General features: G+C 47.2%; 2 protein-coding genes across 4 annotated transcripts in view; one reads left to right on the top strand and one right to left on the bottom strand.

The window, feature by feature from the left end:
- Nucleotides 1–15,561, top strand: part of GTPBP8 (GTP binding protein 8 (putative)) — a 17,888-nt gene extending 2,327 nt beyond the window's left edge. Inside the window, exons 2-7 of one of the 3 annotated variants that reach the window (XM_040339056.1) lie at nt 1,030–1,360; nt 3,268–3,366; nt 7,426–7,525; nt 11,352–11,470; nt 14,428–14,669; nt 15,157–15,561. In XM_040339056.1, coding sequence (XP_040194990.1) covers nt 1,037–1,360; nt 3,268–3,366; nt 7,426–7,525; nt 11,352–11,470; nt 14,428–14,631 — 846 coding nt within the window. In that variant the 5' untranslated portion in view covers nt 1,030–1,036 and the 3' untranslated portion in view covers nt 14,632–14,669; nt 15,157–15,561. Of the gene's footprint in view, nt 1–1,029; nt 1,361–3,267; nt 3,367–6,520; nt 6,652–7,425; nt 7,526–11,351; nt 11,471–14,427; nt 14,670–15,156 lie in introns of those variants that run through there. The other 2 variants (XM_040339057.1, XM_040339055.1) reach the window with 2 other exon arrangements.
- Nucleotides 15,562–20,586: 5,025 nt separating this feature from the next.
- On the bottom strand, nt 20,587–56,601 carry LOC120928002 (aquaporin-3-like). Its single transcript, XM_040339053.1, has 6 exons — nt 56,387–56,601; nt 39,304–39,430; nt 35,176–35,313; nt 23,874–23,992; nt 23,055–23,272; nt 20,587–21,352 (listed from the first exon to the last, which is right to left on the bottom strand). Exons 1-6 carry the CDS (start codon nt 56,486–56,488, stop codon nt 21,169–21,171), a joined length of 888 nt encoding a protein of 295 aa, XP_040194987.1. The 5' UTR covers nt 56,489–56,601; the 3' UTR covers nt 20,587–21,168.
- Nucleotides 56,602–72,089: the final 15,488 nt, after the last annotated feature.

Below are 72,089 nucleotides of genomic sequence, written 5' to 3'. Positions count from 1 at the left end.
TCAAAATGTTTAAGAAATTAAAGTTTTACTTGACAAGGTTTCTTTAAACTGACTTCATTTACAGACTGAAGTTCATCCCTTTGATCTGTAAATGAACAGAGATAAAAGTTAAAAAAAAAAAAAAAAAAATTGGATTTTTTATTATAAATGACTATAATAAAGAAAAAAAATGCTGGATTTTAGCAGTATTTTTTTAGACTATAAAAAAAAGAAAGCATATAATTTGGCATGTAATTTTTTTGGGGGGGAGTGGGGGCTTTACGAGGAGTGGGACTTCCTGTCCCACTTCCTCCTTCCGCCGAGGGGCTGCTAAGGCGAATAGTCTAATCGCCTTTTGGCAGCCCCTCCCCTGTAGGCGATCGCCTGGGACACGTGACAATCGGATGGCGCAGCGCTGCTCGCGCATGCGCAGTGGGTGCCCGGCCATGAAGCCGAAAGCTGTCACGGCCGGGTGCCCACACTTGGAATGAAGACGCCGGCCGGAGAGCGGGGGAGAGGAGCGGACCCCCAGCAGGCGTGTCGCTGGAACGTGGAGCAGGTGAGTGTATGTTTATTAAAAGCCAGCAGCTACGCTTTTTGTAGCCGCTGACTTTGAATAAACATTAAAAATTAGTGGAACACCCCTTTAAAATCCTTTTTTTTTGTTTTGGTGTTTCTTGTTTTTACTTTAGCCCTAAACATATTTAAAAAAAAAAAAAAAAAAAATGCTGGATTTCAAAAATATTTTGTTTCCATATTACAGAAAAGAGAAAAAAATATTTCTACTATATATTATTAATAATAACATTTTTTTTTCTTTAGCCCTGACTATAATAAGCTGGATCTTATTATTCATTTTATTTTATTTTTTAGGCCTGACCATACTTTAGAAAAGGGGGGGGAGAATAAATGTATTTATAAAAAAAAGAAAAATTTGACTTTCGGCTATAAATGTGTGTGTGTGTGTGTGTGTGTGTGTGTGTGTAAAAAAAATAAATAAAATATATATATTTCCGTATTATACACTTCCAATCTTTTTTTCTCCGGTAGCTGAACTATGAGGACCATACTACAGAGAAGCCGGTTGTTCAGCAGACATTTTCCAGCATGCGGGTTGTGTAGGAATGCCGGGAGCCATGCTTCCTTCCAGGAGGTGTCCAGGCTGCAGGAGAAGAAGATGAAGAGTATATTGTATCCGGTGACAGATCTGGAGAAGGTAGTCAGTCCCGATGTGGACCGGAATAATTTTAGGTTGTTTGACCCTCCCATTGAGGAGATCGCTGCCACCGAGAGCGTGTTCAGACCGTCTGGAAAGCACGTGATTGATTATGTCACATCAGCTGTCAGAATGGATCACACACCTGACCTGCAGCAGCCTGAGGTTAGTGATGGCAAGTTAAAGGGAACTGCATTTTATTGGGGGGGGGGGGCTACAATTGCTATACACGTCATATTGTAATTGAATGTCATTAAAAATGACCTTTCCTTTTCAATCTGCAGCATTGTAACTGTAAAATATTGCAACCTGGAGGGGTTCTGTGCACAGATGGTATACAGAACGCCCCAAGAAACCTAATTCCCTGCCTGTGTGATTGGCTCACTGACTTCCCCAGAAGTCTGCACTAAGATACAAGTCAGATTTGAGGCATCATCTGCAAATTTATTTTTATTTTTGGTGAGATAGGAAATTAAATTGCATCTAAAAGAACATGGTCCCTGCCACTTCCCTCATTAGAGCACTGCAGGTGCAGCAGCTGATTGAGAGTGATACAACCACTCCCATACAGATTCACTCTAAACATGGACACAGACAAACAAACAGCTATTTTTATTTCGAATAACAAAATGGTTATGGCTCGACCTAGTTTGTGAGGGGAAATTCACCTGAAAAAACATTCTGGAACAAGTTAAGACGTTTTCTCTACTTGACTCGTACAAGGCGACAAGTCAGGGGAGGGCTGGCAGGGTGGAAATCTCCCCCCGGGCTGGTGACACTATGCACAGCCACCGGCCGCCACTACCAAATGCTGTTTTTGCAGAGCAGGAATATGCCTGCTGGAGCTCTGTTAACACAGGTCACGGCCACTGCTCACCTCCCACTGTGCTGATGTAAGGGGGGCCTCTGTGCGGACTCTGGTGTAAGGGGGGCCTCTGTGCGGACTCTGGTGTAAGGGGGGCCTCTGTGCGGACTCTGATGTAAGGGGGCCTCTGTGCGGACTCTTGTGATCATGAAAAATCTGACTGTTTTCCTCGATCCATCACTTTTCCACGCTCTATGGGCCACTTGACTGGACTTGCCCCCCCCAGGCCTAAGGCTGCCAGCCCTCCCCTGCGACAAGTTACAACAAAAGGACAGATTGGTTCTGACTGCCTGCCACCCGTGCAATAGGGCTGCATAGACAAACAGTCAGCCTGATAGACACCTATCTGAACAGATAATTTCCCATTGGTTCTGATCTCTATGCCCCGTGCAATAGGGCAGCATACATAGAGGTCATATGGGCTCTAATCTGACTTGTCTGTCTAACAATTATAAAACTTGCATTTATATACCTTTTTACAAGCCTTATTGAGGGGGATGGAGAGGGCAGGGAAGGGGTTGAGGGGGATGGAGGGAGAGGGCAGGGAAGGGGTTGAGGGGGATGGAGGGAGAGGGCAGGGAAGGGGTTGAGGGGGATGGAGGGAGAGGGCAGGGAAGGGGTTGAGGAGGATGGAGGGGTTGAGGGGGAGGGAGAGGGAAGGGGTTGAGAGGGAGGGAGAGGGAAGGGGTTGAGGGGGAGGGAGAGGGCAGGAAGGGGTTGAGGGGGAGGGAGAGGGCAGGAAGGGGTTGGGGGGATGGAGGGAGAGGGCAGGAAGGGGTTGAGGGGGAGGGAGAGGGAAGGGGTTGAGGGGAAGGGGTGGAGGGAGAGGGCAGGAAGGGGTTGGGGGGATGGAGGGAGAGGGCAGGAAGGGGTTGAGGGGGAGGGAGAGGGAAGGGGTTGAGGGAGAGGGCAGGAAGGGGTTGGGGGGATGGAGGGAGAGGGCAGGAAGGGGTTTATATTTGCCCGGTGGTGAGCTTTACATTTAATATATATATTTTTTTTTAGATGAGGACAAAGGTCCTTCTGTACTATGAATGCCTCAGTCTTCATCATACTTATTTGCCTATACAGTACTCTATTGATTAATATTGGCGTGTAGATGATGTGAAAGTGACAAATAAAAAAAAGAACTGACAGCAGTAAGTGTGACTTTGTACTCAGTAAATCATGCTTTGGTTTCTGATAAAATGTTTGTGTCTCTTCGTAGGTTTGTTTTATAGGAAGAAGCAATGTGGGAAAATCTTCGCTCATCAAGGCACTCTTTGCGCTGGTCCCTGGAATTGATGTGCGCATCTCCAAAACACCAGTATGTGATCACAGGGACACCAGTATGTTTTTAAAGAATACCAGAATGTCATTATAGGGACAACCAGTATGTCTTTGATCTCATCCGGCTGTCCATAATGGATGTGCAAAATCTGTAAGAGAATTAACCACTTAAGACCCGGACCAAAATGCAGGTAAAGGACCAGGCCCCTTTTTGCGATTTGGCACTGCGTCGCTTTAACTGACAATTGTGTGGTTGTGCGACGTGGCTCCCAAACAAAATTGGCGTCCTTTTTTTCCCCACAAATGGAGCTTTCTTTTGGTGGTATTTGATCACCTCTGCGGTTTTTTATTTTTTGCTCTATAAACAAAAATAGAGCAATTTTGAAAAAAAATGCAATACTTTTTGCTATAATAAATATCCGCCAAAAATATATATTAAAAAAAAAACGATTTTTTTTTTTCCTCAGTTTAGGCCGATACGTATTCTTCTACCTATTTTTGTTATTAAAAAAAACCCGCAATAATCGTTTATCGGTTGGTTTGCGCAAAATTTATAGCGTTTACGAAATGGGGGATAGTTTTATTGCATTTTTATAAATTCTTGATTCGCCGCAAGATCGCCGTTATCGGTGGCGGGAGATGGTGACCGCCACTCTCCCGCGCCCTACGCCGCTTACCGGAGCTGTCGGTAGCAGCGGAGGCGATCGGGTCCTTTCAGCTGCTCTGTGGGGATGCGAGTGAGGGCAAGATGGCCCCCACCCGTCACCATAGCATTGCTGGGCGGAAGTGACGTCAAAACGTCAGTCCCGCCCATGCGTCTAAAAGAGACATTTTTTTGGTTATTTTTTCAAATGACAAAATTTCCTTTTTTTTTTTATTTTTTTTGCATTTAAGTCTAAATATGAGATCTGAGGTCTTTTTGACCCCAGATCTCATATTTAAGAGGACCTGTCATGCTTTTTTCTATTACAAGGGATGTTTACATTCCTTGTAATAGGAATAAAAGTGATACATTTTTTTTTATCTCGGTGTAAAAAATCATAAAATAAATAAGAAAACAAAAAAAAAAAATTAAGTGCCCCATACCGACGAGCTCGCGCACAGAAGCGAACGCATACGCTAATAGCGCCCACATATGAAAACGGTGTTCAAACCACACATGTGAGGTATCGCCGCGATCGTTTGAGCGAGAGCAATAATTCTAGCCCTAGACCTACTCTGTAGCTCAAAAAATTAAGCCTATAGAATTTTTTTAAGGGTTAAAGTTTGACGCCACGAGCGGGTGCAATTTTTAAGCGTGACATATTGGGTATCATTTTACTCGGCGTAACATTATCTTTCACAATATATAAAAAAATTGGCCCAAATTTATTATTGTCTTATTCTTTAATTCAAAAAAATGAATTTCTTCCCAAAAATGCGCTTGTAAGACCGCTGTGCAAATATGATGTGACAAAAAGTATTGCAATGACCGCCATTTTATTCTCTAGGGTGTTAGAAAAAAATATATATAATGTTTGGGGGTTTTAAGTAATTTTCTAGCAAAAAAATGTTTTAGTCTTGTAAACACCAAATCTGAAAAACGCCTTCTGTCCTTAAGTGGTTAAATAACAAACATGTTATATTTCCCTCCTCTGTGCAGTTGGTTTTGCACAGAGCAGACCGGATCCTCCTCCTTCTTGGGTCCCTTTTTGCTGCTCTTGGCCCCTCCCACCTGTTGAGTGCCCCCACAGGCAAGCATTTGCTGTGGGGGCACCCAAGACGAGCCGCTGCTCTGTGTGTTCATTCAGACACGGAGCCGTGACCCGCCCCTGCTCCCTCTCTCTCATTTGCTCACTGACTTTTCTTTTATTGACCGCAGCAGGAGCCGATGGTGCCCTGCTGCTGTCTCAGCCAATGAGGAGAGAGAGAGAGAGTGAGTCCTGGCAGCCGAGTCTCTCGTGCAACCTCGCTGGATGGGGATGGGGCTCAGGTAAGTATTATAGGGGCTGCTACACACAGAATGCTTTTTATTTTGATGCATAGAATGCATTAACATAAAAAAAAAAAAATCCCAGTCTTAGTCCGTAGGGTTCAATATTAAGTTGGCCCACCCTTTGCAGCTATAACAGCTTCAACTCTTCTGGGAAGGAGTATATGAAGGGATGGAGGGATTATAGCGGTGCCTAAACGAGTCACATGAACATTGGAAACAAAATTAAATGAAGACAAAATGTTATTCAATTCAATTGAGTGAAAATAAAGACAATAAGTCATAGAAATATACACTGAATTGTATTGAGTATAACACAATGTCCCAACATGTTTCACCAAATCATTGGGTTCTTCAGGGGTGTGGAGTGCATTTAGTGTAGTGAGTATAGTCTAAGAAAAAGCAATATTGGTAAAACTGCATACTCTAATGTTTGACCATTCTTCCAGAAGCGCATTTGTGAGGTCAGGTGCTGATGTTGGAGGAGAAGTCCTGGCTTGCAGTCTCCGCTCTAATTCATCCCAAAGGTGTTCTATTGGGTTGAGTTCAGGACTCTGTGCAGGCCAGTCAAGTTCCTCCACCGAAAACTCGCTCACCTATGTCTTTATGGACCTTGCTTTGTGCAAATTCTGTTTCAACTCCAACTCGGGGGCAGACTGACAACTCATGGGGCCCCCTGGCAATAGAAGATTATGGGGCCCCCGGGCTTACAGATGGCTACCAAGCCAGGAGGCATTACAGAGGCGGGGCAGCTAAAATATCAGGATTTTCACATCAAAAGCATGTCGGTTTTGGACATATCAGGGACGGATGTAAAAAAAAAAACACAGATTTTTACATACTGTCCCTGGTTTTACTGAGCCTGGCAACCCTGATGGGACCCCCTAGTGGCATGGGGCCCTCGGGCAGTGCCTGAGTGTCTCAATGGTCAGTCCGCCCCTGCTCCAACTAATAATTATCTATGGTATTTTTTATATTGTATGTACTTTTTGGTGGAAATTTTTTAAATTAACATTACTTTCCCCAATGGGGGTCTGGGGGAGAATTATCTGTCTCCAATGTAGGGATGATGCCCTGGAGAGCTAATAGGTGTTTATAATTAGAGGGTCCCACTATCACTATTATCTTGAACTGCTTCAAATCGAATCTTTTTGGTGAATCGGCCCCTTGCTTGTATTTCTCCGGTGTTCATTATGCCTCTTCCTCTCTCCCCCCCGAGGGTCACACAAAGAAAATGAACTTTTTCAAAGTGGGAAAAGCCTTCACCTTGGTGGACATGCCGGGCTACGGGTACAGAGCGCCTGAGGACTTCGCTGAAATGGTGGAAACCTACATCCAGGAGAGACGCAAGTATGTTTCCCGGACCAACGGCATTGTATTCCATAAGGGCTGTGTACATACTAAAGGCAAACGTCACTTATGGGGTGAGCTGTACACTGCCTTGTTAGATCACTTTGGGTGCTCAGGCCTTAAATCTTCTTGAAGCAAGAAGTTGATTTGAACAGCCAAGAAATTAGCATTTTTATAAGATGAGCAATTGTAAACATTTCTATCACACTAAAATATATACACACACAAAATATCTCACAAAAGTGAGTACCGTATTTTCTGGCGTATAAGACGAACTTTTGGATGCAAAAAAATGCATCCAAAGTCGGGGGTCGTCTTATACGCCGGTACCTGTCTCCGTCAGGCTGCGGGCAGAGTGTTTACATTTTCTGGAAGCAGACATGATCGCATTTTATTGACAATATACCCTGAAGAACTGAACAGTCTTTCGCACGGAACAGATGTTACCGATACACAAAGCATTGTCTGCACAAAACTGCTTAGGACAGGAAAACGATGGTTATTTTTTTCCCCCTTCCCCTGATGGAGCCTGATGCATCCTCCTGCTCCACAGATGCAGAGGTACCTCAACCCAATGGGTGCAGTTTGCTCGCATCCAGCAGGATAAGTCTCGCTGTCCAGTGATGTCAAGAATTTTGATCGATCAAAAGAATTTTGATCGATCAAAAGAATTTTGATCGATTAAAAAAATGAAAGATTAATCAAGGAATTAATCTTTAATTTCCCCAGCCCTAATAAATATATATATATTTTTTTTATTTAATTTTTTTTCAGTTTGAAAAGGACATTTCTATTGGTGGACAGTTCCACCGGAATTCAGCAAGCGGATCTAATCGCAGTGGAAATGTGCGAGGAGTTAGGAATTCCTTACGTTGTAAGTCTATCCCACCACAAGCATCATCTGTGTTTTATTACCATGTTGTAGTCATAAAGTAATTGCCTCTGAACTCGGCACCTATGGTTTTAAAAAAATTTAAATAATTTATTATATAATTCCTTACAGTATCATATGAGACGTACGTGTGTGTGTGTGTGTATATCAAAAATGTTTTTTTATTTTTATATATAATTTTCTATCCAGCATTATTGCTATGAACAGACACAGATAGATGGGAGTAGTGTATATCAGTGGCCGGCCTCCCGATATACAGTCTTGTAAACAATTATTGACTTTTCTTTTCAACATTTTGAACTGGAAATCATTATTTCTTCATTCAAGCAGTACCAACAGAAAGGTGATTTACTGAAACAAATTACAATTTCGAAAAATGTTGTTATATTTATTTTCAGAGTCTATATCAGTGGTCTCCAAACTGCGGCCCGCGGGACAGAAGCGGCCCTTTGCATGCCTTTATCCAGTCCTTGGGGCACTGTTCCTACCACTGATTTAAGGCTCTGTTCTTCCCATTGATATGCGGCACTATTCCTTCTGCCGACACCAGTGATGGGGGCACTAGTCCTCGCTTCCACTGACACCAGTGATGGGGGCACTAGTCCTCGCTTCCACTGACACCAGTGATGGGGGCACTAGTCCTCGCTTCCACTGATACCAGTGATGGGGGCACTAGTCCTCGCTTCCACTGACACCAGTGATGGGGGCACTAGTCCTCGCTTCCACGGACACCAGTGATGGGGGCACTAGTCCTCGCTTTCACTGACACCAGTGATGGGGGCACTAGTCCTCGCTTTCACTGACACCAGTGATGGGGGCACTAGTCCTCGCTTTCACTGACACCAGTGATGGGGGCACTAGTCCTCGCTTCCACTGACACCAGTGATAGAGAACTATCCCTCCTCCTGCCGACCAAGTGTGAGACATAGGGGGTTATTTGCGAAAGGCAAATTCACTTTGCACTGCAAGTGCACTTGGAAGTGTAGTCACTGTAGATATGAGGGGAAGATCTGCTGATTTTATCATCCAATCATGTGCAAGCTAAAATGCTGTTGTTTTTTATTTTCCTTGGATGTCCCCCTCAGATCTACAGTGAGTGCCACTTAAGTCATCCGGGCATCCTCGTTGATCCAGCCAGTGCGCCGCCGCTTTTGGGTCTTCAAAAAACAGGGCTCTGTCATTCTCCTCCACTCTCAATCTGGCCGGGAACAACATGGCATATTTAAGGTGGACCACCCTGAGCCGCCGCTTCACATCCTGGAATTGTGCCCTCTTTCTTTGGACTTCATTAGAGAAGTCGGAACATCGTGACATGGCCGTTTCCCAGGGCAATGTTACCTCTCTCTCTAGACAACCGAAGGATTTTATCTCTGTCTCTGAAATTAAGAAACTTGGCGATAAAGGTCCTGGGGGGGCTCCCGCAGGTGGAGGTTTGGCTGGGATGCAGTGTGCCCTTTCCACTGCAAACATAGCAGAAAAGGCTTCTCTTCCAAAATGTTGGATCAGGAGGGATTCCAAGAATTCAGCGGGGTTGTTACCTTCAGCCTTTTCAGGTAGACCGATGAACCGGAGGTTGCAGCGTCTCAATCGGTTTTCCATGTCGTCCTGATGGGCGTGTAGCTGGTCTTCTGTAGTGTGGCTCAGGGGGTGCAGGATGTCCTCTGCCGCTCCGATACGTGCCTCGGTGACTTTAACCTTGACCTTGGGTCCTGGCGCAGGAGAGAGATGTCAATCTTGACCTCATCTATTTTGGCGGTAAGTGTCCCCTGCAGCGACGCAATGGCATCTAGGAACCTAGCTGTATCCGCGCCCTGCTGGACTGTTGCAGAGCATGTGGCCGTCGCCATCCTTGGCCTGCGGCTCCTGATGGCGGTATTTTGCCAGCTTGTCCACCACCTCAGAGGTCCTCTTCGGCGGAGACATGTCCCGCTCAAGAGTGTGACCCGGCTGTCACTGAGTGGCGTTAGATGGCCGCTGCTCTAGAATGAAGGTCAAAGCCACAGACCGTGTCCCAGGGCAACTGCAGGGTCTGTCTGCACTACCACCGCGGCCTCAGGCAGATTGGTGTCCGTACCAGGTGATGAAGTTCCCCATGGCAGTCGGGGAGACGTAAACGGCTGCCTCTCCTGACAGTAAGCCGGAGGGGGATGGATTGCTGAGGTGCAGGGAGAACAGCCAAAAGTTCTGGAGGCCGCCTCCGGGTGGACCAAGATGGCCGCCGACCCGAGAACCAAGCCGAATTCGCGGCCCCTCCCGCAGTAAAAACAGGGCGCAGTGTACCCCAGCGATGTCCCCAGGCCGTCCGGTCACTGTTGCAGGAGGCGATGAAGTGTTGAGTCCGGGGGAGCAGTATTGTGAGCAGGAGTCCGCCGCCGGGAGGACCAATATGGCCGCCGACACGAGGTGCAGGCCGAATAATACAGGGTGTGGTGCGCCTCGGCGGTGTCCCCAGGCCGCCCGGTCCCCGTTTCAGGAGGTGGAGGTGCTGAGGATCCAGGGGGAGCAGATGTGTCAGCTGGGAGCCGCCGCCGAGAGGACCAAGATGGCCGCCGCTCCGCAACTATGCCGAAGCTGGCTTTGGCCTTTCCCAGGGCAATTCCCCGATCCGGAGATTCTGTCCACAGCGGTCCCGGGCGGCGTTCTATTGATCCGGCAGGCTCAACGGGCAGCAGATGATGCAGCACAGGTCCCCGGATGCACGTGATGGCTTCAGATGCCCAGGATACAGGTAGGATTATCTTATCAGGATGATAGGTCAGCGGAGCTCTCTCTAGTAGCGTCCTACTCCATTTCTTTCCAGGCCACGCCCCCGTGAGTGGCACTTAAGAGTGCACTTGTAGTACAAAGTGGATTTGCCTTTCGTAAATAACCCCCATTGTTAAAAATAGGTTAAAAATGTCCATGCTTCCGAAACGCTTTGGAAGTGCTGCCCATTCATTCATTTCAATGGGCAGGGAGTTTTGCGAGCGCTGTATACAGCGTTCCCAACCCGCCCAAAGATGCTGCTTGTAGGACTTTTCCTAACGTCCCGCAAACGCGTCGCCCCAGTGTGAAAGTCACGTTGAAATATATGGGAGGCGGTTTTCAGGCGCTAATTAGAGGCTATGTCTAGCGCTAAAATGCCTGGAAAAACACCTCAGTGTGAAAGGGCTCTAAAGTCTGAGGGACAGTAATCTGGCCCCTATGTATGTAAAGTTTGGAGACCCCTGGTCTATATTAATAAAAAGCAAAATAATCTACAAGTGGCATAGATTTCAGTCAACGAATTTTTGCTTCAACACTGGCTTGCCCAGCACCTTGCACCCAAGAGCTGACCATCTGATGCTATAACAAGTCTCCAAGAACCCCCAAATTTCATGTGGTGTTCAGGTTACTCTAGCATCTGGAGTCCAAAAAGATCATTAGAAAAGGGCTACAGTTTATTGAACATATTGGCAGAGACCACCAGATCTTGTGGAACAATGTATCAGAGGTTGATCAGTCAAAGATAGAGCTGAACAGTGGACTGGTTTGCTGCAAAACGAAGAAGGCACTTCAGGAGAAGAATGTCTCACCAACTGTGAAGCATGGTGGTGAAAATGTTATGGATTGGGGTTGTTGCTTCAGGGCCTGGACAGCTTGCAGTCTTTGAGTCAACTAGGTATTCTGCATCATATCAGTGTTTTCAGACAAAAGGTGCCGCACTGTTTATAAAATTAAATCTCATCGAGAAACAAAATATTAAAAAAAACATGAAAATATCAAATATTACGAATGCAGTGCAGCATTACATACATTTTTGTTAACTTGTTGAAATTATTTTCTGCAGTTTGTGATGACAAAGATCGACCGGTCTCGGGCCGCTGTGCTGCTGACGCAGTTCCTGCAGCTACAGGAATTCATAAAGACCAAGACAATGGGGTGCTTCCCTCAGCCCTTCCTGGCCAGGTAATGTGCTCTACTATGGATGAAACTGGTAAATGCCTGTTGGGAAAATAGAGCATGGAAATCTTCTCCAGCAAGCTGGAATAACACTATAAGTAGCTTAAAAGAAAAGTCCAATTGTAAATATTCCCACCCCCTCCCTTCTCCTATCTATTCTGCATAAAAAAGATCTGTGTATACCTAATTATTTTCTATCCGCTCCGTTCATGTGATCCTGCAGCTCCGACTCGGGCAGTACCCGATATTGGGCTGGGAATTCTGGAAGACATGGCATCACACATGGTCCAGTCATTGTCGGCGCTCCTTCTCCCCTGCAGCAGCCACTAACTGATATAGTGGAGCTGTGGGATCATGTGACTGGACTGGAGCAGGTTAAAAAGTGGGTATAAAGGCAGAATTTTTTTTCTTTTTCCTACCGTATTTTCCGGCGTATAAGACTACTTTTTGCATCTAAAAGTCGGGGGTCGTCTTATACGCCGGGTACCTGTCTGTCAGACGGCGGCCATCTATTATTTAAAAGCTGCGCCTCCTCCTCAGACTGTTCCCTGATAGGCGGAACACTAATTTTCACAGCAGTTCAGTGTTCCGCCTATCACGGATGCCTTCTCATCCTTGGACGAGAGGACACCCGTGATAAGGGGAACACTGAACAGAGGCTCTGCTGGGAAAATTAGTGTTCCGTCTATCACGGAACAGCCTGAGGAGAAGGTGCGGCTTTTGAATAATGGACACCTGCAGCCTGAGAAAAACTCTGCAAACAGGAGAAGGTAGGGAGATCGTCGAGGCAGGCATACTGGCACAGTGAGGGGTCGTCTTATACAGTAAGTATATCCCAAAACCAGCAATTTAGCTGGAAAATTAGGGGGTCGTCTTATACGCCGGCAAATATGGTAATTGCATTCTATGCAATTAAGGTGAAAACCTTCTGTGTGCAACTTTTTCAAGCAAAAAAAGTAAAAAAAAAAAAAACACACACGCACCAAAAAAGGGTGGAACTCCACTTTAAAGTGAATCTGAAGATGAGCTACAGGGGGACCACAGGCAATAATGGTGTCTAATCTTTTGCCTGGCTTTTATTTTTGGCACAGCTTCCAGAGTACAGATCACCTTTTGTTAGCAAAGAACCCTGCATAGTGTGTTGTGCGTTTTTAACTACTATGAATTTTTTTTTTTTTTGGAAAAGTGCATTTTATCCTGTTTAACCACTTAAGACCCGGACCAAAATGCAGCTAAAGGACCTTCCCCCTTTTTGCGATTCGGCACTGCGTCGCTTTAACTGGCAATTGCGCGGTCGTGCGACGTGGCTCCCAAACAAAATTGGCGTCCTTTTTTTCCCACAAATGGCTTTCTTTTTGTGGTATTTGATCACCTCTGCGGTTTTTATTTTTTGCGCTATAAACAAAAATAGAGCGACAATTTTGAAAAAAATGCAATATTTTTTTATTTTTATTTTTTGCTATAATAAATATCCCCCAAAAAAAAAAAATATATATATATATATATATAAAAAAAAAAATATTTCCTCAGTTTAGGCTGATACGTATTCTCCTTCTTATTTTTGGTTCAAAAAAAAATCGCAATAAGCGTTTATCGGTTGGTTTGTGCAAAATTTATAGCGTTTACAAAATAGGTGATATTTTTATTGCATTTTTATGATTTTTTTTTTTTTTATTTTTTTTTTGTGACTGCGACATTATGGCGGACATTTCGGTAAATTTTGACACATTTTTGGGACCATTGTCATTTTCACAGCAAAAAATGCATTGTTTATTGTGAAAATGACAACTGCAGTTTGGGAGTTAACCACAGGGGGTTATGTGTGATCTGAAGTGTGTTTACAACTGTAGGGGGTGTGGCTATAGGTCTGACGTCATCGATTGTGTCCCCCTATAAAAGGAATGCTGCCGCCACAGTGAAGCACGGGGAAGGTGTGTTTACACGTGGCTCTCCCTGTTCTTCAGCTCCGGGGACCGATCGTGGGACTCCAGCGGCGACCGGGTCCCGCCCCCCCCCCCCCCCCCCCCCCCGCGGCTGGGCTTAAAGGACAACGTACCTATAATGTTGATGTGCCCAGCCGTGCCATTCTGCTGACGTATATCGGCGTGAAGGGGTCCTTAAGTGGTCAATGAACAGGCACACTTATGTTAGTAGGGTATTAAAGCGATCATGAAGTCCACCTATGCTACAAGCTTACCTGTAGGTAAAAGTTGCAAAGGCTTACAGTGCCTTGACAAAGTATTCATACCCCTTGAAATTTTCCACAGTTTGTCATGTTACAACCAGAAACATAAAAGTAGTTTATTGGGATTTTATGTGATAGACCAACACAAAGTGGCACATGATTGTGACGTGGAAGGAAAATTATAATGGTGTTTTTTTTATTTTTTTTTGCAAATATCTGAAAAGTGTGGTGTATATTTGTATTCAGCCCCTTTTACTCTGATACCTCTAACTAAAATCTAGTGCAACCAATTGCCTTCAGAAGTCACTTAATTAGTAAATAGAGTCCACCTGTGTGTAATTTATTCTCAGTGTAAATACAGCTGTTCTGTGAAGCCCTCAGGTTTGTTAGAGAACCTTAGTGAACAAACAGCATCATGAAGGCCAAGGAACACAGCAGACAGGTCAGGGATAAAGTTGTGGAGAAGTATAAAGCAGGGTTAGGTTATATAAAAAAAATAAAAAAAATAATCCTAAGCTTTGAACATCTCACAGAGCTCTGTTCAATCCATCATCGGAAAATGGAAAGAGTATGGCACAACTGCAAACCTAGCAAGACATGGCCACCTAAACTCAGGTCAGGCAAGGGGAGCATTCATCAGAGAAGCAGCCAAGAGGCCCATGGCAACTCTGGAGGAGCTGCAAGAGATCCACCATCATTGGCTGAATTGCTATATAAATTATTTTTTATATTAAAAATGGGGTGTATTCTAACAGTGACCTTTTTGTTCTTTTTACAGCTCTCTGAATTTCTCAGGAATACACCTCCTCCGATGTTTCATAGCTCATGTAACAGGAACCCTGCCGAAAATCAGATGACCACCACTCTCCCCAATCATGTGAAGTCCTTGTGCTGTAGCCCTCAAAGCCCTTTACTAAAGACATGGTCTGTATGTTTGTTTTATGAATCTAAGTGGGCACAAAAGTGTGGGCTACACCAATAATGCAACTGGACAAAGTATTATTGAGGGGATGGTGGAGTAAGCCTGAGGCCCCATACACACCATAGAATCTATCCGCAGATAAATCCCATCAAATGGGTTTCTGCGGATAGATCCTATGGTGTGTACACGCCAACGGATATTTATCCGCAGATAAATCTCCCCTGGGATGGATTTCCAGCAGATGGATATTTGCTGACATGCTCAACAAATCCATCTGCTGGAATCCATTCCAACGGATGGATCCGCTCGTCTGTACAGACTTACCGGATCCATCCGTCTAAAGGGATTCCCCGCACGCGCCGTAATGATTTGACGCATGCGTGGAATTCCTTATATGACAGCGTCGCGCCCGTCGCCGCGTCATAATAGCGGCGACACGTCATCGGCAGAGGATTTCAGCGCGGATTTCAATGCGATGGTGTGTACACGCCATCGCATAGAAATCCTCGAGAGGATTTATCCGCGGATACGGTCCGCTGGACCGTATCTGCGGATAAATCCTCTCGTGTGTATGGGGCCCCAGTGAAGAGACCTTCATCCTATTATAGGAAATGCTAGGTTACCATTTGTTCCATTTCAAGATGTGGTACTAATCAAATCAAGATCTAGATGTTCAACTTGAGTTGGCAAGCCTCTTTTCTTAACCTAATGGATTCCTATCCAACGGACCTAATAATAAAAGAATGCTTAGATGAATGAATCCATCAAATGTTTTCTGCAGACAATTTTTTGGAGTGCCAGGTGCTTACCTCCATGGCACCTTTTTCATGATAACACAGGCGTTATGACAGCAGCACCTTTAGTTGTCGACCTGCAATCCCCGTGTATTACAGCAACTGAAATGGCGGCTGGCAAAAAGGGGACCTTCTATTTGCCATGGAAGATTTTGCACCTTGGGTGGCCTCGCAGACAGATTCTGATAATCACAGAGGGAAAAAAAAAAAAAATTTCTCCTGCGCTATTAAGACATTCCATCTGATCCCTGTTAGGAGGTCCACCTGCTATAGCCAATTTCTCAACAAGGGCTGTAGAGCAATCAAGGAAAAACAACCTTGCTAAGTGGTTGCCGTCTAAATCCTCCAGATTGACTTTTCAGGCTGAATGTTCACGAATTGTGTCTCCTCTGGCCAGTGCCGATCCTGACCTCCCTGGGGCCCTAAGCAAAATTCTGCTAAGGGGCCCTCTATGGTGTCAAAAATGGGTGTGGCTTACATGGGCATGGCTCAGAGGGGGTGTGGTTAGAGAGACCAGATCCTACACCACAATAGAAATGTGTATTACAGAAAGTTTAACCAAACGGCAGATAAAGATAATCCAAACACTTGGTGTTTACGCTTCAGTCATCCCGGCACCATGGTTGTTATGGTGTTAGGATGATTGGAGTGCATTATTACATTATAATATAGAATGAAATTATTCAACTCACCATAATGCCGAACCAATGGGAGCCTGAAGTCCCTTCTTACATCAGGAGTTCCCCCCCCCCCCCCCCTTACACCAGGCATTCCCAGCAGAGGCCCCCCCCACTTACACCAGGCATTCCCAGCAGAGGCCCCCCCACTTACACCAGGCATTCCCAGCAGAGTCCCCCCCCTTACACCAGGGCATTCCCAGCAGAGTCTCCCCCCCCCCCTTACACCAGGGCATTCCCAGCAGAGTCTTCCCCCCCCCCTTACACCAGGGCATTCCCAGCAGAGTCTCCCCCCCCCCCCCCTTACACCAGGGCATTCCCAGCAGAGTCTCCCCCCCCCCTTACACCAGGGCATTCCCAGCAGAGTCTCCCCCCCCCCTTACACCAGGGCATTCCCAGCAGAGTCTCCCCCCCCCTTACACCAGGGCATTCCCAGCAGAGTCCTCCCCCCCCCTTACACCAGGGCATTCCCAGCAGAGTCTCCCCCCCCCCCCCCCCTTACACCAGGGCATTCCCAGCGGAGTACCCCCCTACACCAGGCATTTCCAGCGGAGTTACCCCCCTTACATCAGGTATGAAGCACCATCAGCAGAGACTCTCTCTGCCGCCGTTACAGTACAGAGTGGACAGTGGAGGAGCCAGTGTCCTATCATTCTGGGTCCCCTATCAGATAGTGCCCGGGTTGGACTGCGCATGCACAGTCCGAGATCATGGAAATCTGAGACTGAAAATCTGTTCCGTCAGTTGTAGTTGGAGCATGCGCAGTTACGACGCTCACTCTATCAGATGGGGGACCAATTTCGATAGAACTGCGCTCACAGCAATAGGCGGGTGTATTATTGAGCAGTGATTTTTTTAACCATCTCCCCCTTTGCGGTATTGCTGTGAGCCCAGCCAGCACTGTTCTATCGAGATGTCCAACCTGTAAAAATATCACTGCTCAATACTACACCCCGCCCCTTTTTAAAAACCATCTGTCACCTTGCTGAATTACTCTGGGAGCGGCCAGCGCTGTTCTATTGAGATGGGTCCCCCATCTGATACAGCGACATTGTGGATAATCCGGGTGGCTGCCAATAGGAATTGAGCTGCGGCACCACCCACCCCTTCCCACATCATTTGACAGATATCAGCAGAGCGGGAGGTGCCCCAGCTCAATTGCTATTGTTTGGTCTACAAGAAAATGGCGGCTGGTGGAGACATTGTCTCCACCCGGCCGCGGACCTCTAGCGGCGGCGAAAACTCAGGGCCCTATGCAGCTTGCGTAGCAAGTGTATAGGGCGGATCGGCTCAGTCTCAATTTGGAGGATTAGACAGCAACCCCATGGCAAGGATGAATAAGAAAGGACACAGACTACATCAGGCTCTCTCAACCTTTTCAAACAGAGGAACCCTTGAAATAAACTTTCCAGTCTCTGGGAACCCCTGCTAAAAAAAAAAAAAAAATACTATATCTACAACCCATGATACATCAGTGGGAAGAAGGTTCCTTACACTTGTGGTCATTGGGAAGAATTGGCCCTCAACAGATCGCCAAAAAGATCAATAGTGTCAGTGGGAACTTATCTGAGAGGCAAAAATTGCTCATGAAACCCCCTATCAACTTCTGGAGGAACCCTGGACTATACACTCTGACAGGTGTGTACACATTGTATTTCTTTTATGTTGTGTCCTCATTACAAGAAGGTTTTACAGCAAAGAGAGCGCTTGCCTTGTTTTTTTTTTCTTGCTACAGATTCAGATAAAACAAATAGAGACTCTAGGGTTTCCTAGTACAACCTCAGCAAGATTCCATGTCTGATGAAGGAATACCTTAACCGCTTGCTGACCACCGTACAAACGTATATGTTGACAGAATAGCACAGACAGCGGTGGTTCTCAACCTTTCTAATGCCGTGACCCCTTGATAAAGTTTCCCAAGTTGTGGGGACCCCTAACAGTAAAATGTATTTCCGTAGCGTGGGTTGTCAGCACCCAAGGCAAGACAAGTAATTTGCACCCCTAACCCATGGACATTTAGCAGTCCCTTCCACTCGTACAGTATTAAAACCCCATATGGAACATTTTAGGATGTACCACGCTTTCTCTTTGTTTTGCGTGGCACTGCTGGTGGGGAGTTGGGATGAGTGCCAATGCTGGGGGGAGTTCTGATCAGCCAACTTAGGTGCTCTTGATCAAGGTCAGCTGCCCATCTGAGAACTGTAGTGGGGACTTTTAATGGCAACTCTAATCACAGGCAGTGTTACTCACTGTATCTCCGGCTTCACTGTGTCTCCTACTTTGTGTTGTCTCGTAGCCGTGACACCTATGCTGAAATCAGGAGCTAGGGTCTCCTCCAGCCCCTCCCACGTCACATTCCTCACCAGTCTCTGCCCCCCAGCCATGCCATGAACTGAATGAGAGGCTGTGAAGAAGCCGCCCAGCTGGGCGACCGCAAAAAGGCTGTGAGAGCAGTGCCGGCTTCAGGAATAGCCCAGGATTCAGTGACCCCTGACAAATCATCATCCGACCCCCAGGTTGAGAACCACTGGCGTACAGGAACATCCCTTTAAATTTGCTGCCGTGTGGTCGGGCGTGCGACCCTGCCGCAAGCTCAGTGACCGTACCCACAGAATCGATGTCAGCCGGTGTTCCGCGATCGTGACACAGAGCTAAATAAAACGGGGAGATGTCCATTCTTCCTAGTGACATGTCACCGATAGTCTGTTCCCTGTCATCGGGATCAGCGACAGGTCACTCATAGCTACGCGCGCCCCCAACAGTTAATCACTCCCTAGGACACACTTAACCCCTTCCCACCCTCTAGTATTTAATTCCTTCACTGACAGTCACATTTATACAGTAATCAGTGCTTCTTTATAGGACTGATCGCTGTATAAATATGAATGGTCCCAAAATAGCATCAAAAAAGTGTCCAACATAATGTCGCAGTCACAAAAAAAAAAAAATAATAATAAAAATGCCACAAAACTATGCCCTATATTGTAGCCGCTATAACTTTTGCGCAAACCAATCAGACGCTTATTGCAATTTATTTTTACTAACAATATGTAGAATACGTATCGGCCTAAACTGAGGAAAAAAAAAAAATTTATATATATATATATATTTTTTTTTTTTTTTAGATATTTTTTGGGATAATTATTATAGCAAAAAAAATAAATTGCTTTTTTTTTTTCAAAATTGTCGCTCTATTTTTGTTTATACCACAAATAATAAAAACCGCAGGAGGTGATCAAATACCACCAAAAGAAAGCTCTATTTGTGTGGGGGGGGGGGGGGGGAGTCAACTTTTTAGGGCTGTGGAAATTAAATTTTAATCGATTAATCTTTAATTTTTTTTGATCGATTAAAATTCTTTTGATGGTACTCGCCTCTCCGCCGGCTTATGGGCCTTCAGGGAGATCCGGTGACGTCACGGACACCGGCGGGGCTTGCCGTGTCCATCTGAAGGGCTCCTTTGCTGTGCCTTCATATCTGCATGCCGGCGGGACCTTACCATCTGCCACACGCAAGGGCTGTGACACTTCCCTCTATAAACCTGGGATTCTACAGTCATCCACTGGGAGTTGTGATAGTTCCCTTCATGGGACATCTACATGCCGACGGACTGATGTTAACCTCTCCTCATCTGGATTCAGCAGTGGCATCGTTGTACACATTTTTATACCAGCATCATACTTAGCTACATGTTTTTATGACTGCTTTTGGTACCGTTTGGTATTACTCGCACCATTTTTTACAGTTTATGTAGCTACATCTATTTTATCTCCAGTGCAATATTTATTTTATTACCTACTTGAAGACTATAAAAGTTTTAATGCTATTCCCATTGAGCGCTGCCTTTGTGTGTTTTTTGTATCCTGCTATCTATTTTCCAGTGGTTGGTAGCTGCACTGGGAATCAGCCTGCAAGGAGATCAGCTAAAAGTAGTTGGATCTGTATGTGCGTTATAATTAATCGATAAAAAAAAAAAAAAAAAGGATTAATCGAACACAAAAATTTTGATCAGTAACAGCCCTACAATTTTGTTTGCGAGCCACGTCGCACAGCTGTCAGTTAAAGCGACGCAGTGCCGAATCGCAAAAAGTGATCTGGTCTTTTCGCCAGCCAAATGGTCCAGGGCTGAAGTGGTTAAGCCCTTGTTCTCACCAGTGATATGACAGTTCCAAATTGCATGAAAAGTCTCACTACATTGCCGGCAAGAGAACTTTTCATATCTCTGCGATTTTTATAAAAAAAAAGTTCCTGCACTACTTTTTTTTCCAATGTCATTGCACCTTGCGTAGTCTTCCGTTAAATGAAATCGCAAGCCATAATAAATCGGCAGTTCAAATTGCAATGATCTGCAGGTTTGAAATCACGCTAAAGTAGTGAACTCTGCCTTTTGCAAACAGGGTTCCTTGGTAAAATTGTATGCAAGCCAGTGGGTAGATAGATCGGCGCTAGTGCCTGCACCTTTGTCTCCACCCACCTCTGCTGGCCCCTGCCGGGTATGTTCCGAAACTTAAGGAGAGTTGGGGACAGATACTGGACTACAAAAACATTGGCACACATTGTCATTTTGACTTTATTTGACCTGATAAATACAAAAAGCTAAAAAATAAAAAACTGCAAGGCTTGTTACAGCCTTGGGACTTACAATTACACAATTTATTCTGTACATTAATCCAGATATTACAATTACACAATTTATTCTGTACATTAATCCAGATATTACAATTACACAATTTATTCTGTACATTAATCCAGATATTACAAATACTTAAACATTAAAAAACTAAAATCTCTCATTAGGACATAATCATTCCTTTCTAGTAAACTTATTGCATTTAAAAACAAAGTCAAAAAAGGCACATGGGGCAATATCTACAAACAAGGATTTCCAAGACCAAGCGAATCAAATGTCAACTTCCTGGGGTCAGACTAAAGACTTTCCGATTGGCTGCTGTGGATTAGGGCCTCTTGCACATTGCTTTTGGTCACGCTTGTTAGGCCATTTTTTTTTCTGGTTGGCCCAAAGGGAAAAAATTCTGGTTGCTGGACAACATGCTTACAAAACTTTAATAGTTGTTGGGTAAAGTCATATATGTCTTCCAGGGCAAAGTATGGACTGGATGTCCACGTTAAGCATGAGACTGAACCAATTCATATTGTGGGGTGTGGTTCTCCCCAGCATCCTCTTCAGGTTCATCCTTCTCGTGAAGCATAGGGTGGTGAATTCCAACCAACAGTTCATAAGTAAACGTCCCCAACACTGCCCCTAGCATTGGTCCCAGCACTGGCACCCACCACCAGTGCCCACCCGCCCTGCAAGAAAAAGCAACTTGTTACAGGCTTAGCATTAGAGGAGTACTGTAGTCAAGATAAAGCTGAACCCCAAGCAAACTACTACATACACACACAGTACAGACCAAAAGTTTGGACACACCTTCTCATTCAAAGAGTTTTCTTTATTTTCATGACTATGAAAATTGTAGATTCACACTGAAGGCATCAAAACTATGAAGTAACACATGTGGAATTATACATAACAAAAAAGTGTGAAACTGAAAATATATTTCATATTCTAGGTTCTTCAAAGTAGCCACCTTTTGCTTTGATTACTGCTTTGCACACTCTTGGCATTCTCTTGATGAGCTTCAAGAGGTAGTCACCTGGCGCAGCACCCCATCACTCTCCTTCTTGGTCAATTAGCCCTTACACAGCCTGGAGGTGTGTTTGGGGTCATTGTGCTGTTGAAAAATAAATGATGGTCCAACTAAACGCAAACCGGATGGAATAGCATGATGCTGTGGTAGCCATGCTGGTTCAGTAGGCCTTCAATTTTGAATAAATCCCCAACAGTGTCACCAGCAAAGCACCCCCACACCATCACATCTCCTCCTCCATGCCTCACGGTGGGAACCAGGCATGTGGAGTCCATCCGTTCACCTTTTCTGCGTCGCACAAAGACAGGGGGGTTGGAACCAAAGATCTCAAGTTTGGACTCATCAGACCAAAGCACAGATTTCCACTGGTCTAATGTCCATTCCTTGTGTTCTTTAGCCCAAACAAGTCTCTTCTGCTTGTTGCCTTTCTTTAGCAGTGGTTTCCTAGCAGATATTCTACCATGAAGGCCTGATTCACACAGTCTCCTCTTACCAGTTCTAGAGATGTGTCTGCTGCAAAAGGTGGAAGAACCTAGAATATGAAATATATTTCCAGTTGTTTCACACTTTTTTGTTATGTATAATTCCACATGTGTTACTTCATAGTTTTGATGCCTTCAGTGTGAATCTACAATTTTCATAGTCATGAAAATAAAAGAATTCTGAATGAGAAGGTGTGTCCAAACTTTTGTCTGTAAATAAATAAAATTATAAATATATATATAGTTATAGTTAACCCCTTCCCTGCCAGTGTCATTTATACAGTGATCAGTGCTAAAAAAAAAAAAAAAAGCACTGATCAATGTCACTGGTCCCCAAAAAGTGCAATTTGGGGGTCAGATATGTTTGCCACAATATCGAAGTCCGCAAAAAACAAAGATTGCCACCATTTAGAAAAAAAAAGGTTCATAAGTTATCCTGTAGTTTTGTAGACACGATAACTTTTGCACAAACCAATCAATATACGTTTATTGCGATTTTTGTTTTTTAACCAAAAATATGTAGAATGCATATTGGCCTAAATTTAAGAAATTATTTTTCCCCCCTTCAATTTTTGGGGATCTGTATTATAGCAAAATAAAAAAAGATGTTTAAATGCTTTGTTTATAGTGCAAAAAAAAAAAAAAACTGCAGGGGTGATTCCAAGTACCACCAAAAATCTCCATTTGTGGGGGAAAAAATAAATAAAGGACATACTTTGTTTGGGTACAGTATCGCACACCCACGCAATTGTCAGTTAAAGCGACGCAGCGCCGTATTGCAAAAATCAAATAAAAAATGGCCTTGTTATTAAAGGGCTAAAAAAATTAAAAAAATAAATAAATAAATAAAACACACACACAAACACAAAAACACACTACCTGAAGACTTCCAGGCCCCAGCCAGCCATTGCAGTGAAGATACGAGGTGCCAAGTCTCTGGCAGGATTTATTGGGTACCCACAGTTGAAGCCCATTGATAGACCAACCAGAAGAACCACAAGGCCAATCACAAAAGGCTGGAGTCCTCGAGGAGCAGCATTGTTGGCTTCATCTACTACTGCCAGGATACAGACCATCAAGGCAGCCGTGGCAATCACCTGTGACCAGATAGGTAGAATAGGTCAACATGGCCAACAGAAGGTTCAGTTAAAACAACAATTGGATCTACATAATTTAAGAAATTCAATGATACAAAATCAATATCCAGGGGAACTGTTGCCAGGACACAATTGTGTTGTGTGGGTTTCCTCCAATTATATCTTTTAGGTCTGTTGGAATGCCGATTTATAAAATAATACACATTTCAGGAATAACAGACGGTAGAACACTTAAATCCAATTAGCGGAAATAAGCTTTTTAAGACATGTCCCCTAATTGAGTAAAGACTTTAAATGTACAGATCAAATACACGAGCGGTTTTACCTGCCAAAATTTGCATTTAGATCCATCCAGTTCTGAAATTTGTACAGCTTTGCCACAGTCCCACCTGGTAAGTCAGGAGACCTGATTTTTTATTTCAGGTCTTGTACTCCCCCACACTGAACATGGCGGCCGGAGCGCGGGGGACACAGGAACCTAAAATTAGGAGGAGGCAGCCAGTAGTCGCACACTGGCGTGAACATTTTTCCCCCTAAATGTTGTGCCCGGGGCCACGGCACCCCCTACGCTACTAAACACACACACAGTAGAGAACCTTACCTGATCTGAAAGTCCATTTAAAACGCTCAGGTGTTCCGATGGGTAGGATGCAAATATCCCTGCTGTTGCTTGGGTTCCTGACACCGTCCAGTTACCTCCACTGTACACATGAAGAGCATCTGGATAACATAATATGAATTTACAATGAGAACACTGTTTGAATACAACAATGCAGCCCTTGTGAGTCTTTATACTAGTGCATCTCAACTTTTAACCGAGGAAGAATTCTGAAAGAAGGTCTCCAAAATTGCCAGAGGGTGTTGGCTTGTAACTGTGCAGGCAGGTTCAGATGAGAGGTCGATCAACCATAGCAAAAGTACCAACCTCTGGAAGAACACTAAAGTGACATGGAATCATGGCTGAAAAGGACCATCTCATACCGTGTTCTTTCGAGCCATAAAGAACCATCATAACAGTGGCGGCTGGTGCTCAAAATTTTTGGGGGGGGGGGGGCGCAAAGGAAAAAAAAAATTGCAGTCTCACTGTGCCCAAACGCAGCCACTGTTACATGCCATCAAACGCAGCCACTGTGCCATCAATTCGCACCACTGTGCCATGCAACGCAGTCACTGTGCCATGCCATCAAATGCAGTCACTGTGCCATCAATTCGCACCACTGTGCCATGCCATCAAATGCAGCCACTGTGCCATCCATTGTCACCACTGTGCCATGCCATTAAACGCAGCCACTGTGCCATCCATTGTCACCACTGTGCCATCCATTGTCACCACTGTGCCATGCCATTAAACGCAGCCACTGTGCCCTTTAATGGTCGCCGCTGTGCCAATTGTCCCCACTGTGCCCTGTAAATTGCGTTCTTCCCCCCCCCTGCCCGGCACTTACCTTTACTGGAGTCAGGCATCCACGTCCCACAATGTCTTCTCCCGCCCTCGATGACTGACAGGCGTCTCAGCCAATCAGGTTACAGGTAGACAGAACCGGCCAACCTGATTGGCTGAGACGCCTGTCATCTTATTCAAGGGGCGTACAGTCTGTGCGCTCCGAGAATAAGCTTCCGGGACCCGAGGGCTGTATTGGGAAAGCCTATCAGAGCTGTTGGCTTTGATAGACATTTCCGTACAGCCAACCAGCTAGCGTTATTCAGATGGCCGGACATTGAGCGCCGACCATCTGAATAACAGCGGCAGCGGCGAAAATAACATAGATTCGTGCAATGCATGAATCTATGTTATTTCACTCAGTGGCGGTGAGAGCCAGAGGGGGCGGCGCTCCAGCGCCCTCTATGGACGAACCGCCACTGCATCATAATACCTGCATAGCTCATGCTGAAACCGTTTGAAACTACATTCCGTGTTCTGGACATGGAGCCATCTGTCAGATATAATGTGTAGATCAGTGGTTTCCAAACTGCGGCCGGGGGACCAGATGTGTCCCTGTGTGTGTGTGTGTGTTTATCTGGCCCTTGAGGCACTATTTCATCCACTGATACCAATAATAGGGCACAAATCCCCCCACTGACAATGAATGGGCACATTATCTCCCAAGGACACCAATAATGGGGCACAATTTTCCCCCAATGACACCAGCAATGGGGCCAAATGACACCAATGATGGGACACAATTCCTACCAAAAGGACACAGATGGGGCACCCTTCCCCCCCAAATAATGGGGCACAAATCCCCCCACTGACAATGAACAGGCATAATATCTCCCAATAACTAGGCAATTGCTCCCAATGACACCAGTAATGAGGTTAAATGACACCAACGATAGGCCACAATGACACCAGTGATGGGGCACAATTTCTCCCAACCATGGGGCAACATTTCTCCCAATGACACCAACAATGGGGCCCAGTGACACCAATGATGGGACACAATTCCTCCCAATGACACCAACGGAAGGGGCGCAATTCCTCCCACTACCATTGATGGGGCACAATTCCTCTCACCAACGATAAGGCACAATTCCTAACCCCCCCCCCCCCAATGATGTCAAGACCGTTTCTACTTCCAACGGCCAAAGTCTGGCCCTCCTAATGTCTGAAAGACAGTAAACTGGCCCTTTTTTAGAAAGTTTGGAGACCCCCGTGTCATAAAATAAAATACACCGACATTGTTGGCATAAACAAATTGCCAGAAAGGACCTTTGTGTAGGTACAGAGATTTGTGCTCCCAGGTAGCCCTCTGATCCTACACCGGTATCTGTAGGTGGCCATGTGCTACCTACATGCTGACTATATAAAAATTCCAACACAGATTTTGACATATAAATAACCAACCAGTTCATAGATCCCACGCTCTAAACCAGGGGTGCCCAACCTTTTGAAGAGCAAGGGCCACTTAAGCGACTTGGTAACCGGTCACGGGCCACAATGAGCAAAGCGGGTGAATGGCTCTATAGAGCCCACTCTACTCAGCACACCAAACTTGCAGGTAATAGAAGCCTATGGCCCCGTACACACGACCAAACATGTATGCTGAAACTGGTCCGCGGACCAGTTTCAGCATACATGTTCGGTCGTGTGTAGGCGCGAGCGGGCCGAATTCCAGCAAACATTTGCCCGCCGGGCCTTTTCCCAAAAGACAAATATTCCTGGACGTGTTTTAAAACCGTCCGCTGGAATCCTGCCCGCTCGGACATGTACGGTCGTCAGTACAGACCTACCGTACATGTCCGAGCGCCCGCCGTCCCTCGCATGCGTCGAATGACTTTGACGCATGCGTGGAAGCCTTTAAATGGCAGGCCCGCCCACGTCGCCGCGTCATCGACGCGGACACGCCCCGCGTAATGTTTACACGCGGACTTCTGTACGATGGTTAGTACAACCATCGTACAGAAGCCCTCTGGCAGGCATGTACGGTGAAAACGGTCCGACGGACCGGTTTCACCGTACATGTTTGCTCGTTAGTACCCGGCCTATGGCTCAGTGCAGGTAACCCACAGGTGCACTTCTCTGTACCTGTTGATCAGTTTGAAAGCAGACCAGTAACCACTGGAGAACAGATATGCAGAATAAATATATATATATATATATATATATATATATATATATATATATATATATATATATATATATATATATATATATTACACACACACACACAGATTTTTAGTAATAAAAAAAGTACCTTTAATAACAGTATTCTATTCTACCCCAGAGCAGGAGGTCATGGGCCACAGAGGGCTCTGCGGGCCACTGGTTGGGCACACCTGCTCTAAACTCTGTATTTGGCTCCACATAGCAGAATCTCACATGGTTTCAAACAATTGCTATGCCAAAAGCCCTCATGACATTGCCATTCAGTGGCGTAGCGTGGGTTGTCAGCACCCGGGGCAAGGCAAGAAATTTGCACCCCCTAACCTGCAGACTTAGCACTCCCCGAGTTCCTTTAAATACAATAATACTGACCAACCCGATTCCTTTACTGACCACTATACGATCCTTTGAACAAAGAAGCACAAAGGTGGGACTTTGAGGCATGCACCCCAGGAGATTAACGATGACAATTGAATATGGCAGGTAACTGATCCAGTAGAACTAAACACATAACATTAAAGCATTGCATAACAATTGACAGTCAGTTATTTAATAGTGTAAAAATATAACAGATACAATAATAGCATGATAACCCTGGTACAATAGTCAAAGAATTTGATATGGCATAAATTCCAACAATTCATAGTATCAATAATAGAGATAAAACATGATTAGTTCATACTAGAAATAAAAAGAAGCCAATTGGCCTTGGTTACTCCCTGGCATTCATCTTTTTACCTTCAGGTATTCCTTTACCCTGTCCTGTTATTCACACTAGGCTCCAATTTCCCAACCCCTCTGTTTTTAGCATATCACCCCAGTGTTGGGGTCCATTTACAATCCCTTCACCATTTTTGTTATCACATTGGGGCCCACTGTACTTTACCTACACTTCCTCGTCACACCTTTATTTATATATTTTTTCACCCATTGGCCATATTACATCATCTTGTTTATAGTTACACCGTTTACTTCTTAGCCATTTTCAGAATACACTTTTGTTTTTAGGCCCCGTTCACACCTAGGCGTATATACGCCTGTAGTGTGAACGCCGCTGCCGCCCCGACACGCCAGAGGGATGCTTTAGCATTGCCCTCTATGGAGATGGTTCACATCTCCACGCCTGACGCCTGAAAAAAAGGTCCTGGACCTTTTTTTCAGGCGTCTTTCGGCTAGGAGATGTGAAGCATCTCCATAGAGGGGGTCACAGGCTGCATTCACAATCGCGGTACAAAACGCCGTTATTTGCGGGACAAAACGCTGCGATTCAGTACGCTATAGTGTGAATGCAGCCTTACAGATGATTACTTCCATGTGAAATACACCAACAACCATGTATCCACGAGGCCGCCACTTGGGATTTTTAGCTCTCCACTGGATATTTCATCAGTGTGGCAGGGTCAGTCCACCTCAGCTCCCGGGGGCTGCCACCTTTCTGCCCTCCTAGCCTATGCCCACAGTCATTGACATATCTGTAAGTACCTTGGGGAATATTTACTACTCTTTCTTCATAACTGGATCTACTATAATATTTAAAATTATATTGTTTTAATATTTACATACTTCTACTTCATACCTTGCTCCTGAAGAGTGTCAGTAGCCACGAAACATGTTAAGCCAATAGATCCCCCCCCCCTTCATACTCGCTGCTACTGTACCACCTATCATTTTATATCGATTTAATTTATTTATCATTCAATCACGGCTATAATTATTAGAGACATTTTAATTAGTTTTGTACAATGTCTAGGTTATGAACCAATTATATAGACAATCCAATTACCAACCATTTATTTTTATACCAACTGGACTGTACCAACGTATCAAGATTATAATTTATATATCATGGAGACACGTTCCAATGAATTGGCTTTTTATTGTTTATAGTATGAACGTATGTTATTTTTAGTTTAAAGGTTTTTATTGAAAGTTTTTCCAAATAACAACATGACATTTATCATTGTTACATGTACAAGATGAGTCAATTCCATCTAACATACTCATGTTGGGAGAAAAAATCCCCTATTCCTACAAAACGTAATCAGTGAACTCCTCAAAAGCAGGCAGATCACAATGTTAAAACCAATCGTGTGAGCGCCATTTCAAAGCTCCTACTTATACGTTAGTACCGCTCAAGTCCCACAACCCATGGCACTCCAGACGCCCCTAAAAGGGATCACGCTGCGTCCGAGAACCAGGGCCGGTATAGATCAGCCGCGCTCTGCCCCCTCGGGGGAGGAAGTCTGCCTGCTCCCGAGTGAACCCCTCAAAGTGGGGCATATCCTGAGACTTTATATCATACCCGACAGCAGGACCTAGCACCAAGGGAGGTGCCTACAGGGGGAGAGAGGGAAAGAGATAGAAAAACGTGGTAAAGAGGAAAGTGAGAGAGAAGCATAGTGAGGATCAGGATGGAGTGATCCCGCCTCCAGGTGGTACCCCAGGTAGGAGAGACACGTTGCATAAGGTAGCCCAGGGTTCCCATATGGATCTGAATTTGTCAGTCTGGTCCGCCCGCCTTGCTACTATTTGTTCTTGTGTCATTATCCAGGAGACTTTCCTCCTAAACATCTGGAAAGAAACTGCGGGTTTCTTCCATGCTTTAGCTATGGTCATCCTGGCCCCCAATAATATGAAAAACCATAAAATCCTGGAGTGTTTAGGTAGGCCTGGGATGCACTGATTAGGAGCGCCGTGTTAGGCTGCGGAGGTATCCTTTTCTCTAGCAAGGAGCCCATAGTGCGGAAAACTTTTCCAGAAGGATCCAATGCGGGGGCAGGACCACTAAGTGTGTAACATGTTACCTTCCAATTCGCATCCCCTGGGAACATTCTTGCCAGTCTGGAGGGGACGTAATACCACCTAAACATTAGTTTAAGACTAGCTTCTATGAGACATGTATTGAGAATACCTTTATATGCTCGCTCTGTCGCTCGGTGCCATACTGCAGTGTTCCATGATGTGTTCAGTTCCTCCTCCCAGGCCCAGGCGTACGAAGGCTTATCAGTCTTAAGACATCAGGGTCATATAAATTAACGAGATCCCACCCCTCTGATCCCTAGAGTTTGCGCACCAGTTTTCATATGGCGTTATCCTGGGGGGGGGCGACTTGTCCTTCCAAATAGTGTGGAGATAGTGGGAAATTTGGGAGAACCTAAAAAATTCATCGGTGTGCATGTCCAGATGTTTTTTGCAGTGAGACAGTGAAAGTGGGCCCTCCATGGCTAGAAAGTGACCTATCCTGTACAGGCCTTTATCCGTCCACCACCGGAAAGCCTTGATATCCATCCCTGGAGGAAAGTCTGGGTTATGGAATATGTGCGAGAGGGGTTTCAGTGGGGAAATCAGACCGGGACGCGAGAATAGTTTGGAACAGAGGGCTACGGAGTGAGATAACGTGGGCGATAAAATGGCTGGTCTGCGTTTGGAGCCACACCCCAAGATATAATCAATGGTATGTGATGGGATGGCCTGTCTCTCCATTGCAAGCCAGTCAGGTTTCGCTCCCTGAAAGAAGATCGTCGAAAGTTGTGTCAGTTGGGCCGCTTGATAATATCCCCACAAATTAGGAAGCCCCATACCCCCCTGTGTTTTTAAACGATAGAGAACGCCTGAGGGACACCTATACCCCTTTTTCCCCCACACAAACCGGATAATCTCTGCTTGGAATTAAGGAAATGTTTCGGTACCGGGATCGGGAGAGCGCGGAATAAGTATAGCAGACGTGGTAAGAGGGTCATTTTTACCGCGTTCACCCGGCCCAGCCAGGACAGCCCACATTTGGCCCACCTCCCAATATCCCCTCTACACTTACTGATCATCGGGGGGTATTTCGCTTTAAAGAGGCCTTCAATATGGGGTGTGAGCTTGATGCCTAGGTACGTAATTTGTGAGGGAGCCCATTGGAAGTCGAAGGTATCTGAAAGCTGTTTGAGTAGGTCCGGGGGAACAGAGATATTAATAGCCAGAGATTTGCCCATATTAACTCGCAGGCCAGACACCTCACTGAAAACCCGTAGAGTCTGGAGTATATTTGGCGTGGAAATAAGGGGGGGGATGTGACAAAAAGTAGGAGGTCGTCCGCATACAGGGCACATTTGTGTTCCCTTGGCCCACAGAATACCCCCTTGATGTCAGGATTCGACCTCAGTGCTACAGCCAGCGTTTCGATGGCCACTGCAAACAGGAGCGGGGAGAGCGGGCACCCCTGTCTGGTCCCTCTACCAATTGGGAAGGATTCAGAATATCTGCCCATAAGTCGCACCTGGGCGGAGGGGCTGGAATAAAGTGACCCAATGAGGCTCAGGAAGTTGGGTCCAAACCCCCACCTTTTCAGAACACCCGTCAAGTATGCCCAGTCTATAGAGTCAAAGGCCTTATGAAGGTCTATAGATAACAAGAAACCCTCCTGCCGCGGTCCTCCGTCCCACTGTGATTGAAGAAGGGAGACAATGTCCATAGCCCGTCTGATCTGGTCTGTTCCCTGTCTCCCAGGGATGAAGCCCACCTGGTCTTTGTGTACATATGAGGATATGAAGCTGGACAGCCTGTTCGCTAGTATTTTTGTCATGATTTTAATATCGTTGTTAATCAGTGAAATGGGGCGGTAATTACACACCTCGCTAGGGTCCTTATCTGGTTTCGGAATGACCGAGATATAGGCAGAGTTTAGGTCTGTCCCCAGTTGGGCTCCATCCCTGAGAGAGTTGAACAGTCGCGTTAGGTGAGGGGCCAGGCATGGTCCAAATTTCCTATAGTAACCGGTGGAAAAGCCATACGGACCCGGCGATGAGCCCAGCTTGAGGGCCTTAATTGTGGACAGTACTTCCTCTTGAGTGAAAGGGGATTCCATGATGTCCCTATGTTCCCAGTCAGGGACGGCAATGGGAGATCGTCCAGAAAATCCTTCCCTGCCGTGGAAGGGGGTGTTTGGGCAGGCTTGTATAGCCCCAAATAAAATTGCAAGAATGAGTCCATTATTTTGGTTGGGTTCTGTGTCAGCTCCCCTGTGGAAACCCGTATTTTAGGGAAAGCAAGCGCCCGCTGTTTGGGGCTCAGTTTGGTGGCCAGACGGGAGCCTATCCTGTCAGTTTGGGAGTAAAACATAGCCCCGGACCACCTGAGTTGTTTCTCGGCCGCAGTTGTCAGGGATAAGTTAAGAAGGGCTCTAGCTTCGTCCAGTCGGGCAAGTGAATCAGCCGTGGGTTGGCGTTTGTGTGCTTTTTTCAGCTTGTGAAAGGTCTCTGTAAGCCTGATATTGTCAGCCCTATGTTCCTTTTTAAGTTTAGCCGCTACCTGTATCAGTTTTCCCCTGATGACCGTTTTGTGCGCCGCCCAGACCGTGGAAGGTGAGACTTCGGACGTTGCATTGATAAGGAAGTATTCCTTAATGTCCTCTTCTAGCAAGGAACATTGGACCGGGTCGCTTAGAAGCGACTCATTCAGGCGCCAGCGAGGCGGATTTCTAGAGCCCGTTGGCCTCCTAGTAAGCAGAGTAACCATAGAGTGGTCTGACAGGGGGGCGTCTACAATCCTGGAGTTACATAGTAACCGAAGTGTCGTGGCGTGGGTGAAAATGTGGTCAATCCTGGCATAGGAGTTGTGGGGGGCAGAAAAGTGGGTGTAATCTTTTGTGCGTGGGTTCACTTCTCGCCAAACATCTATTAACCCTACCGAGTGGAGGAGCTTGGCTATATTAGAGCTCTGTTTGGAAGGGCGTTTAGGTTTAGATGTGCCGTTTGCCGTCTTATCCAGTGAGAAGTCAAACGCCGTATTCGAGTCTCCCCCCAGGAAGACAGTGCCCCTCAAGTGTGGTTGTAGTTTGCGTAATAGTGAGTCAAAAAAGGGTCTTTGACCCTTATTTGGGGTGTAATAGGAGACGAAGGTGTATAGTTCCCCGTCGATATGGCCCGAGACCAGGACATAGCGGCCCAGCGGGTCCACTATCGATTCCATCAGGGAGAGGTTGATGTGTGGCGAAACATATGGCCACCCCCTTCGTTTTAGTATCAGCCGAGGCCAGATAAAATTGGGGATAACGGTGGTGGAGGAACGTGGGTCTGTAGGTGGACGGGAAATGTGTCTCCTGCAGCAGAAGGACGTCTGCGTGCATAGAGTGGTATGACTGGAGGAGCTTCCTGCGTTTAACGGGAGAATTGAGGCCCTGAGTGTTATGGGAGATGATTTTGAGAGTTGGTGGGGGGGGGACATGTGTCAGCCATGGATCAGAGGTTTGGGAGCCCTACTATACCAATGTATCCTACCTGTGTCCTGTCGAGAGTATTCCCCCCGTAGTTCGGGCTCTCGTAGTGTCGTGGACCCTGGGTCTGGGTTGAGGGACTGGAATCCACCCTGGAACCGAGGAGCACTCCTAGAGAAATGTGGGGAAGTCGGAAGTAAAAGAGGTGAAACAGAGAAAGAAGGGAGAAGAGAAAACAACATTAGTACATAGCTGCCGCAGAGTAAATGTGATCTCATACTTAGCAAACTTTTCTTAACCGTATTCCGGGGGTCCCCATACCCCCCCACCCCGGGGTGAAGAGGGCGAAACTGCCCCCACCCCAAAAACTTTAGGGCACCGGTATGACCCTAAAACCTGTCAAGCTCAAGACGGTGCTCAGCGATATCCGGGATGAGGCTTTTAATTAGGGATTTCACCGCCGCTTGTACCTCCTTGTCCGATTCCGGGAGCCCCCGTACCCTAAAATTATAGCGTCTCGATCGGTTCTCGAGGTCGTCGATCTTAGCAAATGCCGTCTCAAATTGATCCTGTACCTCTTATAACCTAGTGGAATTCTGATTGATACGCGCCACTGCCTGATCCGCCTTTTGTTCTATAGTGTCCATCCTCATCCCCAACTGCAGCAGGTCTGCATGGATGGATGAAGTAATTTGTGCTGCGTTCAGTGCCAGGCTCTTGGACAGCATTTGAGAGAAAGCAGCCATCATAGTGGGAAAGTCTGTGGGGATGGGGGCCTCCTCCTGCACCTCACTGACAGAAAGCAGCAGGCCTGTATGTGGATCTAGCATGGGGGTAGTGGGGAATACAGACCCCATCCTGCCCAGCAGTGATTCGGTGGAGGAAGGAGAGGCTGCTGCAGCTAAGGGGGGGAATCCAGTACCTGGAGATTGCGGGGAGGAAAGGTCCTGGTCAGCTATGGAGTCCTTCGTCTGCTCCGTTTCAAGCAGGCCTCGTGGAGCCGCCATCTTGGCATAGCTGAGGGGGCCGGGAGACGCCGCCATCTGGCCGGTTAAGTCCCTCCTGACATCTGCGGGTTCGGGGGAGCCTCCCCTACCCGATGGTCCCGGTGAGAGAGCTGTGGGGGCGTTCAGTCAGCTCCGGTGAGCAGCGTTAGGCCGTGGTGGAGCGGAGCTTCAGACGCCGGTGGCCATCTTGGAAGCTGCCGCGCATGCGCCTCGAACGCATGTTATTTTATCTCTATTATTGATACTATGAATTGTTGGAATGTATGCCATATGAAATTCTTTGACTATTGTACCAGGGTTATCATGCTATTATTGTATCTGTTATATTTGTACATTATTGTCAATTGTTATGCAATGCTTTCATGTTATGTGTTTAGATCTACTGGATCAGTTACCTGCCATATTCAATTGTCATAGTTAATCTCCTGGGGTGCATGCCTCAATTAAAGTCCCACCTTTGTTCAAAATATTGGGGATGCAAGTGCTTGGCTTTATGCCTTGCGCCTCATTTAAAGTCCCACCCTTTTAGTTTTTCCATATACACTATACGATCCTGTCTCCTACACTGACCACTACACTGTCCTGCCTACAGCAACTCTGTCTCTCCCTCCCCCCCCCCCCCCCCCTCTTCATCCTCACCTGCTTTTCCTGCCTCGGTCTGGAATCCGGAGGAGAAGACAGCAGCCGCTTTTCATTACTCGTCTCCCCTGCGCTCCGGCCACCATGTTCAGTGTCCGGCGCACTGCTATTGGGCGTAAGGGGGGGGGGGGGCTTCATGTCCAGAGTCGGGACTTCAGGAGCCATCACGGACAGGCCAGCCCCACATCACCTCCAGTCACAGCGCGCCGGACACTGAACATGGCGGCCGGAGCGTGGGGGGGGGGGGGGCACAGGAAATTTAAGTTAGGAGGAGGCAGCAAGTAGTGACCCACACTGGCGCGAAATTCCCCACCCCCTAAATGTCGCGCCCGGGGCCACAGCCCCCCCCCCCCCCCATGCTACGCCACGTTGCCATTTCTAGGATAACAAAAAAGGTGAGCCACAAATAATTTCAGCCCAATGGTTGCTAGCAGCGAGGGTGTTCCATGCTTACCAAAATAAAGAGCAAAGACCAGAGCAGCCCCAATGAAACATCCAATGAACTGGGCCAAGAAGTAGACCAGCATCATCCTACAAGTCATCCTCTGGAGGAGGTACATGGATAGAGACACGGCTGGGTTGAGGTGGGCACCTGCGGATTGTAGGATTAGATAAAGCAGAACACAATGCCAAACACCTGAACATCACTGAAATTGATCAATTTGGAGCGGTTTTGCTTGACTGCATTTGTAGTATGTTGAAAACCTTCAATGCTACACAATATAAACAAAACATAGTAAGACAAAACTTTTCAGTGCCTGCAGTTTCCTGCGTCCCCTTTCAGGCTCCAGGTTGCTCAGTGTACTGGGAAGCACCATACTAGTGAAAAGCCCAAAGTGTGCCCCCCATATTAGTGTGCCCCCCATCAGCATACACTATATTGTCAAACATATTGGGACACCTGCCTTTACACGCACATAATGGCATCCCAGTCTTAGTCTATAGGGTTCAATATTGAGTTGGCCCCGCCCTTTGCAGCTATAATGATGTAGCACCCTGATGTTTAGGCATGGCTTCTATTAAACTTGCCAAGCGATAGTTACCTTGGCCAATTGTTAGGTCAATTGATTTCACCCCAATTCTGAAATTACTGCACTTGTACCGCTCCCGCCCATTGAAATCATGGGACAAGCGCAGCTATACCGCCGGCAATGCGCCTCTGGATAGGTGCTTTTTAACCCTCTCAGCTGGTAGCGGAGGGTTAAACCACCCGGCTAGCGGCTGAATAGCACTACAAAATTGGCGGTAAAGCGTCGCTAAAAATAGCGGTGCTTTACCACCAATGCACCTCCCGCCCCAGTGTGAAAGGGGCCTTAAGACATCAGCATGCAAAGACATTTTGGACAGTTTCATGCTCCCAACTTTGTGGGAACAGTTTGGGGATGGCCCCTTGTTCCAACATGACTGCGCACAAAGCAAGGTCCATAAAGACATGGATGAGCCAGTCAAGTTGAGAAACTTGACTGGCCTGCACAGAGTCCTGAATGAATGAATGACTTGTATAGCGCTACACATGCGAACTGAATCGCCTCTAGGCACTTTTTCCAGCCAGTGTCTGCTTGGCTGGTGCGGTCATTTTACCTCGTAAGATCACGATACGCTTGGGACACACAGTCATACATATATATACTGGGCCAATTTGGACAAGATCCAATTTACCTACCAGCATGTCTTTGGAGTGTGGGAGGAAACCGGAGTACCCGGAGGAAACCCACGCAGGCACAGGGAGAACATGCAAACTCCAGGCAGATGGTGTCGTGGTCGGGATTCGAACCAGCGACCCTTTTGCTGCTAGGCGAAAGTGCTACTCACTACACCACTGTGCTGCCACAGTCCTGACCTCAACCTGATCGAATACCTTTGGGACAAATTAGAGCGGAGACTGCGAGCCAGACCTTCTACTCTATAAGTGCCTGACCTCACAAATGCACTTCTGGAAGAATGGTCAAACATTCCCATAGACACACTCCTAAACCTTGTGGACAGCTTTCCCAGAAGAGATGAAGCTGTTATAGCTGCAAAGGGTGGGTCAAGTCAATATTGAACCCCACAGACAAAGACAGGGATGCCAATAAAGTTCATGCGCGTGTAAAGACAGGTGTCCCAATACTTTTGACAATATAGTGTAGGTTTCAGGTTCTGCCCTTTTTGAGCTCCCCCTGCTGAAGGGACCAAGTTGACCACTTCTGCCTACTCCTTGGCCAGGTCATGTTAGTGAGCTCCTCACTACCTACCTTCACCTACAACAAGCTGTCCAGTTAGCAGTAACGCAAACCATTAGAACAGCAAGTGTAATGCAATCTTATTCCAACTGTCATAGTTAGAGGTGTTCAGGAGATGAATATATAACAGATTTCAAGCAGTTGTGTACAAAACTATTAAAAAGGGGTTGTAAAGGTAATTTGTTTTCCTAAATAGCTTCCTTTACCTTAGTGCAGTCCTCCTTCACTTACCTCATCCTTCCAATTTGCTTTTAAATGTCCTTATTTCTTCTGAGAAATCCTCAATTCCTGTTCTGTCTAACTCCACACCGTAATGCAAGGCTTTCTCCCTGGTGTGGAGTGTCGTGCTCGCCCCCTCCCTTGGACTACAGGAGAGTCAGGACGCCCATTAACACAGCTCCTTTATCTGCAACCTAGAGAGTGTCCTGACTCTCCTGTAGTCCAAGGGAGGGGGCGAGCACGACACTCCACACCAGGGGGAAAGCCTTGCATTACTGTTTGGAGTTACAGACAGAAGAACAGGAAGTGAGGATTTCTCAGAAGAAATAAAGGAAATTTAAAAGCAAAATGGAAGGATGAGGTAAGTGAAGGAGGACTGCACTAAGGTAAAGGAAGCTATTTAGGGAAAAAAATAATTAAATAATGTTACCTTTACAACCCCTTTAAGGGGCATATTTATCAAACTGTAAATTTGATCGTCGTGAAGACATTCACTCCAACGCTTTGGAATGAATCTTGCCGAGAGAAATAACAAAGGGAACTGCAATAGCAGTAATCTCTAGTCATCTGTAATCTTCCTTCAGACGATAAGAGTCCAGAAATCCAGCCTTTGAGTGACAGATAAAAAGACAAGAACGTATTTAATCGGCGTATACGTCGCACTTTCCCCCCCCCCTTAAAATCAGGGGGAAATCGTGGGTGCACGATATACACCGATACCCGCGCTGTGTTTGAACCGGCCGCCGACATATACCGAGCGCAGTACACTCGGGTACACTCGGCCAGGCTCAGCTCCGCTCGCGGTCACGCCCTGTGCCGCATCCTAGAATTTATGCGAGAAGAGGAGCCGAGCATGCCCGAGTGTACTGCGCTCAGTATATGTCGGCTGCGTTCAAACACAGCGCGGGGATCGGCTCAACAATAGCGTGGGAGAAGCGGGGAGGACACCACCAGGGCCGCAGACAGACGCCGGACCGGAGAAGGCCGCCAGACAAGACACCAAAACTGTAATTCAATTTTTTTTTTCCAGGAATTTCCCTTCTACATTAGGGGTGCACGCTATAGGCAGATAAATACGGTATTTCTTCTACCACGTTTAAGTGTTCAGCGATTCCATTACTGGTGTGTTCTTAACATTGGTGCACATTAAAGTGGCTGTAAACCTCTGAAAACTAACAAAGCATATGCCTCGCTAGTGTGCGAATAGCCTCATTCCAAAGCACCAAGTGTGGTTCCTATCCAACATCTCCTCCTTGCATGAGTCACTTGTCGCAGTCCAACTCATGGTTCCTCAACCTGTTGCAGAACTAGAAGACCCATTAGTCGTTGCAAGGCTGCCAAGTAAAAGTATGACTCCCAAAGGCAGAGGTATGATGGGTTTTGTGGTTTTACAACAGCTGGAGGGCAACAGGTTGCGCACCCATGGAACTGGACCCCAAGGAATCCTGGGCTGCAGATAAACAGGTACAACTTATGTAGGAGGACTGGTTTCATCTCTGTGTATTACCCAATGCTAGTCACTTAAAGCGGATCTCCACTCTAAAGTGGAGTCCCGCTGATCGGAACCCTCCCCCCCTCCGGTGTCACATTTGACACCTTTCAGGGGGGAGGGGGGTGCAGACACCTGTCTACAGACAGGTATCTGCACCCACTTCCGGCCCTACGATACGGGCAAAGGACGGGTTTTTTCCTTACCTTCCGTCCGTCCCCCGTTGTATGCTGGGAACACTCGGCTCCCAGCACACAGCGGGAGCCAATCGGCGGGCGCAGCGCGACTCGCGCATGCGCCGTAGGGAACCGGGCAGTGAAGCCGGAGCGCTTCACTTCCTGGTTCCCTCACCGTGGATGGAGGGGGGAGCAGCAGGGTGACGAGCGATCGCTCGTCATCTGCTGCGATCACCGCTGGACTCCAGGACAGGTAAGTGTCCTTATATTAAAAGTCAGCAGCTGCAGTATTTGTAGCTGCTGGCTTTTAATACATGTTTTTAGTGGCACATCCGCTTTAAGTGGGGATATGTATGTAAAGGTTAACAACCACTTTATGGTCAGCAAATTATTGCATGTACAATGGTGCAAGAGGCCCAAAGCCCATTTACTTCACAAAGATGTGGGGATGCCAAAGCCATCAGGAAGCCGCTCACCTGACACTCCAGCACAGATGTAGGCCCCAGCAGTCACTGCAAACCCAAACGCCATGTTGACACTCAGGAACTGCCCCTTAGCAAGACCGCTCAACTCCATCTGAGCTACAGCGCCACAGCCAAAGAGCTAGGAGGAAAGGAACAGGTAAAGAAAAAAAAAAAAAAAAAAAAAGTACATTTTTGTGCTGCCAACTCATGTACAGAACAGATTTTGATACAGCCAACAAAGTTTTGGGTTATTTATGCATAGGCAAGAGACATGCTTTGAAGCACCTTGAGGACATCAGTTGAGAAACATTGCTTTAACCACTTAAGCCCCGGACCTTTCGGCAGCTAAATGCCCAGGCCAGGTTTTGCGATTCGGCACTGTGTCGCTTTAACAGACAATTGCGCGGTCGTGTGACGTGGCTCAAACCAAAATGGCGTCCTTTTTTCCCCCACAAATAGAGCTTTCTTTTGGTGGTATTTGATCACCTCTGCGGTTTTTATTTTTTGCGCTATAAACAAAAATAGAGCGACAATTTCGAAAAAGAATGCAATATTTTTTAGTTTTTGCTATAATAAATATCCCCCAAAAACATATATACAAAATTTTCTTTTTCCTCAGTTTAGGCCGATACGTATTCTACCTTTTTTGGTATAAAAATTAAAAAAAAATAAAAAAATCGCAATAAGCATTTATCGATTGGTTTGCGCAAAATTTATAGTGTTTACAAAATAGGGGATAGTTTTATTTTTTATTTTTTTACTACTATTGGCGGCGATCAGCGATTTTTTTTGTGACTGACATTATGGCGGACACTTCTGACAATTTTGACACATTTTTGGGACCATTGTCATTTTCACAGCAAAAAAATGCATTTAAATTGCATTGTTTATTGTGAAAATGACAGTTGCAGTTTGGGAGTTAACCACAAGGGGGCGCTGAAGGAGTTGGGGTTCACCTAGTGTGTGTTTACAACTGTAGGGGGGTGTGGCTGTAGGACTGACGTCATCGATCGAGTCTCCCTTATATAAGGGATCACTCGATCGATGCAGCCGCCACAGTGAAGCACATTACGGCTCTCCCCGTTCTTCAGCTCCAGGGAGCGATCGCGGGGATCGTTCCCCGCGGGTTTCCGACCGCCGCATGTACCGGGGGGGTCCCGATCGGACCCCCGACCTGCGGAAACGTACATGTACGCCCATCTGCCTGTACGTGCCATTCTGTGGACGTACATGCGGCAGGCGTTAACCGGTTAAAAAAGGAACCAATCACTTTGTCCATTTAGGATGGTGACAGGTTCTCTTACCATCTCCTCCCACTGCTCTGTAGATGCCTTCAAAAATAATTCAATACTTCCAGGTATAGCGGACCATGTGGCCTTACCACCTCTCCCTGGGATGTAATGTTTGTGCACTGCCAAAAAATGTGTTAGTTTCCGTTTCATTTGTTTTGTTCGGAAATTAGAAAGAACAAAAATTGGAAATAACTAATAAGTTATTTAACTATTATAGGTCTTAGTTATTTCAAATTTTCGAATTTAACTATTACTAACTATTAAATCATAGGTATTGGAATTTCCTTTTAAACTTTCTGTTAGTGAAAGTAACAAATACAAAATTTATTTGAAGTTACAAATTATCCGAAATAAAGAATGCCGTATCTAAACCAATGGAATGGAACAAAAAAACAAAAAAAACAAAAAAAAAAAAACGGGGTTACTTACCGGTAACATCCCTTTTCCAGGAGTCTTTCAGGACAGGTACTGTAGAGAGACACAGGCTCCTCCCCTCACAGGAAACACCGCCTTCCAATTAGGAATTTAAGTCTCATCCTCCCTCAGCTCCTCAGTTTTTTCCAGAGTACCTCCGGCCAGCTGGGGAGACACAAGAACACGTCATAAAAGTATAAAATTACATCTTACCTGATGGCCTCGTCTGATGAGTTTCCATAGTATCCCCTACAACAAAGAGGGTGGGTACCAGTGCTGTCCTGAAAGACTCCTGGAAAAGGGATGTTACCGGTAAGTAACCCCGTTTTTCCCTGTTCGTCTTTCAGGACAGGTACTGTAGAGAGGATAAGCGAGCACCTTACCCTAGGGTGGGACAACTGCTTGCAGTACTTTGCGTCCAAAAGCTTGGTCTTTGGTTGAAAGTAGGTCCAGTCTGTAATGTTTTACAAACGTTGAAAAACTAGACCATGTTTTCAGCCTTGCAGATCTGCTCCGGGGAAGCACCAGCACACTCTGCTTGGGAAGTTGCTACTGCCCTGGTGGAATGAGCCCTGATACCCTGTGGAGGCTCTACTCCCCTAGAAGAATAAGCTAGAACAATGGCTGCCCTTAACCACCTGGCTATCGTGCGTCTAGAAGCCCTAGACCCTTTCCTGGACCCAGAAAACAAAACAAATAGTGAATCAGCTTTCCTGAACTGACTTGTGTAATCCAAGTATTGTAGGACACACCTCCTAACGTCTAGGTTGTGAAACTTGTGTTCCTGTTCCCTCACAGGATTTGAACAAAAAGAAGGCAATGTTATTTCTTGACTCCTGTGAAAATTAGAAGCTACCTTTGGTAGAAAAGCCGGATCTGTCTTAAAAATGATGCGATCCGGAAAAACTTGAAAAGAGGGGGCCCTAATAGATAGGGCCTCGAGTTCGCTCACTCTCCTGGCAGTAGTGATCGCTACTAAAAATACTGTTTTGAGAGTGATCACTTTTAAACTACAATTGTCTAAAGGCTCAAATGGTTCTACTGTAAAGGCCTGAAGAACCAATGAGAGATCCCAAACTGGGAAGTTGGAGGTTTTTACAGGTCTCCGTCTACTCAAAGCCTTAAAAAATCTAGAGACCCAGGGGTCAAATGCTAGTTGTTTTTCAAGAAATACACTTAGTGCTGACACTTGACCCTTCAGCGTGCTAGTTGCCAGCCCTTTATCAGCCCCAGCTTGTAGAAATTCTAAAACAGTCACAGAGCTGTTGACACTGAAGGAGCTTTCTGCACACCAGATATTAAACCGTTTCCACACTTTTTGGTAAATGGCTTGCGTCTCCTTCTTTCTACAGCTTAAGAGTGTTTCAACCAGGCGTTCTGAAAACCCTTTGACCCTCAGCAGCTCTTCCTCAGAAGCCAAGCTGCCAGATTCCACCTCTCTACCTGCGGGCAGCAGATTGGACCCTGTAAAAGGAGATCCTCCCGGATTGGCAGAATCCAAGGAGGTTCTATCGATAAACCTTTCAGGATAGAGAACCATGGTCTCCTGGGCCAATGAGGTGCGATGAGAATCAGTGTTGTGTTCTCCCCCTGCAGTTTCCTCAGGACTGCTGGTATTAGAACCGGAGGGGGGAAAGCATAACACCTGGAGAACTGCCAGGTTTGGGCCAGAGCGTCCACCGCCAGAGCTCCATCCCACCTGTTTAGGGAAAAAAAGAGCCGAGTCTTGGCATTTTCTCTTGAGGCGAATAAATCCACCTCCGGGAGACCCCATCTTTGAGTGATCGCTCTGAAGACTTCTTGATTCAGAACCCAATCGCCCTCCCTCAGTTTCTTCCTGCTGAGGAAGTCTGCGACCTGATTTAATTCTCCCTTCAGATGTATGGCCAGGGCCGGACTGGGAGTAAAAACCAGCCCTGGAAAACATTTCATACCAGCCCCATAGCATTATTATACCAGCCCAACATCATAACGTCATTATTTTCTTGTTCATATAAGAGAAAACCATACATTTTAAAGAAACATTTAAAGAGCGTATTATATAAAGATAAGACAGATATGAAAGCACATAGGGCTAGGGAGATTATATATATATATATATTTATTACACAGTGGAACCTCAGATTACGAGCATAATCCGTTCCAGGAGAATGCTCGTAATCCAAAGTGCTCACATATCAAAGTGAGTTTCCCCATTGAAGTTAATGGAAACGAAAATAATTTGTTCCGCATTGACTTCAATTGCATGCAATACCGCATGTGGCCAGAGGTGGGGGGCGCCGGAGAGCATCGGAGACACTCGGAAATGTCACTTGCCATCCGTCCCCTGCCACCAGATTTAGTGTGTCACTTGCCACCCATCCCGTCACCAGATTCAGCGTGTCACTTGTCACTTGGACTGGGTGACAGCAGGGGGACTGGGCGACAGCAAGGGGACTGGGCGACAGCAAGGGGACTGGGCGACAGCAAGGGGACTGGGCGACAGCAAGGGGACTGGGCGACAGCAAGGGGACTGGGCGACAGCAAGGGGACTGGGCGACAGCAAGGGGACTGGGCGACAGCAAGGGGACTGGGCGACAGCAAGGGGACTGGGCGACAGCAAGGAGACTGGGCGACAGCAAGGGGACTGGGTTACAGAGGACTGGGAGACTGGGTGACAGGAGACTGGGTGACAGGAGACTGGGTGACAGGAGACTGGGTGACAGGAGACTGGGTGACAGAGAGCTGGGTGACAGAGAGCTGGGTGACAGGAGACTGGGTGACAGAGAGCTGGGTGACAGAGAGCTGGGTGACAGAGAGCTGGGTGACAGAGAGCTGGGTGACAGGAGACTGGGTGACAGGAGACTGGGTGACAGGAGACTGGGTGACAGGAGACTGGGTGACAGAGCTGGGTGACAGGAGACTGGGTGACAGGAGACTGGGTGACAGGAGACTGGGTGACAGAGAGCTGGGTGACAGAGAGCTGGGTGACAGAGAGCTGGGTGACAGAGAGCTGGGTGACAGGAGACTGGGTGACAGAGAGCTGGGTGACAGGAGACTGGGTGACAGAGAGCTGGGTGACAGAGAGCTGGGTGACAGAGAGCTGGGTGACAGGAGACTGGGTGACAGAGAGCTGGGTGACAGAGAGCTGGGTGACAGAGAGCTGGGTGACAGAGAGCTGGGTGACAGGAGACTGGGTGACAGGAGACTGGGTGACAGAGAGCTGGGAGACTGGGTGACAGAGAGCTGGGTGACAGAGAGCTGGGTGACAGAGAGCTGGGTGACAGGAGACTGGGTGACAGAGAGCTGGGTGACAGAGAGCTGGGTGACAGAGAGCTGGGTGACAGAGAGCTGGGTGACAGGAGACTGGGTGACAGAGAGTTGGGTGACAGAGAGCTGGGTGTCAAGAGACTGGGTGACAGGAGACTGGGTGACAGGAGACTGGGTGACAGAGAGCTGGGTGACAGGAGGCTGGGTGACAGAGAGCTGGGTGACAGAGAGCTGGGTGACAGAGAGCTGAGTGACAGAGAGCTGAGTGACAGGAGACTGGGTGACAGGAGACTGGGTGACAGGAGACTGGGTGACAGGAGACTGGGTGACAGAGAGCTGGGTGACAGGAGGCTGGGTGACAGAGAGCTGGGTGACAGAGAGCTGGGTGACAGAGAGCTGAGTGACAGAGAGCTGAGTGACAGGAGACTGGGTGACAGGAGACTGGGTGACAGGAGACTGGGTGACAGAGAGCTGGGTGACAGAGAGCTGGGTGACAGGAGACTGGGTGACAGAGAGCTGGGTGACAGGAGACTGGGTGACAGAGAGCTGGGTGACAGAGAGCTGGGTGACAGAGAGCTGGGTGACAGAGAGCTGGGTGACAGAGAGCTGGGTGACAGAGAGCTGGGTGACAGAGAGCTGGGTGACAGAGAGCTGGGTGACAGGAGACTGGGTGACAGGAGACTGGGTGACAGGAGACTGGGTGACAGAGCTGGGTGACAGAGAGCTGGGTGACAGGAGACTGGGTGACAGAGAGCTGGGTGACAGGAGACTGGGTGACAGAGAGCTGGGTGACAGGAGACTGGGTGACAGAGAGCTGGGTGACAGAGAGCTGGGTGACAGAGAGCTGGGTGACAGGAGACTGGGTGACAGAGAGCTGGGTGACAGGAGACTGGGTGACAGGAGACTGGGTGACAGAGAGCTGGGTGACAGGAGACTGGGTGACAGAGAGCTAGGTGACAGAGAGCTGGGTGACAGAGAGCTGGGTGACAGAGAGCTGGGTGACAGGAGACTGGGTGACAGGAGACTGGGTGACAGGAGACTGGGTGACAGAGAGCTGGGTGACAGGAGACTGGGTGACAGAGAGCTGGGTGACAGGAGACTGGGTGACAGGAGACTGGGTGACAGAGAGCTGGGTGACAGGAGACTGGGTGACAGAGAGCTGGGTGACAGGAGACTGGGTGACAGAGAGCTGGGTGACAGGAGACTGGGTGACAGAGAGCTGGGTGACAGGAGACTGGGTGACAGAGAGCTGGGTGACAGAGAGTTGGGTGACAGAGAGTTGGGTGACAGGAGACTGGGTGACAGGAGACTGGGTGACAGAGAGCTGGGTGACAGGAGACTGGGTGACAGGAGACTGGGTGACAGAGAGCTGGGTGACAGAGAGCTGGGTGACAGAGAGTTGGGAGACAGAAAGTTGGGTGACAGAGAGTTGGGTGACAGGAGACTGGGTGACAGAGAGCTGGGTGACAGGAGACTGGGTGACAGGAGACTGGGTGACAGAGAGCTGGGTGACAGAGAGTTGGGTGACAGAGAGTTGGGTGACAGAGAGCTGGGTGACAGAGAGCTGGGTGACAGAGAGCTGGGTGACAGAGAGCTGGGTGACAGAGAGCTGGGTGACAGAGAGCTGGGTGACAGGGACTGGGTGACAGAGAGCTGGGTGACAGAGAGCTGGGTGACAGAGAGCTGGGTGACAGGGACTGGGTGACAGAGAGCTGGGTGACACAGAGCTGGGTGACAGAGCTGGGTGACAGAGAGCTGGGTGACAGAGAGCTGGGTGACAGAAAGCTGGGTGACAGGGACTGGGTGACAGGGACTAGGTGACAGAGAGCTGGGTGACAGGGACTGGGTGACAGAGAGCTGGGTGACAGAGAGCTGGGTGACAGAGAGCTGGGTGACAGGGACTGGGTGACAGAGAGCTGGGTGACAGGGACTGGGTGACAGAGAGCTGGGTGACAGAGAGCTGGGTGACAGAGAGCTGGGTGACAAGGACTGGGTGACAAGGACTGGGTGACAGAGAGCTGGGTGACAGGGACTGGGTGACAGAGAGCTGGGTGACAGAGAGCTGGGTGACAGAGAGCTGGGTGACAGGGACTGGGTGACAGAGAGCTGGGTGACAGGGACTGGGTAGAGAGAGAGCTGGGTGACAGAGAGCTGGGTGACAGGGACCTGGGTGACAGAGAGCTGGGTGACAGAGAGCTGGGTGACAGAGAGCTGGGTGACAGAGAGCTGGGTGACAGGACCTGGGTGACAGGACCTGGGTGACAGGGACCTGGGTGACAGAGAGCTGGGTGACAGAGAGCTGGGTGACAGGGACCTGGGTGACAGGGACCTGGGTGACAGGGACCTGGGTGACAGGGACCTGGGTGACAGGGACCTGGGTGACAGGGACCTGGGTGACAGAGAGCTGGGTGACAGGGACTGGGTGACAGGGACTGGGTGACAGAGAGCTGGGTGACAGGGACCTGGGTGACAGAGAGCTGGGTGACAGAGAGCTGGGTGACAGGGACCTGGGTGACAGAGAGCTGGGTGACAGGGACTGGGTGACAGAGAGCTGGGTGACAAGGACTGGGTGACAGAGAGCTGGGTGACAGAGACTGGGTGACAGGGACCTGGGTGACAGAGAGCTGGGTGACAGGGACTGGGTGACAGAGAGCTGGGTGACAGGGACTGGGTGACAGGGACCTAGGTGACAGAGAGCTGGGTGACAGAGAGCTAGGTGACAGAGAGCTGGGTGGCAGGAGCTGGGTGACAGAGAGCTGGGTGACAGGGACTGGGTGACAGGGACTGGGTGACAGAGAGCTGGGTGACAGGGACCTGGGTGACAGAGAGCTGGGTGACAGGGACCTGGGTGACAGAGAGCTGGGTGACAAGGACTGGGTGACAGAGAGCTGGGTGACAGGGACCTGGGTGACAGAGAGCTGGGTGACAGGGACTGGGTGACAGGGAGCTGGGTGACAGGGACTGGGTGACAGAGAGCTGGGTGACAGAGAGCTGGGTGACAGAGAGCTGGGTGACAGGGACCTAGGTGACAGAGAGCTGGGTGGCAGGGACTGGGTGACAGAGAGCTGGGTGACAGGGACCTGGGTGACAGGGACCTGGGTGACAGAGAGCTGGGTGACAGGGACCTGGGTGACAGGGACTGGGTGACAGGGACCTAGGTGACAGAGAGCTGGGTGACAGGGACTGGGTGACAGAGAGCTGGGTGACAGGGACTGGGTGACAGGGACCTAGGTGACAGAGAGCTGGGTGACAGGGACTGGGTGACAGGAACCTAGGTGACAGAGAGCTGGGTGACAGGGACCTGGGTGACAGAGAGCTGGGTGACAGAGCTGGGTGACAGGGACTGGGTGACAGGGACCTAGGTGACAGAGAGCTGGGTGACAGGGACTGGGTGACAGAGAGCTGGGTGACAGAGAGCTGGGTGACAGGGACCTAGGTGACAGAGAGCTGGGTGGCAGGGACTGGGTGACAGAGAGCTGGGTGACAGGGACTGGGTGACAGAGAGCTGGGTGACAGGGACTGGGTGACAGAGAGCTGGGTGACAGGGACCTGGGTGACAGGGACCTAGGTGACAGAGAGCTGGGTGACAGGGACCTGGGTGACAGAGAGCTGGGTGACAGGGACTGGGTGACAGAGAGCTGGGTGACAGGGACTGGGTGACAGAGAGCTGGGTGACAGGGACTGGGTGACAGAGAGCTGGGTGACAGGGACCTGGGTGACAGGGACCTGGGTGACAGGGACCTAGGTGACAGGGACTGGGTAGAGAGAGACTATACAGTCCAGATTACAATTTGCAGGGGCAGAAAAGGTGACAGAGAAAGGGGGGTGCACCATGCAACCCCCCTCTCTCTGTGTCACCTTTGCTGCCCCTGCAAATTGCAATCTGGACTGTATAATCGCTCTCACCATTGCATGGAATCCCCCCCCCCCTCCCCTCTCTGCACCTACCTTTTCTTCCTTCTGCTCCAAGGCTGGCCGGCGCGATACACTTCTTCTCCTCTGCGGCTCTGCCTTCACACGTGGCTCTGCAGGAGAAACATAGTGGGCGGTGCTGGCGCCGCACGGGACGATGGGACGTTCGGTTCTCCTGCTCGGCTCCTCCCCTCCCTCAAACACATGATCGCTCCAGTCCAGTGTGCACACTTCACACAGCGCGGGAAGGAAAGTGCAGCGGCGAGCATGGCGGCCGCAACCCGCCGGCGACCGGCCCGCCGCTGCTCTTTATTAACATAATGTAATAGACATGACACTGGACTGGAGTGAAGGCAGCATAGGGCAGGCATGCGTATAATTGTAAAGTGCGGCCGCGATGGCGGCCCGCAGCCACAGGCACAGCTGGTTAATTTGACTGTCAGCAGGCGGCCTTCCGGGAATTTTCCCGCTATCCCGGTAGGCCAGTCCGGCCCTGTGTATGGCTGAGAGGGACAAGACATTGGCCTCTGCCCATATGAGAATAGACTTTGTCAGATCCCATAAGGACTTGCTCCTGGTGCCCCCCTGCTTGTTGACATAAGCTACTGCGGAGGAGTTGTCTGTCCTGACTCGAACATGCTGACCCTGCAGCTCCTTCTGAAAGGCTTTGAGAGCTAACTCTATCGCTTTTAGTTCTCTCCAATTCGAAGATTTTTGCGAGTCCTCTTTTGCCCAGCGACCCTGTGTCAGAAGGGAGTCCAGGTGTGCTCCCCAACCGGAGCCACTGGCATCTGTTGTCACTGTTCTGGAGATCGGGGAGACCCAATCCAGGCCCTGTAAAAGGTTCGCCCCCTTCCTCCACCACCAAAGGGACCTCTTGATATGAACCGGTATGGATATCAGGGAATCCAAGGAGTCCGGTTTGTGATCCCAAATGTTCAGTATGAACAGTTGCAGGGGTCGGTAATGCAGACCTGCCCACTGCACTGCAGGAAGAGAAGATGTCAATAACCCCAGAGCCGACATGACTTTCCTTATCGGAAGCTGGTCGCTTCCCTGAAGGAGTGATATTACATTGTCCACCTTCTGAACTTTTTCTGTTGGGAGAAAAGTCATCTGTCTGGTTGAGTCCAGTACATATCCCAGAAAAGTGACTCTTTGGGAGGGTGTCAGGCTGGATTTTTCCAGATTGAGTAGCCACAACCTAAGTTTACCAGAATCTCCTTTGCAACCTGGAGGTCCTGGGACAACCGTGTCGGGGAATCTGCAAAAAATAGCAGATCGTCCAGGTATGCCACCACCAGGATGCCCCTGAGACGTAGAAAGGCTAGTACCTCCACCATCACTTTGGTGAATATGCGGGGGGAAGAGGAGAGCCCGAAGGGGAGTGCTTTGAACTGTAGGTGAAACGTCCCTTCTCTGGACCTCACGGCCAGTCTGAGAAATCTCTGATTGCATTCTGCTATTGGGATGTGTAGGTAGGCATCCTTTAGATCTATGGATGCCATGAAGCAGTTCGGAAGGAGGAGCGTCCTCACGGAATAGATAGAATCCATCCGAAACCTTTTGTATGTGACCGAGGTGTTTAGAGGTTTCAAATTCAGTATAAGTCTGAATTTCCCGGAAGGCTTGCGGACCACGAAGATGTGGGAGTAGAAGCCCTTGCCCGTTTCCTCCGATGGAACCCGAACCACCACATCCTGATCCTCCAACTCCTGAAGAGAGGAGAGCAGGGCCACAGATTTTTCTTTGCACTGTGGTAAATTGGTGACTAAAAGTCTGGATGGGGGGGGACTTGAGAACTCTAGTCTGTACCCTCTCCTTATGATCCCCAGCACGAATTGGTTGCTGGTGATCAGCTCCCATTGTGGGAGAAAGGCCCCCAACCTTCCTCCCACCTTGACTCCGTCATTGAGGTTTTTGGGGCTGTTCAGGAGCACGAAAAAGCGCCCCGGCACGGTCCTTACCCTTTTGTCCCCAAAACTTTTTCTTTCCCTCAGGTTTTGAGACTTCCACCTTCTTTTGGGTCCAGAATTTTTTCTTTGCTTGTCCCCCAAATTTTTTCTTTAAGGGGAAAGCCTTTTTCTTATCGGCTGTACGATCTAAGACAGCCTCTAAGCCTGGCCCAAATAATAAATCTCCTGTAAGGGGGATCCCGCACAACTTCACCTTTGAGGCGCTATCCCCCTGCCATGTCTTGAGCCAGAGAGCCCTTCTTGCAGAATTAGATAGAGCTGCAGACCTGGCCGACATGCGGATTGACTCTGCTGAGGCATCCGCTACATACCGCACGCCATTCAGCAAAGTTGGAAAAGAGGATAGTATGGTCTCTTTAGGCGTTCCGGCTTCAATATGTGCCCTGATCTGTGAGAGCCAATGCTCTAGATTACGGGCCACCACCGTTGCTGCCATAGCTGGCTTAAGGTTCCCTTGAGAAGCATCCCAGGACTTCTTTAACAGTGAGTCCATCCGCCTGTCCATTGGGTCTGAAAGGACCCCCATGTCCTCAAACGCCAAGTCCGTATGTCGGGATACCTGCGAGAAGGCAGCATCCAATTTGGGGGATTTGTTCCATACTAAAGCTTCCTCTTCAGAAAAAGGAAATCTTCTCTTCAACGAGTTTGAGAAGAAAGGTTTCCTTTCTGGATCCTGCCATTCTTTTTTGATGGCATTGACCAGGACTTCATGGACTGGGAAAACCTTTCTCTTTTGTTCTCCCAAGCCACTATACATCTGGTCATGGAGTGACAGTGTCTTTTTCTCCTCAGCTATCCCTAAAGTAGTGTGGATAGTTTCTAACAATTCTTCCACCTCTTCAAGGGAAAGCTTGTAGCGAGAGACCTTTGAGGGCCCTGCCTCTGTCCCCTCACCATCTGACTCCTCTTGGGAGCTAGAAGCGGCACTATCTTGCTCCTCCTCAGCGTCCTCTCTGATGTCCGCAGGTTTCTCTCTACTCACAGAGGGAAGAACCTCAGGATTGGGTGGAATTAACTGTTGCGCTACAGAAGGGCTGCTTTGGGGCAACTGAAAATTAGCAAAGATGTCTTTAAAGGATTGAAAGGTGCCAGAAAGCTCTTTCATAGAAACTGCTAATTCAGATGCCTGCTCTGCCTCCCTTTCCTTAACCAGCCCCTCAATACATCTCCTGCAAAGTGCTTTGTTCCAATTCTCACTAAGGGAAGATCTGCAGGAAGGGCATTTCTTCTTGCTGTGGGCTGATTTTTCTGTGGATTTCTGAAAAACACAGAAGCAAAGTGGAGGCTAAATGAGAGAGAGCCCAGCGCTTAACATAGGTAACCACCAGGAGTGTTCCAGGACCAACCACCACCAGGGTTCTAGACACACTAGAGAGACAAAAACTCCCCGACCACCAGGAGAAGAAAAAGTGACAAAATCACCAGTGAAGCTGTAACATGATAAGGGAACACCACCCCAGGGTTCTCCTTACCTTAGAGTGGCTGGTGCTGTCGTCATCCGGAGGTGCACGTGAAGCCTCTGCTTCCGACATCTCGCTGAGGAATGTGGTCGCGACTGCCTCCAAAAACGCCGACACTACGGCTGAAAAGAGAGGCCGCACCAGCCCAGCGTCAGGCCTTTTCACTCTGCAGCGTCTGGGACCAGTGACGCGTATCCGGCGGAAGTGCCCGCCCCCCCCGGAACTGACGTCACTCGTCATCCGGTCCGGCCCAGCTTCCTGGCCGACTGTGATTTCTCACAGGGAGTGTGCACACCGCCTGCAGCGCCACCCCTGTGCGAGTAGTAAAATAGACCTCCGCGGTTGAAAACCACCCCAGGAATGTACGCGGGACGCTACACGGTGATGTCCTGGGTAAGTAGCTTCCCCAGCTAGCCAGGACGCCGTGTTTTAGAAAAATAGCCCTGAGCCCAGGGAGAACAGGTCCCCCCTCTCAGGAAATTTGGCCTCAGCTTCCCCAGCTGTCTGGCCCTTGGCCCCAAGCGGTGTCTCCCCTCCAGAGGAAACACCATAAACTGAGGAGCTGAGGGAGGATGAGACTTAAATTTCTAATTGGAAGGCGGTGTTTCCTGTGAGGGGAGGAGCCTGTGTCTCTCTACAGTACCTGTCCTGAAAGACGAACAGGGAAAAATTCTGTTTTTATTATTAATTTGTTATGTTCCATTCGTTTAGATGCAGCATTCGTTATTATGGATAATTCGTAACTTCAGATAAATTTATTTTCGTTACTTTCACTAACAGACACATTTAAAAAGGAAATTCCAATACCCTATAATTTTTATAGTTGGTAATAGTCAAATTCGAAAATCTGAAATAACTAATACCCTGTAAATTAAGAGTAAGGCTGCTTTCACACTGAGGCGTGCAGCCACGGTGACGGTATAGCCGCGCTATTTGTAGCGCGGCTATACCGTCTTATTTACCGCGATATTCGGGCGCTAGCGGTGAGATTTTAACCCCCGCTAGCGGGTGAAGAAGGGTTAATACCGCCCGCGTTGCGGGCAGTATTACCGCGCTTTCCCATTGATTTCAATGGGAAGGCGCGGTATAGGAGCAGTGAACACACCACTCCTATACCGCGGTAAAGATGCGGCTAGCAGGACTTTTGGTGCGCTCCTGCTAGCACACCGCTTCAATGTCAAAGCCTTCGGGCTTTCACATTGAACACTACAGGGCATGATTTTTCATGCGGTATAGCAGCATTATTTTTAGCGCTGTACCGCATGAAAAACGCCCCAGTGTGCAAGGGGCCTTAGTAATAGTAAGTTATTTAACTATTAAATTAAAGGTATTAGTTAACTATTACTAACTAATAATTTATAGGGTATTAGTTATTTCAGATTTTCAAATTTAACTAACTAACTAATACCCTATAAATTAAGTTAGTAATAGTTAATTTCGAAAATCTGAAATAAGTTATTTAACTATTAAAATTATAGGTATTAGTTATTTCAGATTTTCGAAATTAACTATTACTAACTCTTAATTTATAGGGTATTAGTTAGTTAGATTTGAAAATCTGAAATAACCAAGGGCCAGATTCACAGAAGAAATACGCCGGCGTATCTACTGATACTCCGGCGTACTTTCAAATTTGCCGCGTCGTATCTTTAGTTTGAATCCTCAAACCAAGATACAACGGCTTTTGGCTTCGATCCGACAGGCGTACGGCTTCGTACACCTTCGGATCGTAGGTGTAATACTTCGGCGCCCGCTGGGTGGAGTTCGCGTCGTTTTCCGCGTCGGGTATGCCAATTAGCTTTTTCCGGGGATTCACGAAGGTACGCGCGGCCGTCGCATTCTCTTACGTCGTCGCTAGTCGGCTTTTCCCAGCGTATAATTAAAGCTGCCATTTCGTGGCATATAGATAGACCTGCCATGTTAAAGTACGGCCGTCGTTGCACGTTTTTGTGTCACCTCCTTATGTGTGCACATTTTTTGGGCACTGTGCCATGGGCTTTCAAAAAGGAAAAAAATATCACTTTGTGTTGGAGATCAGGTCAATTACCTGGTGTAAGCTTCACCATAAAAAGGTTACACCGATCACACTTGGGTCTCTAGCAGGGGTAAATCTGCTGGAGAACGCAGAGTAGGGCCTCTACAAATAAAAGCGTTAGTGCATATTAGAAACCGGTAGAGTTGCATGCCAAGAATGGTGGTATGTTGTAAATCAAGCATCTTGTAGACATCACAAACCACCATGGTTGTAGGAATGCATTGTGGCTTGGCTTATAAAAACTCATTCCTGCAGAGCAGAATAAATAAGAGCGTCCCATCATCCTGATCTATGGGCCTAAACATCTGGAGTCTCCGATCCAGACCAAAGCATATCCATCCTGAATTCTGGCTTATTCTGTATTTTAGCCCAGGGCCAATAACTCAAAGCTCCAAAGTCAGAGGGTCACCATGGATGAACCCACAAATCTCAGATACTGTTGACCAGCCTACCCAAACCCAATAAACATTTTGAAAATTTCTCAACATTGATGGATGTTGCGTAGTGTCACTGGTTCCCACATAGTGTCAGGCTGTCTGCCGCAATATCACAGTCCCTCTACAAGTATATATCCCATAGCTTGTAGATGCTATAACTTGTGTAAACCAATCAATTTTCCCTTTTTTTTGCACTAAAAATATCTAGCAGAATACATATTGGCCTAAATTTATGAAGGAATTTAGATTTTTTTTTTTTTATTGGATAGGTTTTATAGCTTAACCACTTAAGACCCGGACCATTATGCAGGTTAAGGACCTTGCCCCTTTTTGTTCAGTTTAACTGACAATTGCGCGGTCATGCAACATGGCTCAAACAAAATTGGCATCCTTTTTCTCCCACAAATAGAGCTTTCTTTTGGTGGCATTTGATCACCTCTGCGGTTTTTATTTTTTGCTCTATAAACAATAGAGCGCAATATTTTTTACGTTTTGCCCCAAAAAAAAAAGCTATAAAAAATGTTTTCCCCTTAAGTTTAGGCAGATCACACTGCCTATTTTTGGTAAAAAAAAAAAACACAATAAGCATTTAATCGATTGGTTTGCGCAAAATTTATAGCGTTTACAAAATACGGGATAGTTTTATGGCATTTTTATAAAAAAATGTTTTACTACTAATGGCGGCAATCAGCGTTTTTTTTTTTTTATGACTGCGACATTATGGTAGGCACATCGGACAATTTTGACACATTTTTGGGACCATTGTCATTTTCAAAGCAAAAAGTGCTATAAAAATGCACCGATTACTGTGAAAATGACAATTGCAGTTTAGGAGTTAACCACTAGGGGGCACTTTCACACTGGGCGGATCAGTAATGATCCGCCCCGTGCACCTCCGCTTGCTCAGCGGGGATCGCTCCGTTTATCCCCGCTGAGCCGGCGGATGACAGGGCGGTCCCCACTAAGGATGAGCTCCGGCGTGTTCGCATAGAACACGTGCAGAGCCCGCCAGGAAGTCGGCACCCGCGCTGCGCTAATCACAGCCAGGCAGACATTTCCCCGATCTCTGCAGCCGAGCATCGGACAATGTCTGCCTGGCTGCGATTAGCGCAGCGCGGGTGCCGACTTCCTGGCGGGCTCTGCACGTGTTCTATGCGAACACGCCGGAGCTCATCCTTAGTCCCCACACACTGTGTGTCTTTTCTCCGCTCTCCCCTATGGGGGGGGAAATCGGATGAACACGGACCATATGTCCGTGTTCACCCGATCCGCCAGACGGAAGGAAAAGTAGGTTTTTCCTCTGTCACACTTTGGTGGGTCGGATGTCAGCGGGCATGTCACCGCTGACATCTGCGGCTCTATAGAGGAGCACTGAGCGCCCATACAGGTCCGCAAAAAAAACTGACAGACGGACCTGTACAGGCGCTCCGTGTGAAAGAACCCTGAGGCCCCGTACACACGAGAGGATCCATCCGCTGGAATTGATCTGCGGACCGGCTCCAGCGGATAGATCCCCTGGTATGTACAATCCAGCGGATCCGTTTCCGCGGATTTTTATCCCCTGGGATGGATTTCAAGGGGATAAAAATTTGAAGACATGCTTTAAAATCTATCCGCTTGAATCCATCCCAACGGATTGATCCGCTGGTCTGTACAGACTCACCGGATCAATCCGTCCGAATGGATCCGCCGCATGCGTCGTAATGATTCGACGCATGCGTGGAATTCCTTATATGACAGCGTCGCGCACGTCGCCGCGTCATCATCGCGGCGACGGCGCGACACGTCATCGCGATGGAATTTCGGCGCAGATTTCGATCCGATGGTGAGTACACTCCATCGGATGAAAATCCGCGGATCAATCCTCTCGTCTGTACTAGGCCTAAGGGTTTGTGTGTGTAGAGCCATTCAACCATTTTGGTTGGGCGCTTGGGTTATCGGGTACATAAACATTTGTGGAAAAAAGAAAATGTTCCTGGACTGCCGCACTCTGATAGGCGATTTATTGAAACAAAATGAACAAAGGATAAAATCCAAAAGTGTATAACATCCAAACATTCATGCAACACTGCAATCAATGATAGAACGTGGACATAGGGGACAAACAAGCTAACATGTTTCACATCATGGATAGATGCTTAGTCATAGCTGGGTTGTGCGAGGATCTGAAAGGATTTATATAGAAAACTTTGAATGCATCCAAACCAATTAGAGCTGGTCTGGTACATAAACATTTAATGCCTCATTATGTACTGAGCAAAAGTCCTCCAACAACAAGAAATGCACACTGCACAGAGAGGGGCCATCAATCAATACTTACAATCAATATGAGAGTCCCCAGCAATTCGGCCAGCCCGCAGCGCACGTACTGATTATTCGTTCGCAACTTCATTCTCATTGTTTTTAGGAAGAGAGTATACATGTCTATGTTCAGCAGGATGTGTGCCTCCCCAGACTAGCTCTAGATACAACAGGACTTGTTAATCCAATAGCTGCCCCCACAGCTGGCCTATATAGATGAGCTAATACTGCTGATTAGGAGTAACACAAGCCCCTAATCCTTCAGGCCTCAGCCCCCTGGCCAGGCTTTCTCAGCTCTGGCATCCAGCGAGGTTGATTGTGATTGGCTTAACTGCTTCACTGCCACATTGATCAATACCTTCTCCATAAACAAAATGATATCCGAGCCCCATTCTCACCAACCCGCTACACTGCGGTTTTCTAAATGCACACGTTCATTCGAATGGGCTGCTGCTCAACACACAGCAGACCAAAATAACGTGTGCAGCATTTTCAGCAGCGCACCACCTTGCATAGCACATTAGTGAATTGCCACACATTGCGCAGAGCTGCAACGCATGCCCATTCAAAATTAATGGTACCACGTCGCCAGGGCCGGACTTACCATTGGGCTTGACTGGGCTCAAGCCCATGGGCCCCATCCAATAGGGGGCCCCGTGGTTTACGTTCTAAATATCTTCATATTCGTTAGAATTAAATTATAATTTTATCAATTTTTATTGATTTTATTAACCACTTCCGGACCGCCGCATGTACATTTCTGTCGGCAGAATGGCACAGACAGGCACATTGGCGTACCTGTACGTCCCTGCCTAGACGTGGTTCGGGGGTCCGATCGGGACCCCCCCCCCCCGTACATGCGGCGGTTCCCGTGGCTTCGGGAGCGATCCGGGACGACGGCGTGGCTTCGTTTCTAGCCGCCCCCTCGCGATTGCTCCCCGGAGCTGAAGAACGGGGAGAGCCGTATGTAAACACGGCTTCCCCGTGCTTCACTGTGGCGGCTGCATCGATCGCGTGATCCCTTTTATAGGGAGACTCGATCGATGATGTCAGACCTACAGCCACACCCCCCTACAGTTGTAAACACACACTAGGTGAACCCTAACTCCTACAGCACCCCCTGTGGTTAACTCCCAAACTGCAACTGTCATTTTCACAATAAACAATGCAGTTTAAATGCATTTTTTTCTGTGAAAATGACAATGGTCCCAAAAATGTGTCAAAATTGTCCGAAGTGTCCGCCATAATGTCGCAGTCACGAAAAAATCGATGATCGCCGCCATTAGTAGTAAAAAAATTTAAAAAAATAAAAACTATCCCCTATTTTGTAAACGCTATAAATTTTGCGCAAACCAATCGATAAACGCTTATTGCGATTTTTTTTACCAAAAATAGGTAGAAGAATACGTATCGGCCTAAACTGAGGAAATTTTTTTTTTTATATATGTTTTTGGGGGATATTTATTATAGCAAAAAGTAAAAAATATTGCATTTTTTTCAAAATTGTCGCTCTATTTTTGTTTATAGCGCAAAAAATAAAACCTGCAGAGGTGATCAAATACCACCAAAAGAAAGCTCTATTTGTGGGGAAAAAAGGACTCCAATTTTGTTTGGGAGTCAGGTCGCGCGACCGCGCAATTGTCAGTTAAAGCGACGCAGTGCCGAATTGTAAAAAACCCCTTGGGTCATTTAGCAGCATATTGGTCCGGTCCTTAAGTGGTTAATCTCCTGTTTCATTTTTAATTATTACATAGTTTACTGTGTATGGGCCAGATCCACGTAGATCGGCGTAATTTTAAGCAGGCGTAGCGTAGCGTAGTGATGCTACGCCGCCGCTACTTTGAGAGGCAAGTGCTGTATTCACAAAGCACTTGCGTCTAAAGTTACGGCGGCGTAGCGTAAATGTGTCGGCGTAAGGGCGCGGAATTCAAATGACAAAGATGTGGGCGTGTTTTATGTTAATTCTACTTGACCCCATGTAAATGACGTTTTATTTTAACGCGTCCATGGGGGTATCCCAGTGCGCATGCTCGAAAATCATGTCGCAAATAGTCAATGCTTTCGACGTGAACGTAATTTACGCAAAGCCCTATTCGCGAACGTTTTACGCAAACGACGTACGCAACGGAAAATTTGACGCTGGCCCGACGTCCATACTTAACATTGCGTACGCCTCATAGACCCAGGGGTAACTTTACGCCGAAAAAAGCCTTACGTAAACGATGTAAAAAAATGCGCCGGACGTACGTTCTGAGAATCGGCGTATCTAGCTAATTTGCATACTCTACGCGGAAATCAACGGAAGCACCACCTAGCGGCCAGCGTAAATATGCACCTTAGATCCAACGGCGTACTAAGACGTGCGTCAGCCGGATCTAGCCCCCATTCAGTCGTATCTTGTTTTGTGAATACAAAACAAAGATACGACGGGGCATCCTAGAAGTTACGCAGCGTATCAATAGATACGCCAACGTAACTTCTTTGTGGATCTGGCCCTATGTGTTTTTTTCCCGCACATCCGGCCACTTCCCTTAAGCATTTGTGTATATATATCTGACCTTGTGAATGGTCAGCTAGATCGGATGAAACAGCGGATGTCATTGGCCACGACGTCACTTCCGGTCGGCTGTGTTTGCGTTCCACCTTGGAACGCACTTCCGGCCTCTGTCTTCTGGTTCACGGACGCCATTGATACTGCACGGCGTGCAGCACCTACAGTGCCCTGGAGACATACCAGTGGTAAGAAAAATAAAATATTCCAATAAAGGAGGCCTTTTAACAGTTAGTGCGTGAATGTTTAGAAGTGGGAGAGCCATAATGTCCGGATCCAGGGAGGCAGGTCAACATGAGTGGGAGGATCCTGGGAGGCGGGTCAACTTGAGTGGGAGGGTCCTGGGAGGCGGGTCAACATAAGTGGGAGGATCCTGGGAGGTGGGTCAACTTGAGTGGGAGGGTCCTGGGAGGCGGGTAAACATGAGTGGGAGGATCCTGGGAGGCGGGTCAACTTGAGTGGGAGGGTCCTGGGAGGCGGGTCAAAATGAGTGGGAGGATCCTGGCAGGTGGGTCAACTTGAGTGGGAGGGTCCTGGGTCAACATGAGTAGGGCCCGAAAGTGACTGAAGCCCAGGGGCCCCACCACCCTAAGTCCGGCCCTGCACGTCGCACCAATGCATGTTGTGTGAAGGGGCCCCAAAGTAGAATTCCATGGTACACAAAATGTCTTCACTGGTCATTAGGGGTGAGCTGAACACACAGTGACCTGAGCTATCTTTGCCAAGAAACTGTCAAAGTGGACCACCAATCCATACACACATACGGTGCCTTGAAAAAGTATTCACACCCCTTGTTATTTTCCACATTTTGTCATGTTACAACCAAAAACATAAATGTATTTTATTGGGATTTTATGTGATAGACCAACACAAAGTGGAACATAATTGTGAAGTGGAAGGAAAATGATAAATAGTTTTAAATTTTTTTACAAATAAATATGTGAAAAGTGTGGGGTACATTTGTATGGCGCCCCCCGGAGTCAATACTTTGTAGAACCTCCTTTCTCTGCAATTACAGGTGCAAGTCTTTTTGGGGATGTCTCTACCAGCTTTGCACATCTAGAGAGGAACATTTCTGCCCATTCTTCTTCTTTGTAAAATATCTCAAGATCTGTCAGATTGGATGGAGAGCGTCTGTGATCAGCAATTTTCAGGTCTTGCCACAGATTCTCAATGTGATTTAGGTCTGGACTGTGACTGGGCCATTCTAACACATGAATATGCTTTGATATAAACCATTCCATTGTAGCTCTGGCTGTATGTTTCGGGTCGTTGTCCTGCTGGAAGGTGAACCTCCTCCCAGTCTCAAGTCTTTTGCAGACTCTAACAGGTTTTCTTCTAGGATTGTCCTGTATTTGGCTCCATCCATCTTCCCATCAACTCTGACCAGCTTCCCTGTCCCTGCTGAAGAAAAGCATCCCCACAACATGATGCTGCCACCACCATGTTTCACAGTGGGGATGGTGTGTTCAGGGTGATGTGCAGTGTTATGCCGCGTACACACGATCGGTTCGTCTGATGAAAACGGTCTAATGGACCGTTTTCATCAGACGAACCGATCGTGTGTGGGCCCCATCATTTTTTTTTCCCATCGGTGAAAAAACGTAGAACCCGTTTTAAAATTATCTGATGGTTGAAAAAACGATAGAAAAAAACGATCGTCTGTGGGGAAATCCATCGGTTAAAAATCAACGCATGCTCAGAATCAAGTCGACGCATGCTCGGAATCATTGAACTTCATTTTTCTCAGCACGTCGTTGTGTTTTACGTCACCGCGCTCTGACACGATCGTTTTTTTAACTGATGGTGTGTAGGCAAGACTGATGAAAGTCAGCTTCATCGGATATCTGATGAAAAAATCCATCGGACCGTTTTCATCGGACGAACTGATCGTGTGTACAGGGCATTAGTTTTCCGCCACACATAGGGTTTTGCTTTTTAGGCCAAAAAAAATAATTGTAATCTCATCTGACCAGAGCACCTTCTTCCACGTTTGCTGTGTCCCCTCCCCCACATGGCTTCTCACAAACTGCAAACAGGACTTCTTATGTCTTTCTTTCAACAATGTCTTTCTTCTTGTCACTCTTCCATAAAGGGCAGATTTGTGGAGAGCACCACTAATAGTTGTCCTGTGGACAGATTCTCCCACCTGAGCTGTGGATCTCTGCAGCTCCACCAGAGTTACCATGGGCCTCTTGGCTGCTTCTCTGATGAATGCTCTCCTTGCCCGGCCCGGTCAGTTTAGGTGGACTGCCATGTCTTGGTAGGTTTGCAGTTGTGCCATACTCTTTCCATTTTCCGATGATGGATTGAACAGAACTCCGTGAGATGTTCAAAGCTTGGGATATTTTTTTATAACCTAACCCTGCTTTAGTCTAGGTTCACACTGCTGCGAATTCAAAATCGCGGTAAAATCGCGATTTTAAAGGCGATCTCGCGGCTGCGATTTTGCCACGATTTCGGCCGCGATTTAAGAGACATCTGTGCAGTGTTCAATGTAAATCGCGGCCCCGAAATCGCAAAAAGTAGTACAGGAACTACTTTTCGAAATCGTTGCAGCACCGCAGATGCGGCGTCGCACCAATTAGGACAGTGCCATTGCCGACAATTGCCGGCAAATGCCGCCAATTTGAGATGCGATTTGACATGTGAAATCGCATCTCAAATCGTACCAAATCGTACCCAGTGTGAACCTGGGCTCAAACTTCTCCACAACTTTATCCCTGACATGTCTGGTGTGTTCTTTAGCCTTTGTGATGCTGTTTGTACACTAAGGTTCTCTAACAAACATCTGAGGGCTTCACAGAACAGCTGTATTTATACTGAGATTGAATTACACACAGGTGGACTCTATTTACTAATTAGGTGACTTCTGAAGCCAATTGGTTCCACTAGATTTTAGTTGGGGGTATCAGAGTAAAGGGGGCTGAAAACAAATTTCAAGGGGTGTGAATACTTTTTCAAGGCAATGTATGCAATGGGCATGTATAAGTGTGGTTAGGGGGTTGGGAATGCCTCCACGTCTGATGATTGGCTGTCCGGTTTGACAGCTTCCCAGCAGGATAGTTCAGGCTGGTTCAGATCCATGTCCTAACACAGAAAGGAAAAACAGCAGTATATCGATCAGTGTAAGTACGAATAAACAATACTTTATTGCATCTCACATTGAACTGTGAATTGTGAACTGCTCCAGTGGCAGGGCGGCATGCGGTTATATTCTTTCTATTCTAATCTAGTCTATTCTTTATAATTTCTAATCTATTATAGTCTATTCTATTAATTCTATTCTTTTTTTGTATTCTATTCTTTTCTTACGTATTCAAATTCAAATGTATTCTATTATATTACATTTGTTTATATTATTTTCTATTCTATTTTGTTCTCTTTGGAAATTGAAAAACGATTTGAATTCGAAAACTTTTCGAATTTAAAAACTATTAAAATTCGAAAAGTATTTGAAAATTATTCGAAAACTATTCGAATTCAAATTTCATCAGTTTTTTTTTTCCCGTTATTTCAGATTCGTTTAAATTCGGTACTATTGTAATTCGGAAGTTCAGATACATCCGAATATCCGAAAAACAAAAATTCGTTCGAATTTCAAATTCGGAACAAAATAACCACTTAAGGACCGCCTCACGCCGATATACGTCGGCAGAATGGCACGGCTGGGCACAATCACGTACAGGTATAATGCACAGCCGTGGGTCGCGGGCGCGCGCTTGCGGTGCGCACTAGCGACCCGGTCCGAAGCTCTGTGACCTCGGCCGTGGGACTCGCGGACCCAATCGCCGCTGGAGTCCCGCGATCGGCCCTAGGAGCTGAAGAACGGGGACAGCTGTGTGTAAACTTCCCCGTTCTTCACTGTGGCGGCGTCATCGATCGTGTGATCCCTTTTTATAGGGGGACACAATCGATGACGTCACACCTACAGCCACACCCCCCTACAGTTAGAAACACAGATGAGGTCACACCTAACCCCTTCAGCGCCCCCTCGTGGTTAACTCCCAAACTGAAATTGTCATTTTCACAATAAACAATGGGCTAGATTCAGGTAGATGCGCCCAGTATTACGGCGGTGCAGCGTATCGTATTTACGCTGCACCGCCGTAAGTTTGAGAGGCAAGTGCTGTATTCACAAAGCACTTGCCTCCTAACTTACGGCGGCGTAGCGTAAATGGGGCCGGCGTAAGCGCGCGTCATTCAAATGATGATGAGGGGGGCGTTGATGAGGGGGGCATGCGCCGTTCGTGAAAAAATCCCAGTGCGCATGCTCGAAATTCCGACGCAAATCGTCATTGCTTTCGACGTGAACGTAAATTACGTCCAGCCCTATTCGCGAACGACTTATGCAAACGACGTAATAAATTCATATTTCGAAGCGGGAACGACGTCCATACTTAAAATTGGCTGCGCCACCTAATAGCAGGAGCAACCTTACGTCGAAAAAGCCTATTGTAAACGACGTAAATAAATTGCGCCGGGCGTACGTACGTTTGTGAATCGGCGTATCTAGGTCATTTGCATATTCTACGCCGAAAACAACGGAAGCGCCCCTAGCGGCCAGCGTAATATTGCAGACAATTATACGCCGCCGTATTCAAGTTACGTCGGCGGAGGAAGCCTATTTTGTGAACGTATCTACCTTTGAGAATCGGCGTAAAGATACGCCAGCGCAGATTTGAAATTACGGAGGCGTATCTGGACATACGCCGCCGTAAATGCTACCTGAATCTAGCCCAATGCATTTTAAATGCATTTTTTGCTGTGAAAATGACAATGGTCCCAAAAATGTGTCAAAATTGTCCGAAGTGTCCGCCATAATGTCGCAGTCACGAAAAAAATCGCTGATCGCCGCCATTAGTAGTGGAAAAAAAAAATATATAAAAATGCAATAAAACTATCCCCTATTTTGTAAACGCTATAACTTTTGCGCAAACCAATCAATAAACGCCTATTGCGATTTTTTTTACCAAAAATAGGTAGAAGAATACGTATCGGCCTAAACTGAGGAAAAAAATAGTTTTTTTATATATTTTTGGGGGATATTTATTATAGCAACAAGTAAAAAATATTGCATTTTTTTAAAAATTGTCGCTCTATTTTTGTTTATAGCGCAAAAAATAAAAACGCAGAGGTGATCAAATACCACCAAAAGAAAGCTCTATTTGTGGGGAAAAAACGGACGCCAATTTTGTTTGGGAGCCACGTCGCACGACCGCGCAATTGTCAGTTAAAGCGACGCAGTGCCGAATCGCAAAAACTGGCCAGGTCCTTTAGCTGCCTAAAGGTCCGGGTCTTAAGTGGTTAAGGAGGGGTGGCTCCCCTTCAGTCCACCTGCCCTCATCTATCCATTAGAATGCATGTGCCTCCATTGTGGGGACACTCATTGTTTAGTGTTAGGACCACAGATTACAGGGTGCCTTGGCGCGGCTCTGTGGCTCACGCATGCGTTTGCAATTGCGTGCGGACAAAACCCCTGTTTTTAACGCATACTGTTAGACAAGTTAATTGGCTGTTCTGCGAGCTGGTCGGTAAGTAGGCTTGGTTTTTCCCTGGACAAATTTATTCCCCAGGTTGCTTTCTCTCCAGGTCCAATGGTATTTCTTTACATATTCGGAATAGTTTCAGGAAAAACCTGCATTCTGGCCACTAGAGGGAGCTGACGAGCATTGTAAATAAGTGTTTCCTCCAGCTCCATCTAGTGGTAATAATGTGGTATTTTTCCTGATTCACTTTATTCGAACAGGAGAGAAAATAAACTAATACCAATCGTTTTGGCTCCAATTTTCACTGAATATATGTACATGCAGTTTTATCGGGATTGATTAGCTCTGCAAATTTCTTACAAAATACTCCCCATAGTGCATGTTTCTTCACATCTATGCATTTTGGTGCATTGAGCGGTTAGATGCCTTTGTTTGCTGCGTTTTGCATGTGAATCCACCCCATAACATTTCTAAAGTTTAAAATATATATAAAGAAAAAACATTAACGGCAGGCCAGACTTTCAGAAACAATGATCTTTATTAATAAACATGTACAAACAGAGGTTATCTTTTGTTGTATGTTCAAGTTAACAAGCCTCATCCTAAATTTTCCCATCAACCCCTCAAAACGTCACATTCTGAGACGGCCTTCATAAGGCACCGATTGAAGCTTACTGTGATCAGAACTCTTGACGCGGTAAAAGAAAGTCATTTCTAACAAGCGTTTAATAATAATAATAATAATAATAATAAAAATAATAAAAAAGAGAGATAGCATTACTATGCTGATTGCCATCAGTGCTTTGCCAATTTAATAAAAAAAAAATGTTACCCTGTTCCGATAGTCCAGTCTGAGGCTGCTGGCTGTAAACATAAAAAAAAGGAAAAAAATCTAAAAATAATATTATTTTTGTAATAAATAAAAAGTATTAAGGGCTCTTATTCATAAAGCATTTGTTGCACGAATGTCAGAAGCATTCGCACAAGCTGAACAAAAGTGTAACCGTAACTTTTGGAAGAGATTTGATTCTTGTATCATCAGCTCCATCCAGTGGCCAAAATGTGGTATAGTTTTCTCATTTGGGGTATTTTAAAAAAAACATACTGAATTTTGGCCACTAGATGGAGCTGACGATACAAGAATTAATCTCTTACAAAAATGACAGTCGCATTTCGTTCAGCTTTCGCCGAATGCTTCAAACATTCGTGCAACAAATGTTTTATAGCCAGACTTCTTAGTGTGTCATGCCTCAAACATTTTTTACTCTCATGCCTCGAATAAAAAAAATGTTCTCTGCTTCATCAGGTTGCAGGCACACTAAATAGCAATTAGGGGTACAGTGAAACCTCGAATTCCGAATAACGCGGTTAACGAGCGTTTCGCAATACGAGAATTTTTTTTTTAAATCCTGACTCGGTTTGCGAGTGTTGTCTCCAAAACAAGCAGGATTCAAGCTACAGCGGGGTGCAATACCGCATTTGGCCAGAGGTGCGGGGCCGCCAGAGCAGAGCCGAGTGGAGCCGATCAGAGCTGCTCAGAGCCGTTCGGAAAAACTGGCATATACTCCGTTACAGAGCCATTCCGAGTTCTGCCGAGCTGTCCCTGAGCCTTTCTGAGTATTTCTGAGGCTCTCTGGCGCACCCCCCCCACCTCTGGCCACATGCGGTATTGCATGCCATAGAAGTCAATGCAGAACAAATTATTTTCGTTTCCATTGACTTCTATGGGGAAACTCGCTTTGATATGAGAGTGCTTTGGATTACGAGCATTTTCCTGGAACGGATTATGCTCGTAATCTGAGCTTCCACTGTATATCTATAACACAGTGAATGTGACTTTTGCCAAACATTGGGGTTGATTTACTAAACGCAAATAGACTTGCATGCATTTTTATACTTTAGGCCTGGTTCACAGCTATGCTGGTTGCAGTTTGCATATTGAAGGCGCTTTTTTCATTTTTTCAATATGCATTTTTGATCCATTAAAGTCTATGGAACCAAAAACTAGAAGAAAAAAAAGTCTCTGGCCCTTTCCATAAAATGAGATGTGAACTACATCCATAGAGAACCATGTTAACCACTTAAAGCGGTGGTTCCCCCTTAAAAACAACTTTTTTTTATTCCACTGCCCCCCCACATTCCATCACGATTAAGGCATATTTTTTTTTTCCTGCTGTACATACCTTACTACAGCATATTCACCCGTGCATCCGGGTTGCGAGTCCCGCGGGAGTGGGCGTTCCTAACATGTCTGTGATTGACGTTTTGCCCAAAAACGAGCTCTCCCCCCGTCGCGTAAGCCGCGTCACGGTTGGCGAAAGGAGCCGAACGGCGATGCGCATGCGCAGTATAGCGCCGACTCGCCGTTCGGCTCCTTTCGCCAACCGTGACGCGGCTTACGCGACGGGGGGAGAGCTCGTTTTTGGGCAAAACGTCAATCAACAGCATGTGAGGAACGCCCACTCCCGCGGGACTCGCAACCCGGATGCATGGGTGAATATGCTGTAGTAAGGTATGTACAGCATGAAAAAAATAATATGTGCCTTAATCGTGATGGAATGTGGGGGGGCAGTGGAATAAAAAAAAGTTGTTTTTAAGGGGGAACCACCGCTTTAAGACCCGGACCTTTAGGCAGCTAAAGGACCCGGCCAGTTTTTGCGATTCGGCTCTGCGTCGCTTTAACTGACAATTGCGCGGTCGTGCGACGTGGCTCCCAAACAAAATTGGCGTCCTTTTTTGCCCACAAATAGAGCTTTCTTTTGGTGGTATTTGATCACCTCTGCGGTTTTTATTTTTTGCGCTATAAACAAAAATAGAGCGACAATTTAAAAAATATATATATATATATTTTACTTTTTGCTATAATAAATATCCCCCAAAAATCTATAAAAAAAAGTTTAGGCCGATACGTATTCTTCTACTTTTTTTGGTAAAAAAAATCGCAATAAGCGTTTATCGATTGGTTTGCTCAAAATGTATAGCGTTTACAAAATAGGGGATAGTTCTATTGCATTTTTATTAATTTTTTTTTTTTTACTACTAATGGCGGCCATCAGCGATTTTTTTCGTGACTGCGACAATATGGCGGACACTTCGGACAATTTTGACACATTTTTGGGACCGTTGTCATTTTCACGGCAAAAAATGCATTAAAAATGCGTTGTTTACTGTGAAAATGACAATTGCAGTTTGGGAGTTAACCACTAGGGGGCGCTGAAGGGGTTAAGTGTGACCTCATTTGTGTTTCTAACTGTAGGGGGGTGTGGCTGTAGGTGTGACGTCATTGATTGTGTTTCCCTATAAAAGGGAACACACGATCAATGACGGCGCCACAGTGAATAACGGGGAAGCCGTGTTTACACACAGCTCTCCCCGTTCTTCAGCTCCGGGGACCGATCGCGGGACTCCAGCAGCGATCGGATCCGCGGTCACGGAGCTTCGGACCGGGGCGTGCGCGTACCTGTACGTGCTTGTGCCCAGCTGTGCCATTCTGCCGACGTATATGTGCAGGAGGCGGTCCTTAAGTGGTTAAATGGACTGTAGCTTGTTTTGGCAAAACTGAAAGCGCACTTAAAAAAATGCATAGGTGTGAACCAGGCCTTAATTAATTTTCCTTGCAGCTGATTGGGTATTCTTTACACAGTGAAGCTTTTCCACATTTCATTTACTAAGGAAAATGAGTGCGATTGCACTTACAAAGTGCACGGTCTATTTGCCTTTAGTAAATCAACCCTACAACCCTAGGTCAACCTTCCTGGTGCATGCGCTTTACACTACAGCGGTTGATTCACCTTCACTGAATGTTTGGTGAAAGTCACATTCACTACTTTATAATTATGTACCCATTAAAATATACAGTGGAACCTTGGATTACGAGAATAATCCGTTCCAGGAGAAAGCTCGTAATCCAAAACACTCGCATATCAAAGCGAGTTTCCCCATAGAAGTCAATGGAAACAGAGATCATTTGTTCCGCATTGACTTCTATGTCATGCAATACCGCATGTGGCCAGAGGTGGGGGGCGCGCTGGAGAGCCTCGGAAATACTCTGGGACACCTCGGCTGATCTTGGAGTGTCACCGGCGCCCCCACACCTCTGGCCAAATGCGGTACTGCACACCCCATTAGCCTGAATTCTGCTCATTTTGCGAGACAACACTCGCAAACCCGAGTCAGGATTTTTTTTTTTAATCGCTCATCTTTCAAAACGCTTGTTAACCGCGTTACTCGTAAACCAAGGTTCCACTGTATGCCCTGGTTCACACTGGGTACGATTTGGAACGATTTGAGATGCGATTTGAGATGTCAAATCGCATCTCAAATCGGCGGCAATTGTCGGCAATGGCACTGTCCTAATCAGTGCGACGCCGCATCTGCGATTTCAAAAAGTAGTTCCTGTACTACTTTTTGCGATTTCGGGCCGCGATTTACATTAAATTGCGGCCGAAATCGCGGCAAAAACGCAGCCGCGAAATCGCGGTAAAATCGTGCATTTTACCGCGATTTTGAATTCGCAGCAGTGTGAACCTAGGCTGAATGTATTTTTTTTATTTTTTTTACGTTCTGGATAGGTTGAAGGGTTAGGCCTACTGCCATGTTTTTTTTTTTTTTAATTGCTGTCTGTCTCCCCACTGGGGAGATTTACCCTCCTGGTGAACATTTTTATCCCAAATTCCAAATTTTCATAAGAGCAATCGATGAGAGGAAACCCTCCAATGAATACCGAGGTTCTGGTCACAACTGCCAATGGTGGGAATTACACTTTGGGGAGATTTCCTTTCACTTCCTGTTGCATCATCTCCAAGACAGGCTGCAAAGGGAACTCTCTACCGCAGGACACAGGGAAAAAAGAAGAATTTAAGCCTGTTTAAATAAATAAATAAATAAAAAGTAGGACATGAAAAAGCTGAGTTCTTGAAATTACTAAATACATGCAAGTAATGTATTTAGATGACACCCCCCTCCCCTTGATTGTCATGCAGATTGAAAGACGGACTCGATGGAATGATACTAGAGCACGTTTTTTTTCCAGACTAGCTAAACCTTCATGAACTGTGCACACACAGACCCAAAATTTTACTTTGTGCACAAATGCTTGAAAGCGATGGATGTGGACTCTGAAAAAGTAATGTGGAATATTCCACTGCACATATATGTCCACTAATTTACTGGATCCCTTATGTTCTATGTTGTCGTCCAGTACTTCCCCTGGGTGGTATCAAGGGTAGATGTTTATAGTCTGCTCTGACTGCTAGGGAAACTTAACAGAGGACCAGGTGGGGTGCTCCTGGTGGACTGGCGGGTTGGGTAGGGGCAGAATGGGGTGGTCATAGTGGATTGGTAAGTTGGGTTGGGAGCAGAGTGGGGTGGTCCTGGTGGATTGGGAGCAGGGTGGGGTGATCCTGGTGGACTGGTGTATTGGGTTAGGTTGGGAGCAGGTTGGGGTGATGCTGGTGGATTGGAGGGGTTGGGAGCATTGTGCGGTGAGCCTGGTGGATTGGTGGGTAGGAAGGAGGGTGGGGTGATCCTGGTGGGTTTGGTTAGTTTGGGAGCAGGTTGGGGTGATCCTGGTGGATTGGAGGGGTTGGGAGCATGGTGGGGTGAGCCTGGTGGATTGGTGGGTAGGAATCAAGGTGGGGTGATTCTGGTGGACTGGTGGGTAGGAAGCAGGGTGGGGTGATTCTGGTGGACTGTTGTATTGGGTTAGGTTGGGAGCAGGTCGGGGTGATCCTGGTGGATAGGAGGGGTTAGGAACATGGTGGGATGAGCCTGGTGGATTGGAAGCAGGGTGGGCTGATTTTGGTGGACTGGTGTTTTGGGTTAGTTTGGGAGCAGGTTGGGGTGATCCTGGTGGATAGGAGGATTTGGGAGCATGGCGGGGTGAGCCTGGTGGATTGGAAGCAGGGTGGGCTGATTCTGGTGGACTGGTGAATTGGGTTACGTTGGGAGCAGGTTGGGGTGATCCTGGTGGATTGGAGGGGTTGGGAGCATGGTGGAGTGAGCCTGTTGGATTGGTGGGTTGGAAGCGGGGTTGGGGTGATTCTGGTGGACTGGTGTATTGGGTTAGGTTGGGAGCAGGTAGGGGTGATCCTGGTGGATTGGAGGGGTTGGAAGCATGGTGGAGTGAGCCTGTTGGATTGGTGGGTTGGAAGCAGGGTGGGGTGATTCTGGTGGACTGGTGTATTGGGTTAGGTTGGGAGCAGGTTGGGGTGATCCTGGTGGATTGGAGGGGTTGGGAGCATGGTGGAGTGAGCCTGTTGGATTGGTCGGTTGGAAGCGGGGTGGGGTGATTCTGGTGGACTGGTGGGTTGGGTTAGGTTGGGAGCAGGTTGGGGTGATCCTGGTGGATTGGAGGGGTTGGGAGCATGGTGGAGTGAGCCTGTTGGATTGGAAGAAGCGTGGGGTGATTCTGGTGGACTGGTGTATTGGGTTAGGTTGGGAGCAGGTTGGGGTGATCCTGGTGGATTGGAGGGGTTGGGAGCATGGTGGGGGGATCCTGGTGGATTGGTGGGTTGGAAGCAGGGTGGGGTTATTCTGGTGGACTGGGTTAGGTTGGAAGCAGGTTGAGGTGATCCTGGTGGATCGGAGAGGTTGGGAGCATGGTGGAGTGAGCCTGTTGGATTGGTGGGTTGGAACCAGGGTGGGGTTATTCTGGTGGACTGGTGTATTGGGTTAGGTTGGAAGCAGGTTGAGGTGATCCTGGTGGATTGGAGAGGTTGGTAGCATGGTGGGGTGATCCTGGTGGATTGGTGGGTTTGAAGCAGGGTGGAGTGATTCTGGTGGACTGGTGTGTAGGGTTTGCACAAGTGAAGTTGATTTTCTCCACATTACCTACCACCCATAACTGGGTATGGTTTATCTGAAAATGCATTGGGCTGGTGGCAAACAATTCAGATACAAATACTACTCAGTGATGTCCATCTTTAGTTTTTAACCTATTCAAGTACTAACATTTCTTATGGATGGATCTCCCTTGTAGATCCCACTTATATGCTGATCTTACTCCCTACTGGCTATAGTGCATAATTATAGAAAGCAGACAGCAGCATTCTCTGCCCAGGCCTCCAAAACAAAAAAGAAAGGCTTTGGAGGGCAGAGATGTGGACCTCAAAGTCTTCCCCGGGTCTGGAATTCCTTGTTAGCCACAAGATTGGAAAGAAAGTTCAAAAGCTATCAATGCACATTCCCCTCGTCCTTCCAATCTGGGGTTTGACAGTACAATGGCGAATGCGCACAAAACTCTATAGTTCATCCAAGTTTTCTGGAGAACCAGTCTTAGGTTTGCCTATATTTTAGGTCCAGATTTTTATTTTATAAGACTTCAATGGTCTATTTGTGGACTGAAAGGAATTATATTTGTTCCCACAAGCCCTGGTACTGCATTAATGTGGCTACAGCATGGTGACACCATTACATTGGTAAAAATTGCATACTAGAAAATGCACAGTAGGCCTATCTCCACATCAGTACACAATGTTCAATGCCCCATCCCAACTCTTTAAGTACAATACAGCAACAAAGGGTTGGAGACTTGTAGGCAAGTTTTTGTGGAGGTCAACAAGAGTCACGGTTTAGCCCAGTCCAGTTTTCATCATTGCCCCTCTGTATCTTGATAACATTGGAATGGGGCAACTCTAAAATAGAGATTCAGCCTCTGATAGACTGAAGTATGATTAGAAGGC

This window comes from Rana temporaria, chromosome 2, assembly GCF_905171775.1.
Source record: "Rana temporaria chromosome 2, aRanTem1.1, whole genome shotgun sequence".
Classification (NCBI taxonomy): domain Eukaryota; kingdom Metazoa; phylum Chordata; class Amphibia; order Anura; family Ranidae; genus Rana; species Rana temporaria.
This window is presented reverse-complemented; position numbering and strand designations above follow the sequence as displayed.

Coding starts and splice junctions, on each gene's coding strand:
- LOC120928002 (XM_040339053.1), bottom strand. CDS start 56,488: ATGTATACTCTCTTCCTAAAAACAATGAGAATGAAGTTGCGAACGAAT. Junction 35,314..39,303: donor CATCTGTGCTGGAGTGTCAG/GTGAGCGGCTTC, acceptor TACAATCCGCAG/GTGCCCACCTCAACCCAGCC. Junction 23,993..35,175: donor GGTCTTTGCTCTTTATTTTG/GTAAGCATGGAA, acceptor TATGTTATCCAG/ATGCTCTTCATGTGTACAGT.